This window comes from Carettochelys insculpta, chromosome 4 (assembly GCF_033958435.1).
Source record: "Carettochelys insculpta isolate YL-2023 chromosome 4, ASM3395843v1, whole genome shotgun sequence".
Lineage (NCBI taxonomy): Eukaryota > Metazoa > Chordata > Testudines > Carettochelyidae > Carettochelys > Carettochelys insculpta.
The window spans coordinates 50,274,760-50,346,456 of record NC_134140.1 but is presented as its reverse complement, the minus strand read 5'-3'; the positions used below and the strand labels follow the sequence as shown (position 1 = coordinate 50,346,456).

At 46.2% G+C, this 71,697-nt stretch overlaps 1 protein-coding gene across 4 annotated transcripts; it reads right to left on the bottom strand.

Annotated features, from left to right (window-relative positions):
• Positions 1–18,296: 18,296 nt before the first annotated feature.
• On the bottom strand, positions 18,297–64,741 carry PDGFRA (platelet derived growth factor receptor alpha). 4 transcript variants are annotated; one of them, XM_074992789.1, is made up of 23 exons: positions 64,718–64,741; positions 54,336–54,396; positions 52,277–52,591; positions 47,058–47,321; positions 46,762–46,892; positions 45,240–45,411; positions 44,947–45,136; positions 43,225–43,340; positions 41,053–41,179; positions 39,984–40,177; positions 39,386–39,480; positions 39,146–39,278; positions 33,093–33,197; positions 31,379–31,489; positions 30,908–31,061; positions 30,250–30,416; positions 28,884–28,999; positions 28,356–28,478; positions 27,447–27,558; positions 25,457–25,556; positions 25,227–25,332; positions 23,420–23,655; positions 18,297–22,345 (listed from the first exon to the last, which is right to left on the bottom strand). In XM_074992789.1, the coding sequence occupies exons 2-23, from the start codon at positions 54,382–54,384 to the stop codon at positions 22,198–22,200; spliced, it is 3,264 nt and encodes a 1,087-aa protein (XP_074848890.1). In that variant the 5' UTR covers positions 54,385–54,396; positions 64,718–64,741; the 3' UTR covers positions 18,297–22,197. The 4 variants fall into 4 exon arrangements, with proteins under 4 accessions (XP_074848890.1, XP_074848889.1, XP_074848891.1 ...); XM_074992788.1 differs by lacking the exon at positions 64,718–64,741 and adding an exon at positions 64,294–64,389; XM_074992790.1 differs by lacking the exon at positions 64,718–64,741 and adding an exon at positions 54,995–55,334.
• Between the last annotated feature and the right edge of the window lie 6,956 nt (positions 64,742–71,697).

The following is a 71,697-nucleotide window of genomic DNA, read 5'->3' as shown; positions in this document are numbered from 1 at the left end:
TCAGGTTGGCAGGTTGTCTGTGGGCAAGGACTGGTCTGCCCCCCAAGGCCTGTGAAAGTGGGGGATCATTGTCCAGGATGGGTTGTAAATCCCTGAGGATGCACTGTGGAGGTTTTAGCTGAGGACTGTAGGTGATGGCTAGTGGTGTTCTGTTGGTTTCTCTCTTGGGCTTGTCCTGTAGTAAGAGGCTTCGTGGCACACGTCTGGCTCTGTTGATCAGTTTTTTCACTTCCTCAGGTGGGTATTGCAGTTTCAAGAATGCTTGGTAGGGATCCTGTAGGTGTTCATCTCTGTCGGAGGGGTTGGAGCAAATGTGGTTATATCTTCATGCTTGGCGGTAGACAATGGATCGCGTGGTGTGTCTGGGATGGAAGCTGGAGGCATGAAGGTAGGCGTAGTGGTCAGTGGGTTTATGGTACAGGGTGGTATTGATGTGGCCATTGTGTATTAGCACCGTGGTGTCCAGGAAGTGCATCTCCTGTGTAGACTGTTGCAGGCTGAGGTTGATGTTGGGGTGAAAGTTGTTGAAGTCCCGGTGGAATTCTTCCAGAGTCTCCTTCCCATGGGTCCAGATGATGAACATGTCATCAATGTAGCAGCGTAAGTAGAGATGGGGTGTTAGTGGACGAGAGCTAAGGAAGCGCTGTTCCAGGTCAGCCACTATACACCGCACCACAGTCACTCTAACTCATTATACCCCTGGATATTCAGACAACACAAGCTGTCATTGAACTCAATGGGAATTAAACATGAGGGCAAACTAGGACTCAAGGCAGCTGTGTCCTTCAGGGCAGCATTTATGAGAGTGAGTCATTGCACCTGCACGGGGTGGTGCGGGGGAGGGTGAGTCAACCCCATTGTCCATGGTCTTGACCATAGCCAGAAAAGGGTAGGAGGTGGGCCTTGGGCAGGGCAGGGAAAAGGGGGAGTGGATTGCATTGCTTTTCTGTGCCTCCACTAATGACAGGCATTTACAAAATAAGAACAAGCATAGAGTCCTCAGCTGCCACTTCTAGGCTACTTTGTTTGAAGGGGATCTTCTGCTGGTCACCTAAAAAATTGTAGCTTATTGGATGTTAAACTAAAGGGTTTTAGTTCCTTTGCAGCTAGGGCCTTGGAAGTAGTGCAAAGTCATCAGAACATGCACATAGATAGAGCCCTCACCTCCTACATGATCCCCACCCAGTTCCAGGTCTGCCAATGCATCTGCCTTCTGACAGCTCCACTTAAGATAAGTGAAAAGTCAAAGAGAACACAAAATGCAGAGATGGGCCAAACAAGCATTTCATAGCATTTCAGGAGATATCAACCCTAAGTTATTGTTACACGTACTTAAATGTATTCTCTGCTTCTCACTTGAGTCCCATTGCTCTGAAGAAGGACAAATCATCCTCACCCATGTATTCTGAGAGACTTTCATCTCACCACCTGACCTTAGTTTGAATAATGTATGGACATATCATAATGTGTCAGTATTATAGCAATTGCACGCTATGTTGAACTAACAGAGTAACTAAATAGAGAGCTGGATGGATTTAGGGGTTAAGAGGACGTAAAGCTCGTCAGCTGTTCAAATCCAGCCCAAGTTGCTAATGGAAATAACAGCAATAGAAAGTCTTTACCATCTGACAGCTGTTTGGCTTCGTGTGAAGTAAGTCACTGGCTACTCAGCTATTTTTAGAGCACCCACTATAGCTGCTACAGAGCATTTTCTGTATTCCTGCCCAGTTCCTAATAGACAGGTGTCCATATCACAAAGCTCACTAATGGCACCTGAAAATCTCTGCCGTGGCACCAAGGAAGGAATAAGTTTAGTATGGTGACTGACTAGCCCTCTGACTCTGCAAGCTGGTTTCTTCAAGCAAGCATTGGGACAGCAGGGAAGCCAAAGGCAATGTGATAAGCCATGTTGTACCAAACCCACAGGTTCTTCTAGAACATTCTTCGGCTCTGCTGTTTCAGAACCTTTCATAAGTCCTACATGCACTTTAATATGAGAGGTGGAACACTTCAAGCCCTCATAACTCCATGAAATAATTATGACTGAGTACAATGCTCCAAAATGCCATCCTCCAAATTAGGCTTTTCTTTCAATTTTCCCTGTAAAATATTGTCAGCCTTTAGCATCGACATCTAGGTAGCAAAAAGCATGTGTTATTCCTGGGGTCCTACTAAAAAGAGCCTCACGAGCATATGGTAGTTTGTACATGCAGAGGCAATGCTGCGTTCAGCACTGATGTCCTCCTGGAGCCATCACTCCTACAAACTCTCCCTCCCCCCTGCAATCTAATGCTCAAGGTTATAGTAGGAACAAAATGGAATCTTTCGTGATTCCACCTACTGCATATTTCCCCTGCTCTCTCCTTTTGGTTTTGTGCAGTTCTTAGCTGTAGCACAGGAAGAAAGGCAGTGGCAGGTTCCAAGAAACTGAAGCTATCTCCAGTACATAATTGTTAATAAACACCCTACTGCAGTTAGAGTCAACCCGAATTCGTTTTCTCACAAGGCACATGCATATTCTGCGCTATATTTTTTATTCTGAATATAACTTCATAACATGAGCTTTTTTCCTCAGACAAGCCACAGTCTTGAGAGAGTAGGAAATATAAAACAATGTTTGACGGTCAAAAAGAGTGTTTGCTCCCAGATTAAGAAGATTTTTTGAAAGTGAAAAGTGTTTAAGTTTTCCAGGGAAATTTTTGATTTTCTAGCAGAAGTTTGAATATTACTTTTTTTCTAGAACCAAAATATTTCAGAGTTTTTGTGGGGGGGTGGGGTGAAGGAGGAATGGCATGCGGGGGGTAAGCAAGGTGGAAAATAAAACCCAAGAGATTCCTTGAGGAAGCAGAGACTTTTCACAAATAAACTTCAGAAAATCTTTTGTTGAAAGCACAATTTAGCATCAGACACAGTTGGCAAGCTGGCTTCTGCCAGCCTTATTTGCATTATTTAATGTGGGGAGCTTCTCTTTGGCTTGATGGTTCATCTTTTCCCTGGACTCAAGAGACTCACAAGATTTGTCTCAGGATTAAAGTTTAAGAAGCAAAACTCTCATTCTGTTGCTAGAGGCCCTATGACTATAGCTACTGCCCCTCCTCTCCATAAGACTCAGCTACTAACGGAATAACTGAGCCTCAGAAAGAGCAGGGGTTCTAAAAGTTTGCTGGACCACGTACCCCCTCTGATAAAGATTACTATACAACCCTCAAAGGAGGTACTGAACCCTGAGCCTGCCAAGCTCCATCCTCCTGGATAAGTAAAGTGACCATCCATCCCGTTTTTCTAGTGACGGTCCCATATTTGGGACGCCAAAAAGGCGTCCTGACTTATTTTATAGAAGGGACTAATTGTCCCATATTTGCTGCACAGGCGCAGCTGCCTGCTGCAGAGCACATATCGTACGTCAGTACGTGCCCTCCGCAACAGAGGGAGCCAACAGGTTAGCTACTTTCCCCTTCCCCAAGGCTCGTGGAGGCAGGATTGCCCCAGTTGCTCCATCACGGCCGCTGCCCTGAGGCTCAGGGAAGTGGGGGGGAGCCCCGCACCGGTCTCGTATGTGGCCTTGGGAGATACAGTCGCTCTGTGGATAAGGGAACCAAAGCCTGAGCCCCATCATCCAGGGTTGAAGCCCTTGGGAATCAGCTTTTGCCGCAGGAACTGGGTCTCATGCTTTGGTTCCCATCCTATGCAGTGGGGGTGAAGCATCGGCCCAGGGCCTCAGTGAGGCTAGTTCCAATACTGACCCACAATTTGAAACTGCTACGTTTAGGGAAGGTTAGTAAAACAAAACCCACCACCACTGGCCTTGCGAGTGCAGCTCCTCACATTTACACTGGGCATGGTGGGAGAGAATCTATACTCTGTGACATGCCTGCTTACCACGTGCTGTGGGCCAAAAGGCAGTGAAACAGTAGGAGTCTCCTGTGCAAGGGGAGGGATGTGGCCATCTGAATCCATGCAGGGGAGGCTGTGCACCTGCAAACCACCAATCACAGAATCACAGAACCATAGGGCTGGAAGGGACCTCAGGAGGTCATCTAGTCCAGCCCCCTGCTTCAAGCTGGATCAACCCCTACTAAGTCATCCCAGCCAGGACCTTGTCCAGCCGGGACTTAACAACCTCAAAGGATGGAGAATCCACCACCTCTCTAGGCAACTCATTCCAATGCTTCACCCCACTCCTGGTGAAGTAGTTTTTCCTAATATCTAACCTACACCTCTCCCTCTTCAACTTCTGACCATTACTCCTTGTTCTGCCATCTGACACCACTGAGAACAGTTTCTCACCCTCCTTTTTAAAGCTCCCCTTCAGGAAGTTGAAGGCTGCTATTAAATCACCTCTAAGTCTTCTCTTCTGTAAACTAAACAAGCCCAAATCCCTCAGCCTATTCTCATAGGTCTTGTGCTCCAGACCCTTAATCATTTTTGTTGCTCTAGCAAATCCACACCCTTTTTATACTGTGGGGCCCAAAACTGGACACAATATTCCAGATGTGGCCTCACCAGTGCCGAATAAAGAGGAATAACTACTTCCCTAGGTCTGCTCGAAATGCTCCTCCTAATGCACCCCAGTATACCATTAGCTTTCTTGGCTACAAGGGCACACTGTTTACTCATATCCAGCCTTTCATCCACCATAACCCCTAGCTCCCTTTCCATCGTACTGCTGCTGAGCCAGTCGGTCCCCAGCCTGTAACAATGTTTGGGATTCTTCTGCCCCAGGTGCAGGACTCTACACTTCTCCTTTGTGTGCTCCTAAAGCAGCGGCGTTCAACAGGAATTCAAAGCTTGCCACACTTGTGGTTGTCGTCCTCCCATATTCACCACAGTCCTCCCCTGCGCTAAATAAATGCTCTCCCCCCCGCAAAAGCCAGGCTCTCCCAGTCCCCCCCATTCTAATTTAATGCTGGCGCTAGTGCCACGGCTACAGCCAGAGTTGCCACACACTTCTCCCACCAAGCGGAGCAGACGCAGAGCAGGCAGACAGCACTAGGAGGAGCTGCTTATAAAGACTCAGAGCCGCATGTGTCTCCAGAGCCACATTCGCCGCACCGCAGTGTCCTGTTTGCCACATGTGGCCAGTGGTGAATGTATTGGATACCACGGTCGTATAGGCTCAATCAATGGTATCGCAAAGGGTGGCTGCAGTGGGGGGAGAGAGTTCCTTAACTGCTGCAACCAGCAGTCGCAGCGTCTTGTGAACAGGGAGAAGTGTGATGCATTGTTTCAGTGTCACACTTTCTCAATTAAGTGGATTCCCTTCCCCATTCTCAGCCCCCAGAGAAGTTTTACACCAAACCTGCTTATTTTGCCTTTCTGTGCAGGATAGAATCATAGAATGCTGGACTGGAAGGGGCCTTGAGGTCATCAAGTCCAGCCCCTGTCCTCATGGCAGGACCAAGTATTGTCTAGACCATGGGTGTCCAACCTTTTGGCTTGCCTAGGCCGCACTGAGTGAAGAGGAATTGTCTTGGGCCGCATATAAAATATATAATATAGTTAATGTATATAAATCACATAATAATGTTAAAAGTTTATGATCTTGTGGGGCCGCATTACTAGCTGTCCAGGGCCGCATGTGGCCCGCGGGTTGGACACGCCTGGTCTAGACCATTCCCGATAGACATTTATCTAACCTGTTCTTAAATATCTCCAGAGATGGAGATTCCACAACCTCCCTAGGCAATTTATTCCAGTGTTTGACCACCCTGACCGTTAGGAACTTTTTCCTAATGTCCAACCTAAACCTCACTTGCTGCGGTTTAAGCTTCTTGTTCTGTCTTCAGAGGTCAAGAAGAACAAGTTTTCTCCCTCCTCCTTATGACACCCTTTTAGATACTTGAAAACTGCTATCATGTCCCCCCTTGAGGATGAAGGATTTGGCCCTAAGAATACAACACACTTGCTCTGAAAACACACCGAGCACAAGAACTCCCTTGGGTGAGTGATGGTTGCTTTAGAATGCTCACTAAGTCGAGGATGTGTTGTATGGAGCATTATTTTCTGGGCCTGGAGCATAGAAGATAAGGAAAGGTCAAAAATAGAGGCTTGAAGCTATGAAGAGCCAGCACAGGAGCACAACTAGGGGAGCCTAGATAAGTCCAGCATATTACTGAGTAATCTGAGAAGTAGAAAAACAAAACAACCCACCGAGCCAGCAGGCAGGTCCTCTCAGAGGTCCAGATAGGCTTGGGCCACTTCCCACTTTTGAGGCCCCTAGCGATAAAACCAATTAAAAATGATCACACATGAAACCAAAAAAGGCACCAAAACAGTGAGACAATTTTTTTTTTTTTTCATTTAACAAATGCTTTTCTTGACATTTTTTCCTGTGTAAATGCACCAGGGATGTGCATAAAAACATGTTATGAAACTCATCCAATGCCAAAAAATTAACAACTATTTAAATTTGAAGCCCCATTTGAGATCAAGGCCAAATGCCCCCCACGCACTCTGATAGACTGGGGCCAGCTGGCAGGGCCAATCTCAATAGGCAAACACTGTCAATATTGAAGTATTAATTACTTTGCACAGTAACCCTATTGTGATGTGGAAAGTTTGTCCGAGCCATGGAAATACATGCAAAACGGTGCATTTTGTACTGTGCACCTCCCTGCTGACTACAGCCAGAGGCCGTGGCTGGAAGGTCACTTTAGAACCCAGTTGTCTTCGGCCCAGCCGTGACTGCACAGTGATTGGGATTGAAAATGCTCCTCTCCTCCTTTTGCTGGGCCCACATACGAGCAGGCACAATTGCATTCTCTGTAGTCGGAAGAGCACAGGACCTGCTGCTCTCTCTATATTCCGCTGTGGGGGTGGATACTCCCTGCAGGGTTAAGGCCAGAGAGGACAAATGGGCATAGCTGCACCCTCACTCTGCACTGCCACTTGAAGCAGAAACGGAGGAATCATCAAGCAAAAGTATGCACATCCCATAGAAGGGCACAGGATAGGTCATGCTCCTTTTATATGATAGGAAGCTCTAGGAGGCATTAACTCTAGCTCAAGCAAAAGTTATGGTCTTGCACAAGGAACCACTGAGTGAAAGTCTCTGGCCTTTGTTATGCAGGGTGTCAGACTAAAGGGTGGCGGCTCCCTGGGAACCTTCAAAAAAGGTCTCCTGGTGCTCAGGCTGGGGTAATGGTGTTAAGCACTTGCCCCCACACCAGGTACAAATAAGTTTGTGGTGGGACAATGCCAGCTGAGGTGGGGAGTAGAAAGGCAACCGGAGAAGCGGAGCTATGGTTCAGAGCACTTCAGGAGTTTCCTCAGGAGATGGTGAGGAAAAGAGTGAATATGTAAATTGAATTCACTTATTTTCTTTCAGGCTGTAAATCTGAGTGCTAGCACGGATGGTCACTTAAAGGGACTTTTGCTTCAGAACTCTTGTCTTCTCATGACTACTAGGCTCAGAGTGAGACGCGTATACAGCGTAACACCAGAGTATTGTAAGCTGATAAATTCTCATTTCTTGTGTCGGTTTTGGTTTAACTGAAACCGGTTGAAATGTGATGATGAAATCCAACTGCTCTCCCACTCTCCCAGCTGAGCAGCCTTGAAGTAGTGACTGATGGCTCCCCAACCGCGTCTGAGCGTACATTGAGAGAAATGGGAACTAGTGGGTAGAACTAACACTGTCTGCAAAAGCTCGCAGATCTGGGCCAAGAAAGTGGAGGTGGGATTAGGGTTTTGTTGCGAAGAGCACACCTTTTATGGAGAATTAATTCAGGGAAGTCCAATGGCCTGGGTTATACAGGCAGTCAAAATAGATAGGCACAAACTGGAAATTCAGTGTGTTTGTAAAGTAGTGAGAAGTGAGGTTTTTTTGGCAAAGTAAAATTAGGGTGACCATATTTCTCTATGCCAAATACGGGACAACCCGGAGATCAGGGGGCCCCGGCTGCGGCTACCAAGCAAGTGCAGCTCCCTGGCTGCCCCATGCCACAGAGTGCCGGAATGGGGCTGCCACCTCATGGGGAAGCTCCCCGGTTGCAGGGGCAGTTGCCCTGCAGAAGCCAGGGTGTTCACCAGCTGTTACACACTGCCACGTTCCAGGAATGATGCAGAGATGCTCCCGGGCTCCAGTGGTGGCTGCCCTCTGGAGGCTGCCGCCCTGCAGTGCAGGGGAGGGCGCACTCCCTGGCTGCAGGGGGCAGTTCAGCTCCTGGCTGCTCCAAACCTCCAGGCACCTGGAATGGGGCAGCTGCCCTGTGGTAGAACTCCCCAGCTGCCCTACACCTGGGGGTGCTGGCAATGGGTCTGCTGCCCTGTGGAAGGACTCCCCAGCAGTCCCATGCCTCGGGGTGCTGGCAATGGGACTGCTGCCCATGGGAGAGCTCCCTGACTGCAGGGCTCCCGAGATGTGGGGGCAGCAACATGGGAGGCTGTCCTGCAGGGGGAACTGGGCTACCTCCCCACAGTGGGTTCCCCAGCTGCAGAGGCAACTACCCCATGAAGGGGCTGCCCAGCACTGCTGGGACACCAGGTCCCCCTTAAAATCTTAGAAGGGGGACAAAACACACTACCGTACTCCCCAAACATACCCTGCCTCACCTCTGTGACAGGCCCTGGCTCCCTACCCTGCTGCTGCCTGTGCTGGCCTGTCAGCATGTTCTGCATGTTCTGTCCTGCCAGCTCCTGATTGATTTTACCTGCAGCTGCAGCTGCACTGACTTGAGGAAAGGGCAACTCAGCTGGGGAGTGAATATACGGGACAATTGGCTTTTTTGTTTAAAAAACAGAAAAGGCAGGTCGCCTGCCTAAAATACAGGACTGTCCTGGTGAAAACAGGATGGATGGTCACTGAGAAAAAGGAAAGTAGTTAGAAATACCTACCACACACATCTGTATATTTGCTAGTGGTGAGTTTTTCTGCAGAGCTTTCGCTAGCATGAGTACACTGAAAGGGGCATACTTGATTTGTAAATTTGATTCAACTTGTTCAGAATAAACTAAGTCTAGTATGGCACTGGGAAAGTGAAGTTTGCTCTACCGCCTTAGCAAAGATGTAGTTAATTTTAGCTCAAGGGGTAGAGATTGATGCCTTCAGCCCCTCAGGTTCAGTCGCACCTGCTGATAACCCCAGTCTGCTGGTGTTACACTGGGACTAGTATGTAAGAGTCACTTTGGCCACCTCTACATGAGAAGCATCTGTTGACAGAAGTGACTGTAGGAAAGGATTTCCTGGCAAAACTTCTGTTGACGGATTGCGTTCACACATAAAAGTGGATCGAAAGAGCAATCAACTCTGTTGACAGAGAGCAGCCAGACTGCCCGGCCCTCTCTCGACAGAATGGCCAACCAAAGGCCCTGCAAACAGGGCTGCCTGGTGAACCAGAAGTCCTGTCTGTCACCAAAAGGAGACCTGGAGCGTCTACACAACTGTTTTCTCAACAGAACACTGTCAAGAGAGGTGTTATACCTGAACGGGGAAAAGTATAACACTGCCAGCCGATGTGCCAGCTTTTGCCAACAAACTGTCAACAAAGCGCATTTTGCATGTAGACGCACTGTTGGTTCTTTTCCCCCATCAAAAGCCCAGTTTTGCAGGGAAAAGCCTCTTGTGTGGACATAGCCTTAGAGTATATCCACATCACAATTAAACGCTTAGGTCTGGGCCACAGCAGCTGACTTCAGCTTGCTCGGCATAAAATTGCAGCATAGACATTGCAAACCATGGCCTGGGATGGGGAGGTTTACACAATTTAAAAAAACCATGCACAATTGTAGTGGCACAGCCCAAATCAGCTGACATTAACTACAGTAGGAGGTTAATTGAAGAACAGACATACCTTTATAGTGCTCAAGCATCTGAGCCAGGGTACAGCATACTATTGCCACCAGCCCAGCAGTTACGCCTTCATAACTGGTTGAGACCACATATAAATGCTGTATCATATTAAATAGCTATAGGCAGAGTGCAATAGCAATAATCATGAAGAGGATATTGGGGCACACAGTGCATTAGATGTGACCCCTATTTACAAGTTTGCGAATATTATCTTAGCTTGCCCAAGGCATATGAAGATGGTTTGGGGGCGGGGCGGGGGAGGGTGTCAGACCCAGAGTTTTGGCCCAGCACATTGTAAAGTGTCAGCAGTAAGGTTTGCCCGTGAAATTCTGAACCATGAGGCATCCAGGATATTGGAATACAGCCCCCGCCACCCCGATCCCATATTAGAAAAATACAAGCATGATGGGAGAATAATATTGGTAAATATTACATGTTTTCTTAGGTGTAATGGAAACTAATCTCAGCTGAGTTTTGAGATTTTAGGCCCAATTCCCAGCAATACGGTACTTAAATACTTAATTCTAAATTCCATTAGCTGCAGATGGACTGCTCATATGCTTAACCTTAAGTCCGTGTAGCATCAGGGTTTTATGTTTCAATGGGTTGACATAATTAAAAATGAACAACATTGCACTGGATTCTGGTGTAAATTCAGAATGACTCCATTGATTTCAGTGGAGTTACTCCAGTTCTCTCTCAGTTAAGAGCAGAATTTGATCATTCCTTTTTAACCTCTTTCAGAAGAGTACCCATCATAGTTTGAGTTGCATAGAAAATCATTGATACAGATTCAAACTACTATCCAGCAAAGCTGCTGGATGTGAAGGACAATCCCTCACCTCCAAGATCAGTTGTAACTTTCTGCAGTGGTGCTGGATGAGCCAAAGGGGAACAGAATAAAAAATAGTGAGTTCTCTTACTAATTTTTGTGTGATGTTTCCATCTTGTGGCCACAAGGGAGAGCAGCTTCGCTTTTAGCATAGATTAAGAAATGCCTTAGAGCAGGGGTTCCAAAACTTTTTGGCATCAGGCCCCCTTTTGATTTTTTGAGAAACCCTCATGCCCCCGCCTTCTTTACCATCATCCAACCCCCTTTTAACAAAAAATTCAATTTGTAATTTAAAATAAACACAAAAACTTGATATAAAAATGTTATTTAAAATTAAAAATAAGCAGAAATCGGTTTTTTTGGCCCCTTGCGGGTGCCTGGTGCAGCCCCAGCTGGCCAGCTGCCTGAGCCCCATGCCAGCCGCCAGAGTGCCCACGCCAGCCACCTGCCCACCTGAAATCTGTGCTAACAGAGCCACCAGCCCGAGCCCCGCACTGCCAGGGCCCGCCGCCCGAGCCCTGAGCTGCCTGAGCCATATGATGCCAGGGCCAGCTGCCCAAGCCCCAAGAGTCTTGCAAGCCCGCTGGCTGCCTGAGCCCCACAAGCCATGCGAGCCACCTGCCCAAGCCTCTCCCCTCTCACAAAGCCAGGCACCACCAGCCCCCACACTTACCCCATCCCTATCCCCTGAGCCAGGCATCCCGACCCCCATCTAACCCCATCCTCCTCCTCCCCCCCCACCCCCCAAATCCACACTTACTCACCTTTGCAGGAGGCAGCTAGCTCCACGTGGGTCTTCGCCGTCTGCCTGCTTTTTATAGCAGCTGCGCTGGCTCACCCACCTAAAATGGCAGGGGCTGAGAGCCAGAAGCAAAGGCCGGATCTTTCTTTGGTTGGGGAGACTGATGGGGTGCTGGGTCTTTTCACGCTCCCCCCCCACAGAATTTCTTCACGCCTCCCAGTTTGCCTTCGAGGACAAATTTTCATAAAGTTGCACTACCAAACCAAATGCGGTATGCCTGTGCTAGTAACTAAAGTTACTCATAAATTAAAGAGATCATTAGGAGTTTGGATTTTAAGTAGATCAGTGTAAAATAATGGACGCCTCACTGGATTACCCCATCCAAGCTAGACATGGAGTAGCAGCTCTTTCCCCTGCCAGTAGCCCACAACAATCACTCCAGTCCTGGCATGGTCTCTTTTCTCATGACTCAGCCATCCAGCCAGGCCTCACACTTTAGTTCCACCCCATCAGGGTAACAGTGTCCGACAAACAGACAGCAATGTCCTTAACATGTCTTCAGGCCTGCTTGTGGGCCCCAAGGCTCAGGGCTGTGAGTGTCATTATCCCTTTAGCTCTAAAATAAGGGCAGGAAGAGGTTTCATAACCCATTACTGCTTTCTACTGTGGATTACAGTCCAGTGATCCTATAGCAAGCAGGCAAAGACTGTCTCATCAAAGCAATCCCTCTTGGGCTTTTTTCTCCCACAGCCATTTGCTAGGCTCCCTCTTCATTACCTCCCTAGGTTCACCCTTCCCTCAGAAGTCCTCACATTCTCCTCCTAACTCTCCCAGTAAGTCTCCAACCCCAAAGGTACAATTCAGTTCCGATTCAATCCTCCTCAAGCAGGACCTGTCATCACCTCTAACTATCCCTTTGCCAAAGCTGTCTAAACTTGAATACTTTACAGGGCTCACCTGCCTGTTTACCAAAACTCACCCCCTGTGACCGCTCTAGGACACTTCTGTCAGATTTGCCCACTCCCAGGAGAATTTCAAGGCTAACTTTCCCCCTACACTTCCTCTTTACGCTGCAGGCTGCTGTACCCTCAGGTAAGAAGACTGGTTTTTACAGCATCTTTCTAGGGCCCACTTACTGTGTTTTAACTAACCACTTCTTTCCTCTCCCACCTGGGACGCATCTTTAATTAAGCCTGGCTGGTCAGCTCACTCTCCAGGTGCAGGCAAGTACCATAACTGGCCTCTCAAGGCCACATTAACCCTTCCAGATTCTGTATGGTGTACAAGTACCATCACAGGCTAGTTGAATTTTTCCTTTAAATCTTTTTTTAGGAGGAATGGAAAAATATATTTTAAATTTACTTGAAAGCTTTCACTCTTCTTGGAACATTTAATTATTTTATTTTGTTTTATTTTATTTTTGGTCAGAAAACCTGAAGTTTTTCAGTTTTTGGCAACATTTTGGGGCTCACATTTGATGGTTCCCTCCCCAGTAAAAAAATTGGATTTCTGTAGAAAAAATGCTCCTTTTTCAGCCTTATTCAGCTCCACTTGGGAAGAAGGATTCTTCAGCCCATTCAGGGGTTGGGCCCCTGTAAGCTGTGACATCAAGCTGTGTCCACATATGGAAGGCGTAGGGGAGATAAGGTAATGCAGTGGCTGAGGGGGGGCAGGGTAATTGAGATAGGCCCAATGAATTTGAAGATGATGATTCTCACAGAGGCAGGGGGTACCAGCATCAATGATAACAGCAGCCTCTGGAACAACAAGAAGTCTTGTGGCACCTTATAGACTAACCAATATTTTGGAGTATAAGCTTTCGTGGGCTCCAAAATATCGGTTAGTCTATAAGGTGGACCCAGGACTTCATCAGATGCATGAGTGGGGGGGTGGTTTCAGAGGGGTATTTAAAGAGTGGGGTCCCAGTAAGAGGGAGGGCCAGAGCTGACAAGGTCTACAGAGCCTCTGGACTCTATTTCCAGCTGCAAATTCCAGGAGTCATCCAGTTCCCCAAGGGGCCTTTGTCATTCCAAAAAACATAGACATGCCAAGAAGCAGCTTTTTTCATTTTCGCTATGATCCAGTGGGTTGATGTAGCATTTGGCTAGGTCAGCCCAGCACACAACTTCCAGAGGCAAACAGTTTTGCCAGGAGACAGCCATGAGGGGGGTCATCTCACCCATCCTGTCACACAGATGCCAGGTCTCAGCAGCTTCCTTCCATCTCTCTGGTAGTTTGGATTTTCTCAGGCTATGGTTACACTACAGTGATCTGTCGACAGAAGTCACTGTGGGAAGAGATTTCTCAACAAAACATCTGTTGACCGAGTGCAGCTACACACAAAAGCTAATGAGAAGAGGGCTCTGCTCTGTTGACAGAGCAGCCAGACTGCCCAGTTGCTCTCTGGACAAAACAGGCACCCATTGTTCTGGATGTCCTGTCTGTGGGGAGAAAGGCCCCCAGAGCATCCACACAACTTTTTTGTTGATAGAATCTGTCAACAGCAGCATTATGCCTCAAGGCCGAGAGGCAGAACAAAGTGCTGAGTTTTGTCAACAAACTGTGGACACAATGTATTTTCTGTGTGGCTGTTCCACCAGTTTTGTCAGCCAAACCAGGGTTTTGTGAGCAAAACTCACTAGTGTAACCATAACCTCAGTGTTTTGGCTCCCTAGTTAGAGCAGGTTGTATAAACTTGGATGAACCCACTGGAATATGGAGTTTGGTCAAAAAACAAAATTCTTTGAAAAGTCAGATTGATTGCTCTGGAATTTTGTTAAAAACAAAACCAAAAAAGTTTCAACAATATAAAACCTTCTTGTTTGACATTATCAGAACATATTTTTTCAACTGGTATTTTTGTTTTTTCTTATGTATTGTATTTTACATTGCATAATCTCATACTAAAATTGTAGAAGTTAAAATCAAAATGAAAAAACAGATTTTAGTTGAACAAAATGTTTGAATAACCAAACAGAAATTTGGAACTTTCTTAGTGAAGGATTTTTAAGTGGCTGTTTTTTGCTAGAATTGCAAACAAAGTCAAATTTCAAAATCTGAAAATCCTTCATGAGCAGCCTTTCTATCCTCCACACAGCGCTACCCTTTGCTCTACCCTAACAACAAAAATTAAAATTTCAGCTACATAGCAACAAACCTTTTAATCTTCCTGGGCCATCACCCTCTGAATATGGTATATATTACCATCAGGTCCTTCACCCCAGATTTCAACGGGGTTTCTTCTTCCCATGCAGTGGGGCTGACTACAGTCCCCATTCCTGAACTCGAAGCCAGTAGACCTTAGTCTTCAAGTTGTGCGATTCCTTTGATGCTCCCTAGGGAACTCTGCCCCGAGATGCTATGCTGAAAATAGCAGCCTGACTAGAGGTCTAAACTATCCCACTTCCTAGTTCCCAGAAGCACTCCCTACTTCTGCTCATTTCTGTCTCTCCCTCAGGCAATTCTACGCCAAACCCTGCCTCAGGGTGCTGGGTTCATTCCCTGATTCCATCTTCACAGGATACCACAGCTGGTTACTCAGAAGCCTCTTCAGCAAGCATAAAAATATCCTTCCACAGGTTTCTTTCCCAGCAGTGGTTTACCCCAAAGCCTTTCCCTGTAGCTGGCATGGTTCCCAGCACACCGCTGTGCCAACTAGCTCTCTATCGCCTCTTCTATCCCAACAGGCCTCGTTCTCTGTCATCTAGGGACAGGACAGACTTTTTGTTTTTTTGTTTTTTTTAAATTATTTAGGTCCTAAGAATGCAAATTGGCCCCTAATAGTTGTTTCAAAAGTGCCTAGGTTCCGAACTGCCTTTGGAATCAATGGGACTCAGGCACCTGGGTATTTTTGAAAATCCCGGGAGGTGCCTATCTGCAACCTAAATACCTTTTAAAAATTGGCCCAAATCCCTGTCCCATGATTTAGGAGGAAAACCAGACACAGGCATAGGTGGGCTTAATCTCCTATTAAAGATCTAATTCACCCTGTGTCAGAGGCTAAAATAGGACTAACAGACACGAGTGGTAAAATTCCCATTCAGATGATGTAGGTTCTGGCCCTAAATGTCAAAATGAGCATAGAGGGCCTTACAAAGTGCTCAAAAGGTACGACTCAAAGACCAAAGAACTTTAACCCCGCAGAAGCACAATGAACCCTTAATAATACATTGCTCCCTAAGGCTTTTTGATGCAAATCAGATGCATAATTCTATATGAGGAACAAGCCGGATTTGTGCCTCTGTGGTAGACAGTATGCATGTAGGTATGAGTTTTCTCTCGTCTTTTGTTGGGTCCTACTTGACTGTTCAAGTACTTAAAGTAGATGCAGGGCCTCCTAGGTAGATTGTAGGCACCTGCAACACCACTCTGCTCATGTTCCTGCTCCCTTTGCTATGAAGAGTTGTAATCATAACTTGCTGTGAGCTTCTGGGCAGTCCTTGCACATCAGTGTCTTTGTTTTACAAGTGTTCTGAACATGTTTTCATGCTGCCTGGAGGAGGAATGATGGAGCTTGAATGGGCCTGCAGCAGACTCAACAGGAAGATGATCTCATTACACCAGTGGTGAGGGTGAGCAAAGACTGGCAGCTGGAGAAGATGTTTAAAGGTATTTCTTTGGGTGCTGACTGACAGAGAGGAAAGTGATGAGGTGAGTCTTGGCTAGACGTAGTAGGAACAGTCAGCCACTGTGTGGCCAAGGCTGGATAGTCCAAGTGTGTCTAGGTGAACAGAAAATCAAAAAGAGTGAAAGAAAACTCAATGAATTTGTGTGCGCTGGGGCAAGAGTCTAAAAAGAAAAAAGTGGTGCTAAGCTAGAAGAAGAAGGAATGTTTACTGATGGGGAATAACAGGGAGACTAGTGACAGAAAGGAAGCCGTGCTAGTCTATACACTATCAAAACAAAAAGCAGTCAAGTAGCACTTTAAAGACTAGCAAAATAGTTTATTAGTTGAGCTTTCGTGGTCTGAAGAAGTGGGTCTGTCCCACGAAAGCTCACCTAATAAACTATTTTGCTAGTCTTTAAAGTGCTACTTGACTGTTTTTTGTTTTAGCAGGGAGACTGGGTACTTGGGGCTTCACTTTTGGTGGATCTGGGCTATAGTTAATCACAGGCCACCTCTATGCAGTGGGAATTTAATTACATCAGTGATCTAGTAAAGACGCACTTATGATAGGTAAACAAATGTTAATGACCACATATTAAACAGAGCATGGAACAAGTCTATATCTCACAACATGGAATATTAATCCATACCTTTGACACATTTATTTAAGCACCAGACTAAAGAGAGTGCCGCACATCACACACTTGGTCTGAATACATTTTTCAGAAGTGATGCAGTTTAGTAATTACTGAAGGAAAAGTCTATAGTACATGTATCAGCAATCAAATCATAATGGTTATCAATGCCTGAAGCTGATTTATGGTGCTATGATTTAAATTGATTTATTTAAATGTGGTCTGAAAATCTTTAAGCTTTAAATCTACAGGTTCATGGCAATAGTTTGGTGTCTGCACTTATTAAATCGAGCGCAAATAGTCTCTTAGATCTTTTTGGGGGTTGGGGGGCAGTCGGAATGATTTTATTTTGATTAAGCATGAGTTTATACTCTTTAAAAAGTAATTCCCTGCTACAAGAGTAGGGATTGACCCTGCAAAGCTTTACTCAAATGAGTTATGGGACTCCTCACATAAGTAAGGATTTGAGCTATGGTACAGGTCACTTTCTGCTAACAGATTGTTCAGTTCTAGCCAACTTTTGCTGACTACCAAAAATGGTAAAATCTCTGGTTTAGAACATATATTTGTTGAATTTCCAGAAAGGCGGAAATAGAATTGAGAGGGGTAGCAGCAAAGACAAAAAAAAATTGCAGGATGAGTATAGAGACCTGTCTTCCTTACAGGTAAGCCTACATGAATTGTCCCATTCCACAGCAGTGTTCTGTTTCAGACAAGTCCCATTCTGGCAAGAGCACAGTGAGGGAAGCCCATTGCTACCGCTTGAACCATGAGTTTAGAGGATGTCTGAAATGTTTTGGGGTAGAGCCATGTTCTGTCTGTTGCTAAATAAAGTGTTCTTTTGTTCTGTGAGATGCAGTTTCAATAGCTGGTTGAGATGGTACTTGGAGTACGTCTCCTAAGGGCCGAAGCATCTGTTAGTACTGTAGGAATTATAGGCCCAGGCAAAGCCTTTGTTAGATTCTAAAAGAATCTGGACTCGGGACAAGCTCAAAAAGCCATGGTCAGAGATAGTTCCACTAAAGCCTTCTAAAGATGGGATGGATCATCCTAAATCCAGTGTTCATCAAGCCCGCTAGTGGAACTCTCCTCCACCTCGCAGTTTTCAGTACTTTATTTTTTAAACTTGAGGTAGAATCATTTCCTGCCTTGTACAGCTACACTTCTGGAGGGGAAGAGGCGCATCTTACCATTTTCAGCAACGCACTCCCAGCTTCCAGACATGGTGCTTGGTGGAGACGGACTGAAGGAAGATGTGGAACCTGATCCCCTACCCCTGCACTCCCCAGTGGTGGCAAGCAGGCTGAGGTCAGGTTGTTCTGTTTTTCACCACTGCTGGCGAGTGCAGGGACTTGCCTGACCCCTGCTGCCAGCTCCAGGCCCTTTGCTAGTCCCCTGGGCTGTGTCATTTAGGGGAAGGGGCTTGGAGAAAGGGCATTCATAGGAGTGGGGAGAAGGTGTAGCAGGGGCAGGAGACTGCAGCTTGGAGAGGAGGAAATGTCACTGACAACCTTTAAATAAGTTGAGTATAGACCCTAAATCACCTTAAATTATATATCATTTATTGAAATATAGAGATCTTAATTTACAGGTTTATGACAAAATATGAACAGGGGCATAAGCAATACATTTTGTACCTCCCATAATTCATATCCATTAGCCCTTCGTCAAACACTTCACAACACCAACACTTTGAAAACACTTATTTTTTTTTATTATTCTAAAATATAGTTTTTGGACATTCAAAAGTGCAACAGTTAACGTGCCTGTGGATTATATCACAGTTAAAAAAATATAAACAAAGGCAGTGATACAGCTTGTCATAAATGTTTGGCAGTATTCTAGATGCCTATATAAAAATACATATATACATATTGATGTATAACATCATCATATCTTCCGTCCTTCATCATATAATAGGACCATTTTGCACAAGCTGCAGACCAAATTTTAAGGATTTGATTGGCCATTCAGAATAGGAACTTGTGATTGTCATTATATAGAAGGAATTGGGAATTTCTCTTCTGGTGGCTTCTCAAAATTAAGCCATAAAAGAAAAAAAATCTGCAATGATGAAGACATAAAACAAAAGAATACAAAACAATTCCCTGTTCTACTATAATCCAAATAATTTTTCCAGGCTATTATTTCTGGCCCAGTCCTGCAATGAGCTGTGCTTTGACAGACCATTTCTCATGCAGACAGCCCCATTGTCTTCATTGGGGTCTACACAAGCTTCTGTCCGCATACAACTCGTCGCAGGACTGTGGGTATAAGATTCAGATGGCAATGGACAGCCAGTAAATGTTTTGGTTCCAATCCAAAGTGTAGGTGCAGTCTCAAAAGGCGTCATGAGATTCAGATTGAAACCAACAAGAGGATGGGAGACAGTATAAAGAAGTTCTCTGACCTGTCTTTTGGTAGCACCACACCTACATGGATTGGTTTTCAAACATGCTGAAACATGGGTCATATGCAAAACTGCTTGGCTAATTTGAACATGAAGTTATGTGACGGTACACACAAATTTGTGGTCTCAGTTAGCCAGTGCTTAATTTGTAATGTAAGAGGTACTGGGGCTCAAGCAAGTAGGTGCTGGCAGGCCCACCAATGGAGAGGGCAAAGAGGGCAGTTGCATCACAGCCCAGCAATTCAAAGGGCCCAGGACTCCTGGCTGCTGCTCTTGCGGCTATAGTGGTAGTGGCTGGAGCCCTGAACCCCTCTGAATTGCTGCAAGAGTGCCTGAGCACCACAGTAGGCACTCTTATAGCAACCCCAAGTAGTTACGTATATTTTAATAAAAACTTTGCATTATCAGTTATCTTTGAATTTCCCTGTATTACCCTGTATAGGAGCTTTGTACTACTTCATACCTTTGTATTACTCCTTATATTTGTTATTTTATACTACTTCCTATCTTTGTATTATCCCTTATATTTGTTATCTTACTCCATATTGTACCTAAGACGCTATTTTGAGGAACATGCTCTGCTGTATTAGCCTGTAAACCTTGTGTGGTCTCTGTGTGAGGATGGGTGTGTGTGAGATTCATCTGCAAGTGTGAATGTGGATGCCTCTGGAGCCAGCCTTTCTGGACAACAAAGACGTGGTAGCTGAAAAACAATGGGAACTGGATTCTGCAGCAATGACCCATCTGGATCAGAAGATTAAGTCTCATCTGTGGGTGATGAGTCACACAGAAACCCGGGCCACGGGAAAGGATCAAACCTGTCTGCCATTGACTGGTGACTCATAGTGCCTGGGGCAGTGGGACAGAATCAGAACTATGGGCTAAAAGCTGTAAAAAATCCGTACACCACTACAGAGTTGCGTTCTTCTCATCTTGTCAACATCGGAGCATTGATCTGGATCAATAGAACCTGGGTCCACACTCACATCTAAGCCATCTGGTCAGTGGATTAGAGTGAACAACTTTTGGTAACTATAAGCAACCACAAGATGGTGTGTGTGTGTGTGTGTGTAAACTGAGCTTATCATCCATAAAAGCATCCAGTACTGGTCTGAATACATCAAGAGCTTGAGATCTACCACTTCCCTGGGTAGTTTTTCCAGTGGTTAAACACCCTCTTTGATAAGCATTTGTGCCTTACTTCCAGTTTGAATTTGTCTGGCTTTGTTTGCAAATGACTCATTGACAGCTATATTAATTTATACGTTTGCATATATCTTTAGCCATGTGACCTTCAAACCCACACTGATTTATCTGTAACAATGCCAATATTACAGTTGAGAACAAATTTTGCTCTCCTATGCTCACCTACAATTCTCAACAATAAGTGAAGTCAAGAGACAGTGCACATCATTTCCAAGGGCCTAACTAGTCCTTCAAGTTTAGTTTTAGTTTGTTACTCAGAATCCAGCCACCTTGTTGTTGTAATCACTCACTGGTTGTCCCATTTCCACATGGAGTAGGGAAAAAAAAAGCCGACACAAGCCTGAGTTTGGATCTCATTTGGGTTGAATGTCATCTCAGCTACTGAGTACTGCCTGTGGGGTGCTCAATGCATTCAACTCCTACTGAGTTTTAAACCTGAGTACCAAACAGGATTTGGCCCATAACTGGCATGTACCTCATTCTCCTATGTAAGACTTCCAAAGCATCCCATATCTATAAGACATCAGACAGTGACAGCAACAATCATAGCATATTCTACATGCCTATGATGTCAATAAATATTGCAGAGCCAAAAGTGAATTACAGTTTGTACTCCCTCTTTTCTAAGCGAAGGAGTCAGATCAGAGTAACCAAAAGCAATTACTTGTCTTAGGTAGGGCTGATAAAATAATAGAGCCAGCTGCCTCTGCTTCTACTGAAACCTGAAAACTAAAATAAGAAATATGCGTTGCCAAATGATGACTTCATATTTAATCTGGAGTCATGGGCTAAGAAACAAGACTTTCTTGCTTGCTTCCAGAATACTTCAAATGTCAAATCAGTTCTTCACATTTGACCCCAAAATAAGCTCCCTTTTGAAAAGATGTGCAAAATATTACTTAAATACTAACAATGCTAAGAATACTGACTAATGCTATTAATTAGTCAGGCTTCTGTTTTACAGTAACTTGGGAAACACGGTGTACCTTAACGAAAGGATTAAAAATAGCTCTAAATTTGAAAAACCTCAGTAAACCAAAGGGTGATTAATTCCTTTTAGAATACTTGATGAAGAAAATCCCTCATCCGATGCTGGAAAGCTAACTCTTCACAGTTTAGAAGACACAAAGTTCTTTTCTACATGTGAAACTAGTTTTAGCTGACCAGAACAATTATTATATTGCATACAGTCATATACAACAATTGTTTCACATAAACATTTTAAATCCTAAGTTTCTTTACCTACATAAAATTTTTAAAATCTGTGCTTTTGCTGAAGGACGAGTTATAAACTATAGTTAGTGTTACTGAAAACAGTAGTAATAGTAGGAAAACAGCTATCTTCTATAGTTAAAAGACTCACTAGGCTCCTAACACCTATTATAGAGGCTTTTTAATTATCATTGTTATTCTTTTTAATTCATATTAACTGTAAAAAGTAAAATATTATGTAGTTCCAGTACCTTTAAGTTTCAAAAGTGTTTTTTGCATATACTTTCACATGATAGTTCAGCAGCAGCTGACATTGAGATTAAGGGGCAAAGTACATAGTAATCTTGGATGTTCTCTTCAAAAGTCCACAGAGTATAGTCAACGCATACCTCTAAAGATCCTTGAGCAGACAGTTATTTACATAATTACAATGATGATGTTTTGCTGCAGTGGAAATTGTATCCATCGGAGTCGTGAATGCCCTTGAAACACAAAACTGGTCTTGTTTATGGCCTTTGTCCTTCTACCTATTCAAACTGCAAACAACACTGACGTACTGCAAAAAGCACTATTGAAGAGATGACTTCAGCCTCTCTATCTTTCATATTCAGGATGATCTCTGTGTGCTGTGAACAAATCTCTACTTTCCTTACATCCTTTGCATTGCAATAAAGTGGTTTTCTCTATAGAGTAAAAAAATCCTTAGATCACATGAAGAGCTTCTCTTTAGCTATAGCTCAAGATGCCCATTGATTCCATGTGTATTACAGGAAGCTGTCTTCAACCAGGTCTGAGGAATCTATCCCAATGTCGTCCATCATGTCAATGTCTTCAATGGTCTCATCCTCTCGCTTGATAAAGGTAGAGCTGCTAGAACCAGTCTCAATGGCACTTTCTTCAGACGTCTGGGAGCTGCGAGAGGCAAAGTAATCGGGAGCTATAATACACAGTGAAATAAATGTGATATTTGAATACGTAGTAGTTGACCCATTGACCTGGAAATGTATCTATCCATTGACCTTCTGGTACCTCAAGTTATCTTAGGCAGTCTCTGGCCACCTGTTCTTAGGGCCTTGACATATGGCATGAAACAGTCACCAGAGGTAAGGAATAACCTCAGAATTCAAGAGAGCAGGTTGACCACCCTTTTCTGGGAATGCCCCTTGTCAACTCATCCATACAGTATTCCTGAGTGAAATATTAGACTTGAGAGAAACCCCCACCAAACAATATCAGACGTTGCTGTAGTAAATGACTAATTAGAAAAGTCTGGTAAACAGTGGGAATAAGAACCTTAAAGAAAAGATAGTACAGCAAAAAGAGATGACAGGTGTTTAGATCAGGCCTGAAAACTCCTGCCCCCAAGTCAAAAATTACCTCATTCTAGCTTCTCTTGATAACAGTCCAAAGATCCAAAAACTTGGCTCCTAGAATCTTGACTTTTTAATAGAGGGTAATATGAATGTAGCTGAAAATACCATTATCCATATAGTGCTAGATTCAACTACCCTCATTCACAGTATTTTATGTAACTAGTTTTATATTGAAACGGATCCATTCATAGGAATCCCATCCAAAACTCTGTTACCAATTAAAAATCACCAAAACAAAACCTCTGAAATAGCCTGACCCCATTACCAGAACCAGAAGTTCTTAAAAAATAAAATAGAATTAAATTAAAAAAAAAATTGATCCTTCACATATGTCAAGCCCTGTTCTATTTTTGGGAAAACAATCGGGGTCTGAACTGTATGGCCCAAAGGTCAGTCAATTTTGTCTGCATTGGACTGAGATGGAAAGTGAATTCCAAAGGTGAGGGGTCTCACACTCTGCAAGTAGCCCCACTGAAGTCAGCCAGCTAGCTCTTGAATAAGGCACTAGTCAAGAAGAGAAAGGGTATCAGAATTTGGAGCAGAATAAGGTGCTGTAGAAGTGAGAGTGAAAATGGCAGAATCTGGCCCGTAATGTACTGTGAGCAGCACCAACCTGTGCCTGTTCCTCTTGCCAAGTTCATCTTCGGAGACAGGATCGATGTCAGGCAGGGGGATGATGTAGCCACTGTCAGCACTCAACCTCTGCTCATCAAACCCACTCTCCCTGGCCTTTAGCTTGTCTTCATTCTTGTAGGTGACACCGATGTACGCGTTGTCACAGTCCACTCGCATGCGCGTGACAGCCGGGTGGTCACTTTTCAGGAAGTCCAGGTGGATCCTTTCATAGCTCTGAAAAGATTCGTTTCAAAATAATATTTGATGCTGCATGAGAAGACCTCAGTTCCTCTGCCACCTGCTGCAGCTCGCTGTGCTGCAAACCAAAACGGTTAGCATTCTGCGAGCAGGCCCAAGTGGAGTTGTGCAGGCTTTCTCAAGGCATTTTACAAAGCTTCTTTACACCCGTGTCTCCAGTCTGATACTATACATGGGCCATTGATATTGCAAATATGGAAGGGTTTCATTTTAAACTAGTGCTCAGACACCTCCATGTGTGCACCTTGCAGGTACGTGATGGCAGCTTTCAGGTGCAACTCTGGATCCAAATAGGGACTCATTAGTTTAACTACTCAGTGGTGCATGAATGCCATGAGCCTGGTCACCACATGACTGTTATGCCAGGTTAGTGCTGAGGATGAGTGAACATACTGGTGAGCAATGGTGGGCAGTACTAGCAATGCATGATCTCTCTCCCTTCTCTCTTCTGCCTGTTCTCTTTCCTCAAAGCTAATGAGGAGCAAGAATTAAGATCCCCATTGGTCCCCCTCTTCTGAGGAGAGAGCAGGAGTAAATTCTTCTGCGTCCTGACAGCTACCCTTCCCCTAGTCTATTGGCCAGTTCTGGCACCTTCTCCAGGGAAGGAATGAAAAGATGTTCCTGTTGGTGAGATGATGAATTACTCTCCTCTCTCACTCTGCTGGGTGAGGGCCAGGAAGTGTGGTGTGTGGGATCAAAGATGGTCGGCAAGGAAAGCATGTCTTTGTCTGTGTATTAAGAAAGGGCAGAAGAAATAAAGAGGTCTGTGGAGAGGAAGAAAAGGGACTTGGACATCAGTGAGTCGGACGGTGTCCAGAAATGAGGGACTGAAAAGTATACAGAGAAGCATGAATAATATATGGAGAACTGGAGGCCCAGCAATAGGGGGTGGATGCAATGGGGTAAGAGAGGCCCCTCGGTAAAAAAGGGAATAGACAGTTGTGGGGTGAAGAAGTGAGGAATAGGTTTATGGAGGCACAGGAGTGAGGATAAACAGCAGAAGCAAACAGGGGGCAAGAGTGAGTGAGGGCTCGGGGGAAGAAGGAATGAGTACATGTGGAGGAACGCTCCAATAAATGATGGGTGCATGAGAGGCAGGAGTGAGTGATAGGAGTGTGTGTGTGTCGAGAAGTCACTAGTACCTGAGCATTAGGTTTCAAAGCAGGCAGAAAGAGTTGACTGAGCCTGGGTGAGATTATACACAAAGGGGAATTTGTAGCTTCCTTAGGATTTTTGCATTTTCTGGAAAAAAATAAAACCTATGCAAATGTGTTCAGGCCTACTCTGGGGTTAACAGAAGGATTAAGGTGCTAACAGGCCTACAGAAAATGAAGAGTGCTGTTCCTTATGTAATACTGTAAAATGGTTTCCACCACCAGCCTTAGTTTGATAGCCTTATGGTCTCTTATATGTTACAACAGCACATCCAAAGAATTTCATTCACACGGATTAATGAAATGCTTACTGCACAGGTGATCTGGGCAGTTTGGTATTAACTCCTCTGGGAACAGAGATACAAAATGCAATGGAAATTCCAGAGAACAAACCTTCTTGTACTCTCCGGGCAACAGATTCTCAACGATTTCACTCAAATGGTAAAAAGAAGGTCTTTTCTCCGGCTCACTGTTCCAACATTTCACCATGATCTCATAGCTGAAAATAAGATGGAAACAAGTTTCATCAGCTGGAAGTTGAAAATCACTGGCCTGAGAGACTACAAACAAAATCAGCTGGAAGGAGGCTTTGGTACAGGAGAAACAAAAGAGAGCATACGTACACTTCGCTGGTAGCATGGTCAGGTTTTGCCATTCGGTATCCACTTTTTATCTTGTTATAGAAAGAAGAATCAACCATCATGCCAGGGTATGGGGTGCCACCTTATCGGTAAAAGGCAACAAAAGTAAAACTCAACTAAATATATGAAAAACCAAACACCCAGCAGACCACCATTAAACCACAAATTTCTTCTGCTGGTATCTGATGAGCTGGAAATGGAGATTGGAGTGGGATTTTATAAGGATGCTCTTTTCCTGTGTCTGCTTAATATTTTCTGTATTAGATGCTCTCTGAAATTTTGGACCACACTAGAAGTCTGAGCTAGATCTGGAGAGTGGGAGGTAAGTTGGCATTTCTAAGGCTCTTGAATCAATGTACTGGATTTCTGATTTCTGTACCTGAACAGTGTTCTTTTTAAATCTTGTGACGTGTCAGGACCTAGGGATTGATGCTGTAAATCTGGAAGTTAAATAAAAATAATTCATAGTCTCTGCTATCTCTTTTCATCTGTCAACAGAAATGTAATAGCAGGACACTGTAGTGAGCTTTCATTATTATCAGTGCTTGTTTTGTGCTGGTACTTGCCGGTACTGAGTAATGGCATCTCGGCAGCCCCAGCTACAGGATTGGCTGGTGGGGCAGGTGTCTGGCTGAGTACCGGTTCCTCTTTTTGTGTTTAAAAAAAAAAAAAAAAAGCACTGATTATTACTATTATTGTTCATTGTTTGTGATGTCCCAAGCCCTCAGCTGAGATCACTGTCCCATTTTGCCAGGAGCTTTAAAGACATATCTTAATGTATTGGGAAGGTGTATGTATTTATACAGTGTATACAAGGGTATATTTACTAGTAGAAAAGAAATTCCTTTTATCGACTTTTACTTGTCAGCAACACGTTACTCCCTGGGTAGTCCCATTGGAATTGATGGGATTAGTCAACAGAAAGCTCAGTACTAACAGACATGACTCAGCATGGGCCAGTCTGGCAGATCTGGCCTTTAAAAATTCAGTTATGCCTGGTGGCTCTCACCAGGACTGGCATGAGCTCCTAAAGTTCTAACATACACCTCTGGAAACTCATTGTACTGCAGCATGACTTTAATGCTCTGTGTTTGTACAGCACCAAGCACAAAGGAGACCATGAGTGAGGTTCCTAGATGCTTCCGTTATACAAATAAATAAATACACACATATGCCGGAACTCACATTAATATTCTTCAGAAAGAGAGCTTAATATGCTCAACTGCACTGTGTGGAATGTGTTTTAGAAACAATAAGCCCTGCTTACTCAGTAACAGTGCTTAGATACTGCAGACATGGATGAGATAGGACTACCAGAGAGAGAGATGGAGAGAGATTCTATTGCACTGACCTGATTAATGTGTTTGAACACCACTACCCTATGCTGGAATAATCAGAACTGACCCACTGTGTGTCACAGGCCCTCCAATGCAGGCGTACATTAAAGCAACAAAGGATTGTTGCATTCCTAACTCCCACTGATTTCAAAAGAGTTTAGGCACCTAAATACCTTTGAGGATCTGACCTTCAGTTGTTGCTTAATGCTGCTGGTGCAAGCACCCAGCTCCAGTACCCATGCTGCCCTGAGCATGTTAGCTAGGAAAGTTTCTCAGAGCCCAGCATGCAGTCCACCCGTGCCCTTTGGTCCAGTACATGGACAGAAATTAGTTGAAGGTGGCTTTCAGCTTTGTAGCAGCCACCTCAAAGACAGCAGTGATCAATGGTGCCAGCATGTCATACCAGTGGACCAGTCTCTCCACCTTGTCATGAACCAATACTGCCTGTTCTCTGGGTCCAGGGCTGCCTTTTTGCTTCATGTCCACAAAGAACCTCATATACTAGGACTCTGATCCCAGTGATATCCAGCAGAAGTAATAATGATAATTCATCGCTGTAGTTTATCACAATAGAACTTACAGATCATAATTCAATATCTTAATTACTACTGCAAAGAAGTGCTCATGGTACATACCAAGAGAAAATATCTCCCACAGCAGAATGCCATAAGACCAGACATCACTTAATGTGGTGTACAGATTATCAAAAATGCTTTCAGGTGCCATCCATTTCACTGGTAGAAAAGTCTGCAACAAAATAAACATGTTAAGCGTGACAGAAACCTTGCTCGGTACAGCAGCTGTATCAGTGGACAGCAGGAAGATTTGCCCTGATAAATACACATTTGCTAAAGTGGTTACTAATATTTTTTATTCAAGGAATTATAAGAGGTTACAGGCCTGGGAGCAAAGCTTCCACTTGAATTCCTCAGAATAACTAATCCTGGAATAGCTGAATTGCTAAAGTGATCCAGCTGATTTGTGCAGATGATATGGGAAGTACACTGGTGATTTGCTTATGCAAATATGTCACTCATTGCTATATTATGTAGCATCCCAATGACAGTCCCTTAATGATTTACTCATTCACACAACTTGCCAGTTACAATCTCATTCTGCAAAATGCTAGTTCTGGCCAAGCACTTTTCATCATTCAGTCAGACTTTGTGGAGTCATGTGAGTTAAATGAAAAAACAAACAAAACAATCCTGTTCCCCTAGTTTTCATCCACCTGTCAATTAACGTTACCAAACACTGAACATAAGAATGTAAGAATATAAGAACGGCCATACTGGGTCAGACCAAAGGTCCATCTAGCCTAATAGCCTGTCTTCCTTCCAATGGTGGTCAATGCCAGATGTTCCACAGGGAGTGAACAGAACAGGTAATCATCATGCGATCCCTCCCTTGTCACCCATTTCCAGCCTCTGACAGAGGCTAGGGACACCATTCCTACCCAACAGCCAGAAAAATCTCACAGAGAGTAGTATACTGACACTTATCTCAACTAACTACTGAAATAAAAAGATTAAAGAAGTACATACACTGCCTTTGGAGACATAGTTGGAATCATGCATGATGTCCCTAGCCAGACCAAAGTCACAGATCTTCACAATTTTTCCTTGAGCCAGAAGGACATTACGAGCTGCCAAGTCACGGTGCACACACTGCATCGAGAGATAAGTCATGTAAATAGATACCAATTCCCATGAAGGCCCATTTCCTTTGGAATGCAAAGTGTCCGCTGAGCCCCATCCCCTCCCCCTGCACCCACCCAAATTTGTTGACCTTCTAAGCTCAGTTTGAAATGGACCACCTTTGGAGCCAGCATTCAAGGATGACAGTTTTTGGAGTGGGTGGGTCTAGTCAGCTGGGAAAGTACGGTGTGAGAAAGCTCTGCTTTGGGCTTGATACTCTGATAAGTATTTTGTAATCACTTGTCTTATGCTGCTAGTTAAGAGGGAGGACACTTAGATCCCTAGAAAGACAACTTTTCTTGTTGTGGTTTTTAAATTTAAAAAAAAAAAAAGAAAAGACAAGGCCATTTCTGTTGTGTTCCGTGTGGCACTCACATTTTTAGAAGCTAAAAACTCCATTCCCCGTGCAACCTGGTATGTGAAGCTCAGCAAATCGAGCAGACTGAGGCTGTCAGAATTGTCATCAGAAAGCAAGTTTTTGATTTCTGGCTCTGTCGAAAAAGAAGGGGAAATGTTACAGAAGTGTATTCAGATCATGAAACCAGTACCCACTTCATTCTACCATCAATACCTGTGACGTGATGACTTTAACAGAGTATTAAGACCCCAACCCATCTTTTCAGAATTAATAACCCCTTTGTATGTTTGTTATCATTCACTAATGCATTCCTTAAAAAGCATCAGTACTAAATATAGTTTTTGTTTGTCCTCTGTATACAAGACTATTTACAGAGAGTTGTAGAAAACAGCTAAGTTAGAGAAGACTATCTATGTTACGTGGGCTGTATTTACAATTTGACATGTGGTTAGAAGCAAGGTGTTGATTTTGAGATGATAATGCCAAGAAAACTTTTGTACATTTGTAATCGTTTCAGTTTAGCTGAGCAGTTATGTTTCTCAGCACCTTTGCATTGGGATATGTCCCATACTATCAATGGAGTATCAGGAATTTTAGGGCAACCGGTCTTTTCTCAATTCATAATGACAGCAAATAGCAGTCTAAGCTACTCATTCACCCCTGCTGGCTCTGAGCAAAGCAGCAGTGTACTGATCTGCCACCTCACTCTGGGTCTGAAAATGTTTCAAGACATCAGACCGAGCGCCAGGAGTAAGTTAGCCTATTTTGGCAGCAGTGCTTTTATTTTCTGAGAAAGGGGAAGAGGAATGGGATGCGTTGTCCTTCACCACCTGCATCCTTCATCATCAGAAAAGCATTTGGATTTTTTTTTAACTTTGTTAATTAGTGAAAGTGGAGACAGAGAAATTATCATGATTAGTACTGGTACATGGCTCAAAATCTTGCAACACACACAAAAGTAACAACACCATTGCTACTTAATACCCTAACTGTCACCATGCCACACACTATGGCTGCTGAGAATTTTGCAGCAGCAAAGATACAACTCCATTCTTTTTGCTCCACAAGCATATGTGCCTATCACTTGAGCTGAAGGAAAATCTTTCTCATTTGTAAACTGTGTGAGGCTTGCACAGATATTGCATAGCAACAGAGAGGTAGGCGGGTTAGTCTGTATCATCACAAAACAAACCAGCAGTCCCGTAGCACTTTAAAGACTAGCAAAATAATGTATTAGGTAATGAGCTTTCGTGGGACAGACCCACTTCTTCGGATGTAGAAATTCACATATAGAGGAGTAGTTCTAATTCCTTCCACTGGAGGGCAGAGATAACAGAAGCATTTCTGAAGGAATGATTTTTTAACAACTATGAATGAATTTACCTGACACAGATTTCTTCTTATATGATGCAGGCCGATCATACATGGATCTCTGGATATCTGAATACTTAGAACCCTGCTTCCTTTCCAGCATTGGCACATACTGAGTTGTATCAGCTTGTTTCATGTCCATGTATTCCCCATTGTTTTCAAAGGATAAAATGACATAACTGAAATAATAAGTTAAGACAATATTGCCCAGTGAATTGGCTGTTATTTCACATGGTAGCTTCATGGTTCTGCTTCCAGGTCATAGTTCATTGTGGCTCAGTAAGGGCCTCTGAATGTCACTCAGATGTAAAGAAGTATTAAAAATTGCTTCTTACTACTTATTACCACTTATTATTTAATAAAAACCATGCCCAACATTTTCAAAACTGGTGCATATATTACATTCCTATATCCAGATTTACATGATTTCCAAAGGCAGAGCACTCACACGCCCATTCAACTCAGTGGAACTTGTAGGAATTCAGCTAATATTACTGCCCATATCAATTCTTTCAAATATATGAGGTGATTCAGGAACACCATTCATTCAGACAATTGTCATAGGGCCCCCTGAGGGACAAGCCAATGGGGTTATTTGCGTAAATGAAGATCAGCATTGTAACATCCTGGCTTTAACTGGCACATAATACATTTTTTTGTTCTTTCCCACCTTCTTGTGCTCTCATCAGCTGGGTTCATCCCAAAAATGTCCAAGTCCTTCTTTGGCTTTTCTGGATGTCGGCTAAGGAAATTATCCCTGTTTTTATGCAGGTAGTTTACCAAATCCCCATAAAAGCAGTATTCAGTAATGATGTAAATTGGACCTAATGAAAGACAGCAAAATGATCCTTTGATGATAGTAAAAATAAGTATCTGTGAAAAGACAATGCAAGCCAAATATACAAGGCACAGAGTGCTGAGGATTGTGCATGTCTTTTTGTTGAGCTCTGAGGAAAACTAAAAGCACATATAGACAGTTTTGTCCATCCATTTACTCATATTTATTTTAAAAAATACTTACTCAGCACATAGACTAAGTTAAAGGATAAATTTGAGTTGCTTGGCAGACTCCAGTTTGAGCCTGTGAAATGCACAATTTTATTTCCTGGGTAATCATTGATTTTGTCTTAGACAAACTTACCTGCTTTGGTACAAGCTCCTAAGAGGTTCACAATGTTCAAATGGGGCCCAAGATGTGTCATTATCTTCAGTTCAGACATTAGCGCTTGTTTTTCACTGGATCTAGCTGTGGCTGTTAGAGAAATAAACAGGCCAGCTAAGGGTCAATGGTCCTTGTTCTCGAAAAGGTTAATATCATTCCGGTAATAAAACTATTTAATATGATGTATTGCTTGAGTGGTTAAAACATTTACACAGAGGCCTCTTGAGGTTGGCTATGTATTTTCTCTGGTGATGGAATTACTACACACTAATTAAAGGACTCACTTGACCTAGTTCACTAGTGGGCCCATCTATTTGCCCTTCTGTGGGGTAGACAGCAGTTATAATCCTAGGTTAGCTGACCCTTTGGGGTTCATCCATGGCTAAGTGACTCTCTAAGCGGCACACAGACCAGCGCTTTATTGTAATGAAAAAGCTTCCAGGGCTCAAGCGATTAGGTGCCAGGGCTGTTAACTGTTAAGCCTAAAGGTGCTGGGGCTCAGCCCTGGCACTAGTTAAGAGTTAAGAAAGTCTCTTTTGACGCTCTGCACTGAGCATCCCTATTCCCTGACAGCATCCACTGGCTGGAATTGTTCTGGGGTGGGGGGGCATAAACAGTTGGAATAAAATAGGCGACCCTGTGGCAAGTCTATTTTATGTAATTTCAGACTGACAAAACAGTCCTAAGAGCAGATCCACAATCCTTCCATCCAACCCCTCCAATCTTGCACCAGCCAATTTGGCTTGCAAGATTCATATATGCATGAGCTACTCACCCAACCACTCTGATCATGTCAGAGAATGACTGTGAGAAATACTTACAGAAATAGAGATATTAGACTCACAAAATTTACCACTGATTTTACTGCGAAAGTAGTTCTTTCATGCATGATGGACAAACATGGCCACATTTATGCTGTAGTTATTACTTTTAAATTTCTTCTCCATTTGTGGGGTCAGACCCTCAATGAGCATAAGTTGATTTTGTTTTAGTGGAACCATGGTGAGAGGACCTTCTCTACCTCAAAGCCTGACTGATTCCACTTAGTTTCACCATGGCATCATTTTAATCTGTTCGATAATATTGAGGATTTACATATCCTTTTCCAGACTTTCCAAGTTATCATAAGTCTAAGTCAATGCAGTTAAGATATAAACTTCTACAGGCTGAAACTCTCTAATCCAGAACTCTCTCATCCAGCAAACTCTATAATATGGCAAAATTTTAGTTATCCAGATGACCACTTTATCATGGGTGTTGCCACATTTCCAGTGGTCCCGTAATATTTGTTTACAGTCACCAGTCTTGGTTCTCAGTGTTCTGTGCTGTTATTGAGCCATAATTTATCCTTAAATGTCTTCAAGAGCCCAGTAAGCAGTGGAATGGTTAGTAATGTGCTAGGAAATATTGACCTCCCATTGTCTGGCAAATTCTCTTATCCAGCACCAGTCAGGTCCCGAGCGTGTCAGATGAGAGAGGTTCAACCTGTCATATCTTCAGAAGCCTGCAGAATTTTTTCAAAAACCACAAATGCCATGGAGCAATCCAAACCTTAGAATCAGGTGGCTCTATGGGTCACTTCCAGCATTGCAAATGTAGGGAGAAATTAGTGATACAAATGAAAACAATGCTAATAATTCTGCACGAGTTTGAAACATCTGGCTTGGATCCTGACAACATGAGAATCACTTACGTTTCAGCATTTTCACGGCTACCTTCATCACTGGTTGAGAGCGACTTAATCCATATGCAGTTCCTTCAACTACTTTCCCAAATGCGCCTGAACCCAGGATTCGCCCTGCACAAAAATATAGTTTATTCAATGAACAAGTGGCACGATAGCTTATCTCAGCTTCTGCTACCATTGCTCTTTATTGTAATGCTGCTGCTATGTGTGCTGTTTATTCAAAGTGATTGTACTTGTTCATTCAAGAAAATTATCTTTATTACTGCCAATCATAAAAAGCAGATAACCAGAAAAGGGCAAGAAAAGAAAAAGAATCGCTTGAATTAAACAATAATCCTGAAGAAAGCCAAGTAAGCAAGAGGACAAAAGACATTAATAAGCAGCTTGTAGGACTGAAGGTGATGTGACTGAAACTCTCTTTTTCATTTGGGCTTGCCTGTTATGCTAAGTTTTTGGCTGAACACTTTGAATTATAGAACTCTGATTTCCTAATGCCTAACTTAAATTCTCTGTTCCAAATTCTGCTGTGCTATAACTGACTTGAGTTGAGTTCTCCTGCTTATCCCTGGACACAATTTGACTCTCCTTGATCAATTTGATGCCCTTGCTGTCATTAGATACAATTTCATACCAAGCTACCAATCTAAAGGATAATCCAGCAGAATGCCTCAAACTGTTATGTCTACACTCTAATACTGAGAGATAATTTTGGTGGTGGTACCAGCTCAGTTTAAAAACTCAAAAACAGAGACCATCAACAATCTGCGAGAAGTTAAAATACATGTTGACGGCACATGAGGGAAAAGTCCTCTGAAGTTTAATATACAAGCATGTTTCATATACAGGACTAGATTTTATGGCACTTTCCAAGTGCTACATTCACGCATCCCATGTTTAACCCTCTTTACCCTTCCCACAAATGAATTAAGATAAAATTGTGGATTATTATAATCTATCCTCTGTTGCAGATTCAGGATGTGGAAGAACTGTATTGTATACAGAACTGACCTCAAGGCTTGAGGCAGATTTTTAACAAAATATGAAACATGCAAAAATACAGCCAAATTAGTAAATTACATGGATTTGATATTCAAAAGCAAGTGCAGGTGCATTATGTCATGTCAGTTCAGTAAACAAACTGTGCATAAATTCCAGATGTCAGAATGCGACCACATTCCTGAAACTTTATTTTTTTAACTACCAGTACAATAAATAGATAAGTAAATAAAGGTCATCCAGATTCTGCCATTATCAGGAGATACAGCACTGCTCCTTTTAATGTTCATGTGATTTTCACATATCTACCACATATTGTACCTGCTCTGTCTTGCCCTTTAGGAAATGATGCTTCTGAAGATGCTACTGTTAATATTACACACAATACCCAGCACAAGACCTACATTTAGTTAATAGACCAACCCCTTACATGAAAATTTCAGTAAAAAAATGCAGCATATCACCAAGATACACGGGCAAAATGCAGTTTTCAAAAATAGTCACTGCTGGCCTAATTATAATCCTTCATAAGGTCTCTCTCAACTTGGTTGCAAAACAATATGAATTTTTTTTTCACTCTCAGATTCTTGTAAATCGAGGATGTCAGATGTTAGTCAGGATGTGAGATGCTTCCTATTAAATTTCCACCATCCTGAGTATGTGGTTTAGCCGTGGAACATTTTCAGCTTACAGATCTGTAAACCACATGGCCGGATGCAACCCCTTAAAACATATTGGCCTTTGCTGATGTGGTTTGATCTTGTCATCTGCACTCACAACTCTTCACACAATTGTACCATAAAGTGAGCACAAGGAGTCCTTCTCCCCCACTGGCATCTCAGTAAAATCTGAGGGCTTATGGAGATCAGCAGGAGTGCTTCCTAAATGTCAGGGACTCATTATTTCCCCTTTCACAGTGCTCATCGCATATTTTTCCCCGTGTCTTTTACACTTGCATTTTGGAATTAGTACTAAATGATCAGAGTCATATGCTTTATCTGCCACAGAGCAAAGCTCCTTATGCTATTGATACAGAGACCTTGATTGGCTGCCCTTTATTAGACTCTACATTTTTAAAAATTTTTACAAGAACGGTGGTAGAATGACAGCCCTGGAGAGTGAACTCTTCTATTTCTCTGCATGGACAGCAGTGCGGTGGTAGCAGAGTTCTTCAGGCTAATGGAAAAGGGCTGAGAAAGTGGTGAGCATCTTAGTTCAGACTTGATCTACAATCACTCCTCGGCTTCTCTGTTTAGAACGCCAAAGAGAGGCACCATTTTTGTTGTCACTTCTAGGCCAAATTCTGCTCTCAGGGGCATAAATGTAAATCTGGCAAGTTACTGAAATCAGCAGAGCTGCTCCAAATGTAGACCTAGGAAATGGAGCCCTAGACGCCTAAATTTGGATTGTGACAATTAATTTCAAATCTGGCCTCACAATGATAACACATCCACTCATTGGCACAAGATTCCAGTCTGTGTTAGTGGCTAATAACTGGTAGAATCTGTAAGCCACATGCAGTCTTGTGAGTTATTCAGGGAATTAAGGGTCATTCGTTTCCATGGAGTTTTATGAATGAAACAACTACATAACTGGCTCATTCAGCTGGTTTTTAAATATTGTTAGTAGTCTGGGCATGGGAGTGAAGCCATTAATAATGTGTCTAACTGGCTTTGTAAGGTTGAGTAGTGGCGGATTTTTTAATAAGACTATTGTGGCAAATCTGTGGCCATTTAAGAGGTGACACATGTCACTATGTCACACACTATGGCCATTCAGAAATTCACAGCAGCAGCAGGGACAGAACTCAAATCCTGTTAAAAGCATTATCCCTTCCACTTAAGAGAAATGGGAATGTTGATTAACTAGCAGCAGTGGAGGACCTATGACATAGAGGATCTGTTCTGATTATACCCAGCAGAGGGGTAACAGTGTTCAAACATGTTAATTAAGTCATTGCCCTATAATTTCTTTCTCTCGGGTTGTCCTAAGCCTTGTCTGTAGAATCTAAACACCATCCCTATATGCAATTATCACAGAACAGGGTTTCTTCTCACAGAAACCTCTCACCTCCGAAATCTTGAGCTTCTTTGGCCTGCAGCCTTCTACCATAGACCCTTCCTGCCTCTCTCTTGCAAGGGTTTCCATCTGTCACCCAGCTAATTAATTAATCACTGAGAACTTAACTATTATCCCTGCAATTTACCCCAGCTGAGGATGCTACCAAAGGGCACAGAATGCTGAGTCATCCTGGGGCTACTCACATTTTGTCACTGTAATACTCTGGGGGGAGGAGGACAAAAAAAAAATTGTCAGCATGACCTCTGTTTATTGAATTCCAGTCAACTGACACTCCAGTAACCCAAAGCTACGTATGGTCACCTGGCATAGTCTTGTACTCCACCTACCACAGGTTTGAAAAGCAGGCAGGAAGAGTTTGGCTGGCTCACACAGCTACAAGAGGAAGTTTACATGTTTAAAGAACACCACCACTTAAGCTACATCCCCTAATTTTCCTAAAGGTTTTGGGTACCCCTTAACATCCTCAATAAATTGGGGAATTTCTTGCATTGCTATCTGATAGAATAGCAGAAATCCCATTAAAAATAACTGAGGGCAGAACACAGCCATATGATAAAATCACCTAACAAGAGAGAGATAAATGATGCACATACAATCAGCACGTCAGGAAAAATACCTGTGCTATCCAGATTGTTCTAAGAACAGGCAATGCCATTTTCTGAAGTTAACCTTCCTGAATTTACTCACAAACAAGAATGTATTAAAGTAAACTATCCAATGAGTCAGAGAGAGACAAAAATTACTGTAGCAAACTATTAACAATCCAGTTCCAAGAATCTTTTTACACATATAATTAAAGCCAGGCATCTAGTCAAATATTTCCCTTAAATATCCACCATTGTTTAGCACAGAAAATTTAATTAAGTGAATTTATTTCTGAATCAGAAATTCTTTGTGATATATTCATTTGAGAATTCACAGAAATACCCTCAGACAGGAACTGCTTTTGATTATTCTGACTCACACAGCAGGAAAGAGATGTGTACAAAGTGAACATTGTTTGTAAAACGGATCATTAAAATACCTTTCATGCTTTTTTTTTCACTTAGGTTTTGTGCATAGATACTTCCATAATGCAATGTTATAAATGCTTAATATGCCATAGATACAAGAGAAAGACAGAGAGAGGTAAGCAAACAGGCAATTATTTATTAGATCACACTTCCCGGCAGGGGGACTTTCAAAGGGATGGGGCCTCTGGTAGAAGAGATGGAGCTGGAGTCAGCCAGCCATCAGTGCTGCTGGGTCACCCCCACACCAGCCAGCCCTTAGCACTGCCTGGACCACACTCCCTGATTTAAAGGGCACTGGTCTCCAGCTACCCCCACTGCCACAGTAGTGATAGCATTGGCTGGGTGCCCTAGGCCCTTTTGAATCACCAGACCCTAGGGCAGTTGCTCTCTTTGCCCCACCGTGTTGGTGGGCCTGCTTCCCAGAACTGTGCTGGGATTTGCAGGTCACCTATAACGGTACAAGAGTCATGCCCTGAAGAGTTTATAGTTGAATTCCGCATGAGCTGTAACAAGGAGACAACACAACAGTAAAGCAGGGGTGGAAAGAAGAAAGAGAGCAGTCACAGAAGTGAGTTTAAGTGGCTACTTGGCCATGATATTTCATATACTACTTACTACTACTTAACCCTTGTACTCCTCATGGAGCACAGGTCATCTCCAAGTCTCAAGTATTTCACTTCATGGATTAATAACTTATAAAATATCTTAACAAAACTGCATAAGTACTTCCAGATTACATTGGGTCTCTACAGATAGAATTAATAATTGTCTTATAAAATAAACATGCCATTGCTGACTCACTCCTTGTGGACGTCTCAGCAGAAGTTAATGATAAGGCAGAAATTTAGGGAGAAGAGGAGAAGCTAATGGCCTGGCAAACCCTTTTGGGGAAGGTACTGTGTGTGGAAGCAGGATGGAAAAGGGATATAGGACACACTAAATTATGGGTCTCAAGGCAGACATCTCTGGTAGAGAAGAATGGCCAGTGGGTAGAGTGAGGTGAAATACCGGCAGATAGGGAGGCAGGGACAGTTCCATACCTCATCAAGGCAAGGACAAGGAGTTTGAACTTGAGGCAGTGAAGCAGAAATAATCAAAGGAAGGACTGAAAGAGACAGTAACAGTTTTGTTGGGACTTGAGGGAAGCCATGTGGGGAAAAGGAAGCCCAAAGATGAAGAGGTCACAGTACTTAAGATGGGAGAACCTTTGGCATCTGTGGAAAGGAAAAAATGAATCTCAGAAATACTGTCGAATAAGATTGGATGTGAGAGGTGAAGGAGAGGTAGAGTCAACCATGGCCTGAGGTTTCAAGCCTGAGTGACAGGGAGCATGGTGATGTGACCGAAAAAGGAGAAAGAAGAGAATTTTGGAGGAAAGTCGAGTGTCTAAGATGCGTAGGTAGACGTGCATTTATGGTGTAATCAGAAAAACTCTCCATGAAAAATCTGCTTGTTGATTAGTAATTTTGTAAAGACTCTGCAGCAGCAGAGAAATTTATGGTCATCAGCTGTATTTCCAGGCATGGCTATTTAAATTCACAGTAATCCTTAGCCTTCTTGTTAAATTGAAAGCACCTTTCAGTGCCACTAATGGAGAATTTCCATGAACTGCAGTACCATTAGGGTTTATATACTCTCTGGTCTGGATACTATAGGGTGACATGATCAAGCACTCTATGACATGCCTGAGATTCTGTCTAGTATTGGGAAGTGACACTTACCCAGGCATTCTGATTTCTACATGTTTTGTAAGGCTTTTTTTTTTGTTTGTTTTCTTTATATTCTATGCCATGGTGTGAAAATTCCATTTTGCACCAAAGAAAATTCTTTCTATATAAACAAACTTTATCCACAAACTTTGGCTCTTCACAGAGCTCACCCAATGAGTGCAAGTCAAGAGCACTGATCCTACACATCATTAAACCTATCACTTATCTCTACAGAAGAAGAGGACATCAAAGTTCTTACCAAGTACTAATCCATCTCTGGGAAACTCCCATCTTGAGTCATAGGGCAGTTGCATTGGGTCCACATAAATGTATTCATGGCCATCAGGGCTGATAGATTCAATGACTCTCCATCTTATCTCATACCTTGGTTTCTGCCATACACAATAAATGAAACATAAAATGGTAGGCTCATGCCTGATTTACAAATGGATCAGATCACTAATTGAATTCAATATCAAAACTACATTCTTTAAGTTACCTGTTTCCATAGGATGACCAGGACTATCAGTGAAATAATCACAATCACTAATAGCACTAGGACTGCAGCACCCACCGTTAGTTCTGCTCGCAATGCTGTAGTAAAAGAAAAGGATGCAGTTTAGATTTGCCTCCTGAATGTGGAGTGATGTGACAAAAGATACCCATGCCTTTGCCATCAAAGTTCATGTGCATTGCATATGTGACAAATACAATCTTCGGAGGCAGTGGGTATTAAGCCATTCACTGGCTATAGTAGCCCTGTCTTCCTATTTAAGGAATAACATCTGTGGTGGCCTGGAAGAGGCTTCCATAGCCATTAGTAACTAAGAAGGAAGAGAGGGATTATAGAAGTACATAACATGGGACAGGTGGATTCAGAATTAAAACTTAAAGAATGGATCAGGCTCAAATTCCTGGGGAAGATTTACAAAATCTGTTTTAATCATTAGTTACTTTGAAAGAGCTAGCCTTTGTTTGTTTGCTTTTACCTATTAGAAATTCACACTGCATAATTATTTCCAGATTTGACTGGGTTTACCTGAAGGGGAGTTTAAAATGGCCATTCAAATCTCTCAGGAGTGACAAAATTAACTCACTAGGAGCCACAAGCTTCAGTTCCCGAGTAACAGCACCAAGAGTGTTCCTCGCCATGCACCGTACTGCCAGTGTCTCTTCTACCTTTTGGAAGGTCACCTGGCTTTCCACCTGGTCCTTATCAAGGTGATGAGCCTCCATGTGTATATCTGAGATGTTGTTAGTCAGAAGAATCCATGAAGTATCGTTATTGCATCTGCAGAAATAGAATAACCATGAATATAGGCATCAGATTTATGTATGTATGAGCTAGTGTAAACCAAATGAGGCTCCCCCAAGCCTTTCCCTTCTCCCTTCCTCTGGCAAGAGATATTTTAAGGACAAATAATGGTTATGTAGGTACCCACTGCTTAACAACCTTCTGCCTTCTCTCCTCCTAGAGCCAATGAGCTTCTGATCCCTACCAGCACCACCACCTTCAAAGCACCAGTAACGGAGCCCAGAAGGCCTGGCAGCCCATGGCTGCTTAGTCCAAACCTCACATTGCTCTGGGCCTTTCTCGTTACACCCCAGAAGGTATGGCTTGCCTCTGAAGCCCCAGAGCCCCACAAACCCCTTTGGTATAGCAGAGACAGGGAAATCCTATACAGTAGAGTGAAATGTGAGTATAATGACAACAAAAAGCATCTCTGGGGTTACCAAGGCTGCTGGGCCCCAACAGGCTTGTTGTCTCCTTGTTCAACTATCTCTAGAGGAGGGATAGCAGGGGTGACTATGGAACTAGTTCTGCAAATGTGAGGGGATTAATTAATTAACATTCCTAAAACACTTTATTATTATAAAGCAAAATATTATCTGTGGTGGGATGAGTTTGCAGGAAGAAAGCTGTCTGAGGGAGAGTGAAAGGGATATGTTAGTCTGTTCAGGAGATGGCAGGAGAGCTTCAAAAGGTGTGTGGATAAGCACCTGACTTTTTCAATGCTTATCTGAACTTCCCTCAGTCCCTCTGGCAAGACAAACCAGAATCATAGTTTCCAAGGGTTGATGAGGGGTATGTGTCACAAGCTTAAATTATGTTTGTCAATGGAAAAAGTCCACGTGTGGAGATAAAGGTAGATCTGTTTTTCCTACCTTTTAATGTCCTTGCAAATCAGCCATTCCACGTCAGGGAAAGGTGTCCCTTTTGCCAAGCATTGGACTGTCTGTCTCTTTCCAGAGCTGTGGTGATCATCCACCAAGTCTAGAATTAAAGCTGGAACTAGAAGTGAAATGGAAAGAGCACGTTAGAATTTCCCACCCTTTCCTGGGGTAGAATTACCAATGGAATAAGACCAAGGTTTAAAATTGCCATCACTTGACTAGCCAGCAGCCTAGCAACAGCACATTGCTCCGTCCTCAGGGACTCCAGTGTGGGATACGACTGACTTAAATTGACTTTAATGAAAGTTATTCAAGTCCTGCCAGGGACAACGGGGCCCAGGGCTACAGCACAACCTCAGAAGGAGGTGCTGTGGAAGAGACGTGCTCAGATCTGGGGCACAGGGCAAGCATGAGAGCTTCGCATTGCCTCTGAGCACCATCGGCTGAACAGTTGGAAAACAACAGTCCAGGTCCAGACAATCAGCTAGTATTGTGCTAGGAAGTGACATGGCAGGGGAAGCAGCCAAGCTGATTTGCTGCTGAATTCATAACGAATTCATATTTGAATTCATTCAAAGCAACCTCTTATGAAGTAGCTTAATAAATGTGTTCTCCATTTGGTAGATGGAATACCTCAGGCAGGGAGATAAAACTACAAGTTGAACCTCTCTTGTCTGGCACCCTGGGAATCTGACCAGTGCCAGAGGAGAGAATTTGCCAGACCATGGGAGGTCAGTATTGTACAGCACATTATCGGCACTTTCACTGCACACTGGGCTCTTAGCAGGGCTTTTAGGGGTACATTGGAGCTACATAACAGCAAAGAAGACTGAGAGCCAGGTCTGGTGGTTGTAAACCAGGGTTTCCCAACCTATGGGTTGGGACTCAAACATGGGTCGAGATTATATTTCAAAAGCGTCTCTGGCTGGGCTGGGCAGCTCCACAGGTGGCTATTAAGAAGCCATTCACACTGCTGAAGTGGTTCTCAACTTCTTAATTGGATTATCAGCTGTCAGGCAGTTAAGCCAATCAATTACATTGAGAACCATTTCAGTTGCAGGGCAGAGAACTGCATACCTGAGGAACAACACCCAGCTCAGGTAAGGTAGGAGTCTGAGTCTGAGGTTCAGAGGGAGGGCAGAAGCGATCAGCTCCCTGGCTTCCAGCCTTGCAGGAGATGGGGTCCTCGCAGATCCCAGCAGGGTTCCTGCAGCTGGCGCTGCTGGCCGGGGTTCTACACCCCAGCCCTCTTCCAGCTGTGGGGGTCCCTGTGCCTCCCCTAGCTCCCTCCAGCCTGTGAGTGACTCCTAGCCCCTGAGTGTGACTCCCCTAGTCCCCTGCAGCCCCTGAGTGTGACTCCCTTAGACCCTAAGTGAGACACCCTTAGCTCCCTTCAGCCCCTGAGTGACTCCTAGCCCGAGTGTGATTCCCCAGCCCCCTCTAGATCCCTCCAGCCCATGAATGTGACTCCCCTAGCCCCCTCCATACCCTGAGTGACTCCTAGCCCCTCAGGCTGACTCCTCTAGCCCCTCAGGGTGACTCCCCAAGCCCTTGAGTGTGGGGTTTAAGCTGGGGGGGAGCAGTTTGGGGATGAGAGTCTTTCCACCACTACAACTCTGACTAACTATAGTAAATGCAGTGTTATTATTTTATTAATATATTTCCCCTTTTCTATGAAATAACTGTTATGAATATATAAACATTTTAATTTTATATTCTTGCCTCAGGTATAAAATTAGTTACTTACAGCTCTGTGCCCCCCCGCCCCATTTTTGAATTGTCTTGGGTCACCAAGTCTTCCTGAATTATCAAAATGCGTCCCCATCTGGAAAAGGTTGGGAACCACTACTGTAAACAAACTTTATGGGACCAGAAGAAACTTGGCCACACCCACGATAAGTAGTCATCTGGCTAATCGAAATCATGTCAGATTACAGATGTTGCTGGAAGAGAGAGTTCCAGGTTAGAGAGGTTCAACCTGTACTTGCAAAAGTCCTCTGAAGAAGTCAAAGTCAGAATTTGAACACAGCCATTCCTGGCTTCCTGGCCTTTCATTCTAGTACACCTGTAATTTAGAAGGATACCCTGCGTTTAAACGAACCTAAATGTTTGCTGTCTACTGCCACCTACTGCCTAATCTGACAGGGTTCTTTATATGCTTACCTTGTATTAGTAATGAGAAAGTATAGCTTTTAGTCTCTTCTCCATTTTCAGCAATCAAAGTATAATTTCCACTGTCTTCTTCCTTGGCCCGAATCAGTTTTAATATACTTTGGAATCTGTAGAAACAAGAGTGTTTGTATACTTTATTTTACAAAATATCAGAATAAATTAATCCAAATCATTAGACAATTCAAGCCATTTTTAGTAGACAATCCATATGTTTACTATAAATGCTTTGCATTTCTGTAATGCCCTTCCTGTCAAAGGGCTGTTCAAATATTAATTAATTCCCACAATGCCACAGAGAAGCAAGCAAGCAGTATCATAGCCTGCAGGGCTCTGGTGAGGGCACTGATGTGATCAAAATGATGGGCAAGAAATTATTTTGGAGCAACATTTTGAAAAGACGGGAGCAGGGCCAGGTTAGTATCCAGAAGGCAGAACCGTAGTAAGAATGGAAAAGGTTGCAGTAGTCAAAGCAGTAGCTGAGAACACCCTGGACAAGTGAGTTAGCTAATAGGATGGACAGTGAGAGAGATTTTATATATATATATATATATTTGATAATGGTATGACTGCTGCTGGAATAAAGTTCTGGCACCTACAATTCAACAGGGATGTTGACAAATTGCAGAGGGCTCAGAGAAAAGCCTCAGGAATGATTGAAAGGCTAGAAAACACGTTTTATAATGGTAGACTCAAAGATGTCCATCTATTTAACATAAAAAAGAGAGAGTGAAAGGGTGATTTTATTACTGTCTATAAGTATCTACATGTAGAACAAATACTAAATAATGGGCTGGTCAGTCTAGCAGAGAAAGGTATAATATGAGCTAGTGGTTGAAAGTTACAGCTAAAGAAATTCAGACTGGCAATAAGGTGAACGTTTTCAACAGTCAGAGGAATTAACCACCGGAGCAACGCACCAAGGGTCATGGTGGATTCTTTGTCACTGCCCATTTTAAAATCAAGATTGGATTTTTTTTCCCTAAAAGGTCTACACCGGGAATTATTCTGGGGAAGTTCTGTGGCTTGTTCTCTACAAGCAGACAAATGAGGTAGGTCACAATTGTCCTTTCTGGCCTTTCGGTCTCTGAATGTTGTGAAGGAAGCAGCAGTAGAATGTGGAGGGAAAGAAAAAGAAGGTGACAAAGTTGCTGCCCAGGTCATATCCCTGGGTGGCAGGGAAAATAACATTGTCAAGCGCAATGGTAAATGAATGAAGGACATAATGTGTGAAGGGACAACTGTGAGCTTAGTTTGCCTTTGATAAACTTGAGCAGACTGCAAGTCATTCAAGATGAGCTATCAGAGACAAAGTGAGAGAGATGACAATGAACCACAGTATATTTGAGAACTGTCATCAGAGAGATCACAGTCGAAATGACATAAGAGAGGGGCTACCGAAGTATACAGTATAAAGAAGAGGATGGGCGGAAGGTAGGAGCCCTTCACAGGCACCACTAAACAGGAGGAGGAGGAATGTAATGCTCCCCAAAGAGATTCTTAAAGAAGAGTAGGGATTTCACAAAAAGATTCAAGAGGAGACAGTGACATGGAAGTCAAGGGAAGACAAGATATCAAAGAGGGGTGATCAAAGGCAAGGAGAGGAAGGTTGTATGTGATGTCTTGGTTCTTCTCACCAAATTCTACTCATAAATGGAATCACAAGATTTTGGGAAGAAAAACTCTTATTGCCACCTTATCATGACCTCTCTTTACCTTGTCTCATGGAGCTTGTTTGAACTAGTAACAATCTCTGTAAGGTTATCAGTCAGAATCATGTTGTCCTTCAGCCAGATCATTTTTGGAGCTGGGTAAGCCTGCACATCCACTACAAAATTTTTCACCTCATGTAAATTGACAGCTTCCAGAGGGCTAAACTGGGGGTCCAGATGAATGAATCCTTTATCTGTAAACAATAATAGTTCACATAAATAATGCTCTTCACTTCCTTTCAAACATGGCATTTCCCAGAATGCTAACAATTTTTGGACATAAAAATTGAACTGTACCATGAACTGTAATGACTACTCTCTTATTTTCATGAACCTCCTTGGTTGCATGTTGGGCAGTGCATTCATAATCCCCGGTATCCTTCACTGAAGCCTCAGGAATGGTCAAAGTGTAAACCAGCTTCTGAGATGGAACTTTAATATCATCAACTTTTATCACACCTTTTTCTTTCTGTGTTTTGGACAGAAAATAAGTCTTATTTAAACAACCCAGCTGCAGAAAATAAATACAGTACAAAGAATTATTATACAATCTGAAAGAGGGCAATGAAAGAGTTCCTGCTTTATGGGCCAAATTCCACATTCAGAAGGAATGGCTTAATCAGGACAAATTTTCAGACATGGATGCAATGCAGCAGGTGTGCCCATGAGAATACACAATTTTGGAGCTAACTACCAAAGGGTAAATAAGTTTAAAATTCCATGAATTGTGTACTTGGAGCAAAATACCATCTAAAAATTAGATGGAAAGCCTAAAAGCCTTTGGCTCTGGTGGTGAAGCTGCTGATTCTAAATGCTCTTTACTCATTTCCCATAAGGTGAGGTGAATTCTTAATACCCTTTTTTCTGACAGACAATGCCCAGTTCCTAGTTCCTACATTCTCTGTGCTCTGAGAATAGTTCATTTGCAAAGGAGGGTTCAGCTGAGAATAGAAACATTGAAAAGGGAAGGCAGCACACACAAACTGAAGGATGGGAACCAAAAATATGTTGGGGATAGTGTGAAACTAGAATGATTGGCAGAAAGCTAAGGTAATGTCTATATAAAACTGAAAATAAAAAGAAGCCTTCCTACATAAAGTAATTTTTTCAAGCCCTTAATTTTTTAAAATGAAAGCTGCAATTGTGGGTCACAAATATTCTACAACTTTAAAATAACCCAGAATTACCAGACCTTTTACACAGTATCATACTCACACTATACATGGGGCACTGATTATAAATGGGATTTCACTGAACAGAATCCTTCACTTCAGAACAAACATTATGAGAATTTGGGACTGGTTCTCCTGTCACAATAGGTTTTTGTTAGTGTAAATGACTACATTAAATTACTTCCATAGAGTTACCCCTCATTTACACCTGTGTAACTGAGAAAAATCAGGCCCTCTGAGACAATGACTTGAAGACAATCATTTTTAGAACCAGATTCTCTTCACCACCAGTGTTAAACACAGACATTTGGAGACATTTCCAGAACATTCCATTTTTGTTCCATCTGGCTTTCTAGAGCACAAATTCAGAGAGATTTTATTCCTTCATCACCATAATCTCAGCCCCTGATAATTTCTTATGCTCCCAGCACCTCAATCTTTGTTGGATGCTTGCATACTCACTAACTAGAAGAATTCTAACACCTGCTACTGATTTTGTATGGTCATAACCTGAAAATAAAAGAAATGGTTCTGTTTTCTCTCTTCCTCTGTCCTCATTCAAACAGTGAAGAGCTGACCCCTTCACATCCCCATATTCCTCACCAACTGATAACTATAATTACGCAGAAACAAAATGAGATACTTACCACTTTCCCTGGATAATTCCACTGTAAATTAACCACCTCGTTGTCAAAGACCACACAAGTCACCACAATTGTTTCGCCTGTTTTATACACAGTTTTAAGGGCCTCAATCTCAACTGGCAGCTGTGAAGTAGCTGAGGGAAAAAGAAAGAGAATGCAGCAAGTTTAAAAACCATGTACAGTATACAAATGGGTGACTTCTAAGGCTAGATTCCATTTGTTTATGCAATTATGGTGTAGGCCAGAAGAGACTCACACTCAACATTTTTGGGTGCCCTGAGAAAATGAAAAAAGAGTACCTTTCAAAATGTAGATGAAAAACTGATCTGACATGAACTCCACTCCTTTAACAGTTGTTTTGCATGTATATGAGCCTCCAGGAAAATTTCCTAGGAAGCCTTGTTTGCTGTCATAATAGGCATGTATGACCTTGGATTCACTGTTAATTAAAGCTACTTGAGCATTAGGGTCACTTGTACGACAAGGGATAATGGTTGAATCACCATCTTCTACTAGGATAAACTGATCCTCCGGTAGCAGAGGAACGAAGGGCATATCTGGATCTGTAAAAAAAGATAAGCATTTTTACATTCAGTTTTAACGTGCCCATGTACAAGTGTGGACACATTAGCCGATAATTATGCATTTTGTTAGTCTATAAGGTGCCACAGGACTTCTTGTTATTTATGAATAAATTTTGTTTCTTTACTTTATCAGCAATTTCCCTTATGATATGCAAAACCACAACCATGCTACTGTCACACACAGAGTCTGACACAATCTGACACACTGCCATCAGCATGACATTTGTCATCTGATGAAATATGTATCAGCACATCCCAGTCATCCAGCCAGTGTCAGGATCCCATGTAACAGAAATGTAGACTCCATCCTGGGAAGTTTCAGACCTCCAGGAGAACAGGAAGTATTATTATTTCCTTTTGACATGGAGCTGGTGGAGTCATTGGCAAAAGGCAAAAAAAGAGAAAATCACTAATATTTAGGTGTGAGAATTGTTACACATTCCTGTGGGAAAAAATGAAAACCAAAGGCTGAACTCTGAGTTTTTCACACCTACACAACCCTCTTGACAACAATTTTGAGCAACATCTTTAGTGTAGAATTTGGACTGAAAAATTCCATTTTCCAGCTCTGTGGCCTTGATTTGTATTTTGGATTGACACTAACCGGCACACACAAAGGAGATTTAGAATAAATGTATTAGAATAAACGTCCTATCTTTCACTGGTATAAACCACAGTGACAGAGCATGAATAGCTCACAAATACGTCCCCACTACCACTTTTGTCGATATGACTTAATTTGCTCAGGGGTGTGAAAAAAACACTGCCATGAGTGACATACAAGTTACCGCAATGGAAGCAGCGGTGAGCACAAGCTATCTTGCCACAGCAGGGAAAGCTACAGAAACCCCCAGCCTCACCTTCTGTCCCTTCATGGAGCTGTGTATCCTCCACCTCTGCAGAGTGGCAGGCCTGCCAGAGGACAGAGATGGGGTTCTGCTCCTTTCCCTGCTGGGAGGGGCAGCAGTATGCTGAGAAAGGTGCAGAACAGCAGCTTCTTCAGCTGCCATACCACTCTGAGCTCCTCGCTCTGTGGAAGGGCTGGGGATGGTACAGCATCTTTCTGGTACTAGCTATAAATAGCTTGCCAGTATGGCAGACCAGACTAGATCATCCTAATCGCACAGCTTCATCTGCTTTCTTACCAGTACGCCATTCCAACCCATACCATCTTACTCCCACCTCTGGCTGGAAAGATTTTTCAAGAGGGAGAAAAAAGGAGAGACAATATGCCAAGGAGGCCCTCTCCTCCTTCTTTCTCTCTGTTCATTGTTTCACTGCACCAGAAGGGTCACAGGAAGCAGCTGCTGAACAGGAGATGGGCCCTGGCCTAAGAAGTTTGGCATGTGGTGAGACAAAATTTTTCTTTGACGGCATCATAGTTTGTTACTCACCTGTTGCACCTTATCTTTTCCTATAACCCTTACTTAATTTTATGCTTCACCACTTGCAGTCAGGCCCACAGTTGGAAGGAGAACCTGGGAGCGGGAGGCTAGAAGGGCACATTGACCTCCGCTACTCCCGCAAATTCCCTGGTCCGGGACCACTCAGGTCCTGAGGGTGCTGGACCAAGTTGGTGCAACCTGTATTTCTATTAAAGGTATTTGTATTGTCTAGAGGAATGTCTATATCTACTGTGAGTTTGATGCACCATGATTGATCTACCGGAGTTTGATTTTGCCGCATCAGTGAAGACGCAGCAAAATCAATCTCTCTGGGCTCAGCCGTTGACCTTGGTACTCCTCGCTGCCACATGGTGTAAGGGACATCAGCACAAGCCCGAAGAGCCCGGATCTACATCAGGGTAAAAAGTCGATCTTGATATGTCAATTCTAGCTACACTAATGTTGTGGCTAGAATTGTGTATTTGGGTTCGACTTTGATCCTTAGTGCAGACCAGCCATAGGAGAAGACAGGCAACACAAGACTGGAGGAAAATCTAAGCATAGAAGTGTTTTGAGAATACCCTGCAATATAATCAAGAGCAAATGGGTGGCTGGTTGGCTGCAGCACACACAGGGCATAGTTGAGAGTGACCTGCATGCAGGAGGTTGTCTGTGAGCAGTGCAGGGTGGAGCCTACAGCAGCAAAGTATTATAAAGGGCACCACAGGTTAGAAGGCAGAGGTGGCACAGCTACTCATTAGTCTGAACTGTACACTGGTATGTCACAAGGACACATGAAAATGGTCTTGAAAGACAGATATCTTCTCATATCTGTCTTCATCTTCCTTGCTTTTGAACTAATAGTGTTACCACCCTACCCAGAAGCACCTTTCTTGTGGTGGGCTGCTTAGAGGTGATTTGAGACTGAGGTACAAAGCCCATGGGCTCCGGCCAAACTTCAGTAACTGTCTTAGGAACAATTGTTAGTGCTTCCAAGTTAGTCATGGTAAATGTGGAAACAATTCCTGGAAGAGTCACACTAACGATGACACATTATGCTCCATAGACATCCCAAATGTCATTGCAAGCGGACTTCAGAGTTTTAGGGCACTTCACAAAATCTCTGGTGCTGTCTTTTTCTCTTTATATAATCTTTTTGTGGTCCCGGGCACCTCTTTGTTTTCCTTCACAAGCATGATACACTTTTACAGGATGACTTGCAACCTTTCCTGCTCCCTTGTTTTCCTGTACTGCTCTTGTACTCTAACACTCAGAGTGTTCACAGCCAGTCTATCAGTCGGTCTGGTCCTTTGTGTCTCTGCAATGTTGTCTCTAATCCCTTGCTCCACAAAAGAGCCACAGGCAGCCCTATATAGTGCTGTACAAAGGCTCTCAATAAAGTTTATAAACCCATTTATCTTCACATCCACCCACTTGCTCCCCCATCCACCCATTCATCCTCCCTGCCCCATGCCAAAATCCCCAGATGTCAATTGTTATAGTGTCTTCCTTTTTAAAGATGTCGGTGGTCATGTAAAAGTCAGTCATGACTCAGGCTATGGCGCCTGTTACAACCATGACAAATAGGTTTAATAGATTTACTTGCCAACCTCAGGCAGAGGGTTGGCAGACAGAAGGACATTCTGTGGCTTCTTTATCCCCCAGAGTGTGGGGGGAGGGGGAGTGTGGAGGTGAGCTCTTCTAAAAGGGAATGGGAAGATTACCAGATGGGGTGATGCTCCCAGAGATGGCCAATGGGAAGAGTTCTTCTTGTTCACAATCTAACCCCCCGGTGTCCAATACCTTCACCGCATGTAGCAAACAGGACACTGCGGCGGGGTGATTCCAGGCTCTGGAGCTGCTCGCGGCTCTTGGAGCCTTTAAACGTAGCTCCTCAGAGCCGCACACGTGGAGTGCCCTCTGCCCTCTCCGTGCATGCGCCCCACTGCTTGGTGGGACCAGGGCGTGGTGGCAGCAGCAGCCCCTGCAGCTCCTGTGGCTCCAGCCCTGGTGTGGCTCCTGAGGCCCCAACACGGCTCCTGCAACTCCAGCTGCGGTGGCCTCTGTGGCTGCAGCAGTGCTGGCTCTGGTGAGTCATCGGCATTCAGTTGGGAGGGGGAGCTGGGGGTAACTGGCTCTGGGGAAGGGAGAGGGCATTCAGTATGAGTGGGGAGGGGCTGGGGGAGCCTTGTTCTGGGGTGGGGGAGGTATTTATTTGGACCGGCGGGGGTGGCCTGTGGTAAACATGAAAGGACCACAACCACAAGCGTGGTGATCCTTGAACTACTACTGGACACCACTGATCTAACACCCAGCTCAGTGGATATAGATGCTTTAGTACAAGGTTAATGTCATTATCCCATTTTACAGATGGGTAAACTATGGTACAGAAGGGCTATGGGTGATCCAAAGTCACAAGACAGAGGTGGGACAGAATCTGAGATCTGCCGAGCCACAATCCAGTGCTTTTTCCACTAGGCTACAAGGCTACAATGTCTCACTATTTATGCCCCCATCATTGCTTTGGGGCCAACAGCTTTTTCCACTGTGCATGAAAGGAAGTTTGAGGCAGGAAAGGCAAGTGTTGCTGTGACAATTTTGACACCTTGTGGCAAATGGTGCATAGAAAACCTGAATTATTTGCTTTTTGCCAGACTGCCTCACAGCCTGCTGCTACACTACCATTCTCCCATTGGAGGTGCCATGGTAATGAGGCAATCTGGAGCAGGCTAATGAGGTGCTAACATGCATATTCAGTGCCTTGTTAGCATAATGGCAGCTACGCCAACAGACTTCAAATTGCAGATTGACAGTGAAGATGGGGCAGCTTTGAAATAAGCGCCCCACTCTGACATTCCCTTATTCCCACAGAACGAGATCGGAGTAAGGGAATGTCAAAGTGGGGCGCTTATTTCAAAGCTGCCCCCATCTTCACTGTCAATCTGCAATTCAAAGTCTGCTTGTGTGGCCGCAATTATGCCAAGGAGGCACTTAATATGCAGGTTAGTGCCTCCTTAGCCTGCTTCAAATTGCCTCATTACCATGGCACCTCTGACAGCAGAATGGTAGTACAGCAGAAGCCACAGCTTTCCCTGCCATTTCCTGTTTCTAGCTGTCTCATGAAAGCTGTTCAAATGCAGCATCTTACTAACCACCTGTGATTCCTACTTCCTATACTCTATATATATGTTAGCACCCTCTTGCACTACCATTCAAGTTTTCTAGCAGCTAATGCATTTCCACACCTCAGATATTTGAAAGTCACAGTAAATAGACCCTGAGCTATCCGTTCAAACCCAATTCAGGTCAATGGTGACCAAGAGCCATTAGCATCCATTGACCCCGTAGTATTATGCATAAGTTAGTTAGTCTCAGTACAGGTCCCACAGGACACATTCCACAAGCCACCACCAAATTCATTGTGAAGAGGAGCATGTCCAGCCCAAATAAAAAGGTTGCCCTCCAAATAATTGCTCAATATGATCCTCGGTATTCCTGCACAGCAACCCAAGCAAAACTTTCAGCTGTCACACAACATAACCCACTCACCAGGCACATAGATGTAGATATCCTTCCCTTCCACCTCCCCGTCCTCTTCTTGAGTATAATTGTAGTAACAAGTGTATAGTCCAGTATGCGCAGCTGAGGCATTTGCGACTTCCAGCAAAGTTACAAAGAGACCACTGTTGTTCTCTTCATTTCTAATGTCTATTGTATGGCTTCCTTCAGCCACTGGGTATTGCCAGGTCACTTCACTGTCTCCAGAGCATTTCAAGGTAAACGAGGCGTTCAGTTGCACGACCATTTCCTCTCTGTTGGGAAGAACAGTCGGCAGTGGAAGCTGGCAAAAAGTGAGCCGGGGTCCTGTCAAAGGAAATGAATAAGTACTGGGTTACTAAGCAGAAGATGCTCATTACGTTGATGTGAGACAGAATGCTCAATTTATCTATAAAACAGCATTTGCATGGAAAACAACAGGCACACCGATCTCCCTGTCAATGTACCCTTTTGAAAGCAGCCACAGCATTTCCCTATGGAGGACAAAATCACTTCTCTTTGAAATTCACACAAAATGCTGCTCATTTCGTTTCAGTCCAGCTTTCACTAAGACATGAAAGAAGAAGGAAAGAAATTAGTGGTGGATCTCTACCAAACTCCCAGATCGAAACAGCCCCAGACTTTGGGAGCATTTCATGCTATGTTAACATATGCATCAGAGCTTTACAGCAGATCTCTCCTTCTACAATGGACTACAGCAGTAGGCTGTACCCAAACTTTGGGAATGTCTCCACTGCAAAACAAAAATAACCAAGCAACCAAAACAAAACCCTGCAGCAGTGAGTCGATAACCTTTCCTCTACACTGGACTGTGCTACAGTTCTAAAAATCACCATGGTGCTGTTCCAGCTCAGGCTTGGAAGCCCACCTCAGAACCCAAGGTCCAGCTCAAGACAGAATGTTTATAGGGCTATACTTACTGCCTTACTGTCAACCTTGCAAGCCTGCATCTGTAGACCTAAGCTCGGAGACTCACTGCTGTGAGTTTGGGGGTGGATGGTGTTGCAGTGCAGACATATCCTAAGGGGCTCAGGTTCACCTCTAGTTGAAATATAAGGAAGACTAGTGATCAAATACAACTGTAATTCTTTGAATGGGATACAGGAAGTGGAGCACTTTTAATGTTCAAGCTGGATTTCCAATGCCAGGTTCTCTGGTTTGGACAAGTTGTACACTATAAGTGAGAACAGCCACACCCAGCATCAACGCCCTGATGATCCTGGAGAAATCATCAGGGAAGTAGATAAAGGGTTTGTCTGCCAGGGGGCCAGCACAAAGCAGGTTGAGCAGAGGCAAAGACTGAGCCCATCATGGTCTCTGTTCTGTTTCTCAAGCCAGTGAGACTATTTGACCTGCACTAGCGAGTAATACTGGCCTGTTTTAGATTTGGCATGTTGGGGCAGAGCTTGCCCTCCTCTCCATTCTCCCATTTCTTTCTGCTGATATGGAAGGTTGGCTTGCCAGTGTACTTCTGTGGCTCAAAGAAGGGAGGAGCAGGCAGGGATCCTGGATCCCACCCAAGACATCTGTGCTTTCCTGCTGCTTATCATGGAGCTCACAGTGGCAGAAGAGATGCAGCAGCAGCAGGACTGGTGCATCAGCAGTGACAAAGACCCACTACCAAAGCTCTTCCCTCCCAAGAGAGAGAAGCAGCTGCAGAAATTATTACAGCCCTTAAAATGCAGTAGTAGCTGCACAGTGGCTTCCATTCCCCTCTGTCAGGGCACTCCCCTGGTTTCATACCTGGTTCATTGAGCTGCTCATGGGCACCAGGCTGTGATCTTTAGTTGTAAAAAAGAGACAGATTGTCTATCAAAATGTTTTTTCAGTAGATTTAATCTGAGTCTCGGAACCATGTTTCTGACTGTTTGTATTATAATTAATGTCAGAGAAAAAGAATTTACAGCAGCTTGACTGTGAGTGGTGCTGTAGTGACATTCATGATCACCAATCACAATAACAACTAATCTATCTGGAACATCTACTGCAGAGCATGGTTTGGAGGCCAAACTTACAAGGGAGAATGAATGAAGAGACACAACAGTGTTACCTGCCAGGAGACATCCCAGGAGCAGGAATGTCCTTGGGGAAGTACCCATCACTGCAGACACCTGAAAGAGAAAATAGAAAACCAGGAAAAAGTAAAGTTAGTGAACAGAGTGATAAAAACAATGAGCTGTGTTCAGGGGTTCTGACTCTTCCAGCAGCACAGGAGTACAGGCTGCAGGCAGTATAAAGAGCCCTCCCCAGAAAAGAATATGGACACTTTGGGACAAATTCTGCACTCATGGCTCAGTTGCGCTGAGCACCTTTTGCCCACAATCCTTACAACACCTTGGAGAACTAGGCCAATAGTTCCATTGCTCTATGCATGGAGTAAATCTAGGGGAGCAAGTGAGGTTATAATGGAATTACATCAGAGTAACGGATGGCAAGCTCTGGCCTTTGGACTGCTAACAAAACTTGCTGGTAGAAATTCTGAGAGAATGAGTAAATTTAAAAACACTTTCGCTCATAAAAAAGTGTCTTTATCTGCTAATGTTTCATTTTACCATGGTATCTATTTTTCATTTTGTTCAGAAAGTTGCATTTGTTTAATTTATTAAGAGGCCCCTTGACCGAGAGACCTTCTATTTCAAACACATGCTGAAGCTCTCTAGTAAAACACAAGAGGGAGCACAAGACTGCAGTTATGTTTTTCTACAGTACCTCTTTTCCCAAACAACAAAGAATAATGGCTTATTTGGAGTTTCCCGGTCTTCTAAGTGATACAGGGCAAGTTGCCATAAGACAGCAGGTGGTGTCGAAGGAATCATTGCCACGAAGTATAATTTCAACTTCTGGTAGTCAGACTACTTCTGGTAATCAAACTAGCCACATTTCCAAAGACAAATCTTGTCATCCGTATTCAGTTTTGCTATTGTATTCCATAGGGAAAGGAACGGCAATACATACGGAAAAAGGGCAATACAAATGGGCTACTAAAGTGGACACAGGCCCCAAACATATTAATTACATGTTGACAGTAAACCATGGTAGCAACCAGTTCTTCAAGATGCTGGACATCCTCTACTCCCACCACAAGGACGCAACAGCTGTTGTTGAGAAAGAAAAACATGCAGACTCTTCCAGCTGTCAGTGACACTTTGTAACAGCATGATCAGAGAATGTCAAGAAATATTTATTTATGAAAGCTGAGTCAGTCCTTCCTGCCCCTTGCCACATATGGAACAAACACATAAAACCCAGTTGCAGACCAACATATGTTTCATACATTGTGAAGGCTTGAGCGGGCTCATGGCAATGCAGAGATTTACAAACTACCAACTAAAAGGAACATATGCAGCAGCTTCAGAAATTCAACAGACAACATTCCAGCAAAGACAAGCCATTCAGCCTGATTTTGCAATTAGCAATAATGGCCATGTGTTTATATATCTGCCTCCCACTGATAACAGACTCTGGGACATCAAAGAAGGCCTCTGGTTTCAGCCTGTTTTCTCACTTTTATCACTTTTATATCCTGTATTTCTTTAGATAAAGCACCCCACTGTAGCTCTTTAAAGAACTCACATACTTTGTCTTATTGATCTGCTTGGAAAAGTCTCAGGTTCCCCTAAACTGTGTAACCCCAACTGTCTGCCAGGTTTCTTTCTGCCCTCACAGCTAGAAGGATCTCTTACTGCAGTACATTGCTTTTATGGACTATTCACAGAAAGCACTGGAATCTATAATGAAGTAATTTGAATCTGATTCTCCTCTGACCTGACATAAATCTGGAGTAATTCTACTTGAAGTTACTGCAGTGATGCTGGTGTAAAACTGGTACTACATGGAGAATCAGCGCCTCCAGTACCCAGTGTAAACTATGGGTGATGACACTATCCTGTGACATAGTCAACAAGCTTAGCTACCATACAAGCCACTGGGAGCTGAGAGCCTGAATCCACTGCAGTAGTGTCATAATATAGGGATTTACTAAATGATCATTGACAGACTGGTTGCCCTTCGAGATCTTATTGTGTTGATACTTTCTTTCCATCAATGACACATTTAACCCATTGGACAAGATCCAGAGCAACATCCACCAACTGAAAAGAGAACATAGGGGTGCATATAGGATTCCTCATCCTTATTTATTTGAAGTGGATTGCACATTGTCACGCATCTAAGGAACAATGATCACTGGAAAGCCAATGCATTCTTGCATATCCTTGTTTTGCCTGTTTGCCTAATTCAGGGTCAATACTTTAGGCAAACTGTTGTGAGTAAATCTATTTAGTTCCAGCCACTAAGTGGGCAAAATGATGTGTCATCCCAGAGCAAGAGAAAGAGTTAGTCCATCCGAGCCCTCCATATTCTTTAACTTTTTTATTTAATCTTAGTAAACAGTTCAGAACATGCCACTAACCAAATACTCATCTTCTGAAAATAGAGTCAATGAAACTACATTAGCTGAGTATCTGGGCCAGGGTCATAAGCACATATGCAGTGCATGTGTAGTTATGGTCTGATCCTTCATTCTTTGTACATCTAGGACACCCACTGATTATAATGGGAAAAAGGAGGCATGCAAAGAGTTTTACATCTGTCTCAAATTTCCAAATTGGTCTGTTGATATAGACAGAAAAAGTAGAGCATATGCATAAAAGCAGTAATGATATTTATTTAGATGTTTTGGTTCTTTAAATGGTCTAGATTAAATGTTAGCATTTCAGTTACTTATTCTGACGATACTAAGTCATGAAAGGGATATAATCAACACCTTTGTGTATAATGATCCAATCTGACAAACTATCATCTGCAGCGCTTATCATCAGGAGTACTTCCATTGACTGTTGAGTGTATAAGTCAAAACAAAATTTGGTGAAATTTGTATCCAGTATGTTGTGAAGCTTGATGGAAAAATTCCTCTAGAAAATAATGAGACCCAGTCACTTGTTCCGCCATATCCTGGAGGGAAAGCACCAGCACTATGAGGGAGGAAGAGCTATATCCTTTTTTAACACTGTTATAAATAAGGCAAAGACCTGCACCAGGAAAGTAGAATTGTATATCCATTGCAAAATTACAGAAAACAGCTGTATGTCCTGGTGCATACCAGTCACCTGCATTTAATCCAACCGACCGCATGATGGCAATGTTGATCCATACTAATTCAGGCAAACTGCATTTGTTTGGCAGAAAGGAATGTCAGCCTCCACGTGTCAGATGGAATTTCAACAGACTCCAAGTCTCCATGGATCATCTTGAAACTGTCATATTATATAGGAATGATTTTAACTTCCTATGAGCAATAGTTTTGTAGAAAGACTACATCTTCAGTGCTAGTGGAGACTGCTGCAGAATCAGTTCCAAATACAATTATCTCTTCAGGTTTTGGAAACACAATGAATGATGAGATTAGCTTAATTTGGGAATGAGTTTGATGATTTTAGTCCAAGTTCTCACTAAGACTGACTTCCCAGGGAAGCTCTCAGCTTTTTCCAGAAAGGTTGGAACAAGTTAAGAAAAGGAAATCATTGAATGAAAAATGGCATGCTTTGCCCTATTGATTTAAATATATGGACAAGGCCACCTGTAACTGTTCTTGGTCATTGGCTCCTTTCCTTATAAGATTCCCCAAAAGCAAGACCCTCTGCTGCACACTGGTCTTTTCCATAAATATGCTAAGAGAAAAGGACCAAGCAAACCAAAACACACTAACAAAATGCAGTTTAAAATTAAGTATTATTTTTCTTAAGGCACAGGGAAGCTCCACTGCCCTTTTCAGACTATTTACATTCAGGGTAGCCTGAATCTCTCTACTGTCTCAGAGCAAAACAGCAGTTAGTAAATAATAATTCTCACTCTGTATTAAGTTCTTCAGGTGTGTGCAGCACTACGCAGGAGACATAGACAACAATCTCTGTCCGAAAGAGCTTACAATCTAAGGCCCTGATCCTGTAGTCTGATCCATGGTGGCCCCTTTGACCACACAAAGTGAGCACAGGAATCAAGATTTCCCTTTGTAGATCAAACTGCAGATTCAGAATCTTAAAAATGTGAAAAAGAGAAGATCCTCTGAAGTAGGAAACCCAGAGGAAGGGTTAACTTGTAGGCAGGGAGTAGTGGGGAGTTCTGTCTTTTTGTAGTTTAAACTATTGCCACTTTTTGTGGGCCCCAGTGAGGCAGTCTTCAGAGAACACCGCTCTTTGAAACACCTGAAACAAATCTCTTTGGCTCAAGCCTATCAGCATATACTATGCATCTAAACCCTTGTTTGGACCTAGAATACAATACAAAGAAAACGAAATTGAAAAAGCACATTACTATGCCCTTCCTTCCTTTGTACCAAAATCTGTATAAACCATCCTTCCGTGCAAAGATCTCTTTATAGCCTACACAGCTGGTGGCAAATGATAGCAAACATGTCCCCAGTGCTACAGCACAGCCACGCTGGCAGACTCTTATGTGTCCCCTCCGTGCACACACTGATGTAACTGCAGAATCAGGGCCTTAATTTACAAGTAAGCTGATCTCTGACAAAGGATAGGGGGACCTGGTATTTGGGCAGGGAGGGGCCAAAAGCCCTTTAACTTTAAAATAAGCTTTCATGTTTCTTGAAGCTCCTATCAAATTTTTGGACACACAGGGTATTTCTCGTCATTCGTATAATTGCTCAGCCAGAAACTTTTCTTTAAAAAATAAAAAAAAATAATAAAAAAAACAGATAAAATATAAGAATGAAGATGCTTGCTTGAAGGTAATTCCTCCCTGATTCTGGGGCATTTTTGTAAGGTCAGATCTCCATAGTTCAAATTTTGCTTGAGCCAAATGGAAGATGAACCTCCAAATCTTGAAAACAAAAAGCAGTCAAGTAGCACTCAAGCAAAATAATTTATTAGGTGAGCTTTCGTGGGACAGGCCCACTTCTTCAGACCATAGCCAGACCAGAACAGACTCCAAATCTTGAGTTTCTGTCCTATTGTTTTTGCCTGCTCCTGTCTCTGAATCCACTGATGTGGCCCTGGAGGGGAGTGAGATTAACTTCAAGAGGGTTTTGCCATGGTGTACACCACTAGACCCTCCATCAGCTGCAGCAGAAATGGAACCTGGGACCTCAGCATACGAGTCTCTATTGTATGAGTGAAACCCCAGGGCTACATCTATACTACAGTGATCTTTTGAAAGAAATTCTTCTGGAGGATTTCTTCTGAAAAAAACTTCTTTTGAAAGAGCACAACCACACACACAAAAGCTGACCTTGTACTAAGACCCCGAGCGTCCACACAGCCCCAACTCTTTTGAAAGAACAGGCTGGGGAATCGAAAAATCCCATACCATGAGGATGGCTCTTTTGAAAAAAGGGCCTCTGGAACTTCTACACTTCTTTTTTCCTTTTAAAGAAGCTTTCAAAAGAAGACTTTCTTCCTGGTCTGAGAAAGGAAGAGGGCTTCCAGAAGAAGGTTTCTTTCTATTTCAGATCGAAAAAGCACATTTTGTGCATAGCAACGAAGGGTCCTGTGGCACCTTATAGAGTAACAGAAAAGTCTTGAGCATGAGCTTTCATGAGCACAGACTCACTTCATCAGATGCTGGTCTTGGAAATCTGCAGCGCCAGGTATAAATAAGCCAGAGCAAGGCTGGGGATAACAAGGTTAGCTCAGTCAGCAAGGGTGAGGCTTACTACCAGCAGTTGATCTGGAGGTGTGAATACCAAGGGAGGGGAAGCTGCTTTTGTATTTAGCCAGCCATTCACAGTCTTTGTTTAAGCCTGAGCTGAGGGCGTCGAATTTGCAGATGAATTGTAGCTCAGCAATTTCTCTTTGGAGTCTGGTCCTGAAATTTTTTTGCTGTAGGATAGCTACTTTTAAGTCTGCTACTGTGTGGTCCGGGAGATTCAAGTGCTCTCCTATGGGTTTTTGTATATTGCCATTTCTGATATCTGATTTGTGTGTGTTTATTCTTTTACGTAGAGACTGTCCAGTTTGTCCGATGTATACAGCAGAGGGGCATTGCTGGCACATGATGGCATAAATTATGTTGGTAGATGTGCAGCTGAATGACCCACGATGGTGTGGCTGATCTGCTTAGGTCCTGTAATGGTGTTGCTGGTGTAGATATGTGGGCAGAGCTGGCAACGAGGTTTGTTGCATGGATGGGTCCCTGAGTTAGAGAGACTGTGGCGCGGTGTATAGTACCTGGTTAGGATTTGCTTCAGGTTGGCAGGTTGTCTGCAGGCAAGGACTGGTCTGCCTCCCAAGGCCTGTGAAAGTGGGGGATCATTGTCTAGGATGGGTTGTAAATCCCTGATGATGCGCTGTAGAGGTTTTAGCTGAGGACTGTAGGTGATGGATAGTGGTGTGCTGTCGGTTTCTCTCTTGGGCTTGTCCTGTAGTAAGAGGCTTCGTGGCACACGTCTGGCTCTGTTGTGCATAAACGCTCCATGCATTCTTTCCAAAAAGGGCTGGATTTTCTGAAAGAGCTGGCTCTTGTAGATGCAGCCCAGCTGGTTGTTAACTAAGGTTGTAGAACAGTCCCAGTAATCTCCCTGTAGGTGGTCTCAGTGCTACTATCTGGGACAGTACTGCATACCCAGAAGGTCCTAGAAGATCCTATGGCAGGACTGGCCCCTTAGATTGGAAATTCTTGTGGTCAAGAACCATAAGACTGATTTCTGATTGTGTTGCTCCAGTTTCACAGCGGTGTAACCCCACTGAAATCAAGCCGTGGGACGGACAGATGGGGACGGCATTAGGTTACTCACACACGGTACAATTTGCCAACCATACCCCGGCATAAACATTGTGGGGCTCGGGAGGTAAGGCTAAATCTGACCGCCAGGGGGCAGCACAACACCGCCGCTCGCAGCCTCTGCTTGTGCAGCTCCGGACTGGGTAACCTGCGGCTGCCTCTCCCCAGGGGAAAACGCAGCCAGGCACCACGCCCCGCCCCCGCCGCGCACCTCGCCCCACGCAGGCACCAGCTCAGCGCTTCGGGGAAGCGGTCCGGCTTTGTTTGGGGGGGTCGTTCCTCGAGCTGCCCCCGCTGCCGAACGGGGAGAGGTGCTCTCGCCAGCGGACCCCCCCCCCCACAGCTTTACGGAAGGCGCCTGAGAAGTTTCCCTTGCGCACACCCGGGACCAATTGCTGGCAGGAAAACCAGCCGCGGAATCACATTCCCACCGCGCGCGGCTACAGACCGGGCAGAGCCCTGCAACCTCCCCAGGCCCGGCTCAGCTGAAGCGGCTCCGGATCTCCCGTTCGCCTCCGCTGGGAGCACCGAGGCTTGAGCTCGCAACCTGCGGGAAAGGGCGTCAGATCAAACCACTCCCCCGCCCCAGCTCCCTCGGGCGGGTTACAGTTTCCAAGCGGGGTCAGAAAACTCCAGCGCGCGCACAGGGGCCGATCCTGTCGGGTCTGTGGGAAACGGAGCAACGGGCTGTGAAGGCTGTTTGACAAGCCCGTGTGTGTCCTTCGTTTGAACCCAACCCCGATAGCGAGGGGGGGGTCCCCTCCGAAGTTAAAACCCCAGCGGTGTGACGCTCTCTCACTTTCACCCCGCCCCCCCCAAGCAGCTCGCCCACTCTGCAGGGCCGGGGAGCAACTGGGCGTTGCAAAGACTGCCTTGATGGGATCAGTGCGTTTGCTTTGGGGGAAGGGCGTTTGCATTCACACTTTCAACCCCCCCGGGTCGGTGTTTCACGTCTGGCCAGCGCTCGCCACTGACTGAAAGACTCATGGGGAACGAGGGCCAAACGAGCCGGGGGTACCGGGAGGCGAAGCGGGTCCGCACCTCTCAGGGAACACCTATCCCTCACGTGGCCATGCTGCCAAGCGCAGGAGCGGGGATGGACCGCACGAAGCCGGGAACAATGCAGGACCCCCAGCCGTGACGTCAGATTGCAGCCACTTCGCTCCTGTTTTGGGAAACAATAGCACGCCCTTCGCCAAGCTGCCGCCACCCCGCGTGGGCGCGCCAGCCAGAAGAGAAACAAGGGCTTGGGGGGAGCCCCATTACCCCCCCCCAGCCTTCGGGGCCCCCTCGGGAAGCGACTCCCAGCCCATGGCCCAGCAGGTCCCCAAAGCTTCCTTTCCTGGAGGGGGGTAAAGCTGTTGGGGGGCCATTCACCCGAAGCGGGGTGCCCAGTCTTGTAGTGATCCCACGCTGGGGACTCCCTCGCGCAAATAAAGGCGGCCGCTCTCTCGACCTGGCAAGCGCCGGAGCGCTCCAGCTTCGACGCCCGGCGCGGTTCCAGCGGGAGAGGGGAGCGCGATCCGAATTCCCCGCAGAGAACAGGCTGCACGCCAGAGGCGGTGTCACTCCCAAGTCTGCTCCCAGGGCGCGCCCTTGGTGCCGGCGGTGGCCGGGCGCTCTTCGCAGAGATCAGCCATCGGGGTGGGAGGTAGCCAAAGCCACTGGCGACGTTGCATGAGGAAGGGTTGAGAACCGCGGAGAGGAATCAGACCCGCGGTCCAGGCAGGAGCGCAGCCGGGAAGCACTGCGCCCTCTGGGATTTACCCCGTCTCTGGTCCCCGACGTGCTGCTGAGTCCCGGGGGCTGCTGCCTCCTTAGGTCCGTCTTGCTCCAAAAATCTCCCCAGCCCTGCCCTGAGGAGTGTCTGCAAGCTGCCGGGGCCCCGTCCAGAAATGTTGAGCAACGCAGCCAGGAGCCAAGAAGCCATTTCTTTAGTCCTCGCGGGACGTTTCCAGGGGACTCCAGCCTGTCAGGGCCAGCAAGTTCCAACCGCAGCTCCTGACAAAATCCAGGCAAACGCACCACGGCTGGTGGCCCCGGACACCCTCTGGGCGCAACCCCAAGGGCTGCAGCAGACGGGGCAGAGGGCTCGGGGCTGCTGGGCTTTCCGGCACGTCCCTCGCAGGAGCGGCGCAGCTGGGGGTGGGGGGGTGTGAACAGGGCCGCCTCCAGGTAACAGCCCCGGTGCCGAGGTCAGGCGCGCTCCGCTCGCCAGGAGAGCACGGGCGGGGGTTGACCTCCGCGGGGCACAGGGAGCCGGGTGGGGGACGATTTGCCCCGGCAGACACAGTCTCCAGGCGCTTATCCCGCCGGGGAGAGGGCTGAGCGGAGCGGTGCAGGGAAAGGCAGGGGAGGGAGAGGTGACAAGGGAAGAGCGGGATGGCCAGTGGGGAAGAAGATCAGATCAAGCCCTGGGCGGCCAATGGGGAGTCCGAGAAACAGCCACTCTGGCCACATCCTCCCCTTACCTTGGCCAAGCCCTCGGCTCCCCGCGTCCGCTGCCCCCAGAGCCGAGCCGGGCCGGGCTGGGCCAGGCCCTTGGCGGCCTCCCCGCTACCAGATGGCTCCGCCGACCCAGGGCTTCACACAAAGGGCTTCGCTCCGGATTGGGGCTAGGGGCGCCTCTCTGCCCGCAGCCCGCTGGCAGGAATGCGGCGGGGTGACCCCTCCGCCCCGGCCCCAATGTGTTTGTCATTAGCGCGGCAATTCCGCCAGCGGGGCAGGCGCCTCCAGGCAGAGCCCCCCAGCCCCGGTGGGTGAGCCCCGGCTGCAGCTCCCACGCTCCGGCCCGCGGGGCCCTTCGCCCCGCAGCTTCGGGAGTGCTCGCTCCCCGGTCCCCTGCGCTCTGGCCGCGAGAGAGCCGGATTCATCAGTCTCCGGAGCCGAAGGGGATCGGGATACGCGTCCAGCCTTGGCTGCCCAGCCAGCGCCCTCTGTGCCCTTCTCGGGCCCGCAGAGCACACCGACCTCCTCCGCCCTTGTCTCCCGCCAAGCCCCCCAGCCCCGCGCCCGCAAAGAGCGCTGCCCCCCGTTCAGCGGCTCTCCCCGGCGGGGGAAAGCCTCCCCTCGCCCGGCCAAGCCACTTTCCCGGCCTCCGCTATCCCGTGCGAGCCCCGCGAGGACAGAGCTACCCCCCCAAGGAGCGACAGCTTCCAGCGCCCGGGGAGTCTTAGGCGCAAACTTCCAGCGGGCGGCTGATCCTTCCTCTCGGGGAGCCGATTGGCCAGGTTCCCTGGAGAGAGCGGCCGGAGCGGGGGCTCGCCCCTTACCTTCCAGTTCACCCGGTAATCCGCAACGCAAAGTCTAGAGAAAGAGTCCAGGCGACGTCCACGTCCTCTCTGACTTTTCCTCCTCCCCCTCCTCCGCCCTCGCTCCCTCCAGCGCTGACTGCGGCGCTCTCGCCGGCCGCGTCCTGTAATTGATTCGACGTTCGGGTCCATCCTTCCAAAACTAATCATTTGCTTAAGTCAATAGTTGTCAGGAAACGAGCCCCCTCCCCGCCCCTTCAGAATAAGAGCCGCCCTGGTCGCCCCGCGCCTGACGCCCAGCCTCCAGAGGCTCTTACGCAGGCAGGGGGGCCGGCCGCGGGCGGGGGCGGTGGGACAGCAAGAGTAGCCATATGGCAGGGGAACCGGGGGGGGGGCGAAGTTGAGAGGTTTGCACTGCAGGGGGGAAAGTTTGCTGAATACCCACCGGGCTCCCCGTGCGCTCCACTCCGCGTGCGCTCCGGCTGCCCTGGCTGGGCGCTGGCGCGGTGTCTGGGCGTGGAGGAGGCAGCCGAGCGGGGGATCAAGCGGGAGCTTGCTGGTGGCCCGGCTGAGCCGGGCTGGGTGGAGGAAGGTGGGTGGTGGGGTGGCCGGGACGTGCCAAGCACTGCCAGCCAGAGGCGAGGCCCCGGGGTAGGAGCGGAGGGGCTGGGGAAGGTAACGCTGCCCCAGGGAAGGCCGGGGGAGGGCTGTGATGTCCAGCCCGGTCCAAAGCCACCGCGGAGCAGCGAGAACTTGTAGAGACGCGGCCGGCGCGTTGGAAAGGGTCTTTCGCCAGGTCTCCGGCCGCCGCTTTGATCCCCAGCCAGGAGATAGGCCTATCTCGCCGGGTTAGATGGTTGCCATGGGCCGGAGATAAGCGTGTGTGGCGGAGACTGGGATGCAATCGGGGCGGGAGGCACACGGGGCTGGTCTGCCCTGGCTGGGTCTCGCTGCAGCCGGCGTGATTCAGCTGTCGGGGGCGAGGGGGCACTGTAGCCCCACGAATGGGAGCTGAGGCGCCTCTGACGGGCCCTTCTCACTGCTGGCCTGGGGCGGGCGGGGGGCGCCCTGCAGGAACGGGGCTTCAGTTGACCTCCGCGGGCTTTTTTCCTGCCCGGCTTCCCCCGGCTGCCGCCGCGCTGCTCCAGGGCGCTTGTCCTGTCCCTCGTCCCTCACAAAAGCCGCTTGTTCGCTGAGTCCCGAAACAGACTCCGGGGCTCGCCTCCCCCGAAGCGACTGAGCAGCGAGGGCTGTGCCAGGCGGGGAGTGGGCTTGGTTTGCAGGGTGCCTGCTGCCGCCGCTGCCTGCAGCCTCCCGCCTGCCCCGTCCTCCACCCAGGCAGCCCCGGCTGGGGCGAGCGCACAACCTGGCTATTGCTTCCACATGTTCCTCCAGGAAATCGTCCGGGGCCGAGCTCTGAACAGCCCCTTGTTCGGAATGCTAACAGGATACCGTAATGCTTGTAAATAAACACCAGGCTCCCAGCGCTCCGCAAGCGCGGCCTGGGGTGTGGGGGGGGGGGAGGCCGGACACGTGTGAAGCCGGTTTAGCTGCACGCTTGCAAACGGCCTTGCCCTTCCCGCTGGTGCTGGGGAGAAGGAGAAACAAAGCCCGAACCAAACTGGGCCGCGGCGACGGCGGCGCAAAGGAAGGAGAGTGCGGTTCGGGGTTTAAAAGCCGGGCCCCACCCCTGTGGCCTGCAGGACGGCCACGGGCTCTCTAGTAGCTTTGTTCCCGTCGGGATGTATTGGCCTGGATGTCCCGGGGGGGGGGGCGGATTTGGTGCTGCGGGGCCCGGCCGGGCAGCGAGGGAGAGACACTCGTGCCAGGGGACAAGAGACCGGGCAGCGCGGGGGCAGGGGCCTTCCCTTCTGGTTGCAATTACCTGTCTCATTTGAATAATGTCTTTGTTATGATCATTAACGAGCAGTCGCTAATTGCTTCCATATGCCCCCCGCGGGCAGAGAAAGGGCAAACGCACCTCGCTGAGCCGGAGGGCGGTTTCGCGGGCCAGTCTGGCGTGCTGGGAGCCAGCGCCTTGTTTACCGGCTCCCTGGCCGCCACCTCGAGCATGAACCACGCCACTGGCGCCTCGCCTCCCGCAGGGGAATCCAACATGGCTACGTGCCAGCCACAGGCCCCCTCCTGCCCTCAGGGAAACCAGGAGCCCAAGTCCCTTGGCCTCCCCAGGGACCCGCTGCGTGCAGGAGAAGTCGCCGGTGGTGAGGCGCCCAGTAACTCTCTTGCGCGGATCAGCGCTCGGCGCGCGGACCTCCTTTATCTCAGTCACCTCACTCCTTCGCCAGGCGAGCTGCCCCCAGCCCCCTCCCTCCCTTACCCTGCCCCCCCTGCGGTCCTAGGGCCCTAGGAGGGGCCCTGTGCCGTCCCCGGCTCGGGATCGGGGCGAGAAACCGTCCAATTACAGGGCTGGATGTTTATTTTGTGCTTATCTGGGGCTGATAGCGCGCCGGGAGACGCGCACCATATGTGCGCCCTTGGCCGGAGGGCTCGGCTCGGCTCTGCCCGGCTACCGCCTCAGCTGCTCCGGGCCATTTGCTGGGGGAGAGCGAGCGAGCTACCCCGCTGTGCTCCCGCCCCCCGCCCCCTCCGCCTGAGAGACAGGCTTCGGCAATGCCAGGGGTCTGCAGGGCGCTCCAAAGCCATTGCTGGGGTGGGGCGCCACATGTGGCCGCTCCTGCGAGCAACGCCGAGGCAGGGACAGGAGGCCCAGCCTGGAGGGGAGGGGCTGGGGTTGGTGGAGGGAGAGGAGGAACCTGGACGGTTGAGAGACCAGTTTAAAACACAACTCAACATCTGGATAGTCTCACTACCCCCCGCCCCCCGCCCCGCAGCAGTGCGGTTCCCCACGCCTCTGCCAGACTCAGCCTTCTCCAAAGGGTGGTGTATTGAAGTGAGCGCCTGCCCCTCCCCACACACACAGCGTAAGCCTTTTACAGGCCTCCATCTGCGCCTGCTGGGACCAGCTCTCCCACGCGGCGCATCCCAGCCGGGCTTCGGGCGCCTTCAGCCGGGCATGGCGCTGCGCACTGAACAAATCGGTGCCCCCCGCCCTCCCGGACGGGGTGGCACGGGGCGAGGGGGGGCTGGGCGCAGGGATGCGGGTGGGGGACGATTTGCCCCCTGCGGACACAGTCTCTCTCCCGGGATCCAAATGCCCTATTCTGTTCCAAACGCTCAGCCTGAAACCCCGCGCGCTCTCCGGCCTCTGCACACACTGCACCCCGGCGCGTCAAAGCCTGGATGGCGCTGGTGGGGCCAAGCGCAGAAAGGGTGGGGGGAGGAATCCCCGCGGGGAAAGGGGCCGCTGTCCGGAGCTGCTGGTGTACGCAGGGGATCGGGCTGGGAGCTTTCAGCAGCCAAGGGGCCCCGCGGCGCTACTGGTCCCCAGGAGACGGAACAATTTGCTGTAGATAATGGTCCTTTCCTGCGCCTCCCTCTGGCCCCGGGGCGGGATGGGCTGCCTGTAACTAGCCGAGGCGATTAGGCCGGTTAATAGTTGGGTAATTTGGCCCCCCGGCTGCTGGTGCTGCAGCAGGGCAGCGCTGGCTGGGCTCCGGGGGTTTGTTGGTGCCTCCTCCTACCGCCCCGCAAACCTGACGGCAGCGGCTAGCGGTCTGCATGTGCTCCGTGTGCGCACGGGGGAGTGGCCGGGGTCCGCCGGAGAGGGGCTGGAGTCCTTTGTCTCGGCTCGCGGAGGTCTGGTTTTCATTATTGTTACCCGTGCTGCATGGTTTGCCGCGGGGGCTTACTTTGAAGCACGGTGCTGGCTGATTTCAGGCAAACCCCTCCTCTGGCCCGCCCTGCCCTTGTGGCTGTTCCTTCCAGGCAGGGATACCCGCTCTTGTATTTCCCAGCTCAGGCGGCTCCTCTCCCAGACGGGCTCCGAGGCGGAGAGCTGCAGGAATGAACGGGAAAGTCCCTGGTTTTGCCCTCACGCTTAAATAAACGACCGCGGTATTTGGATCCATAAGACCGCGAGTCGTTCAAAAGGGGTCTGTGAGTGGCTTTCCTGCCGCAGCCCAGCCTGTGAGCGCCTGAGCCCACCCGGCCAAGCAGGGCACTCGGGGTTGGCTGCTTCACCCCCACCTCTGCCCTGAAGTCAGCAGCGCTCCCAAAGGTGCAAACGTCCTCCCTAAGCAGGACAGAAACGAATTCACAGCCCAAGCCTCGCACCCCATTGCTCCCCGAGCGGGAAACCCTGAAACTAAATTCCCTTGCACGTTTTCACAAGCTGCCCGATTTCCCCGCGCCCCCAGCTTCTGCTCCGGAATTGCACCGTTCCATCCAGCTCTGGACCATTTCACAACAGGCTGCGGGACGGACAGACGTAAACAATCGTGTTTGGGTTTGGTGGGGGCACTGACCTCCCCTCTCCCCCGCGAGATGTCACCTTTGCACAGTTCTTGTTTGCAGCTGTTAAACTCGGAGAAGCTGCTCGCCCACCGCCAGGGAAGGGGGCTTCTCCGCGCCTCCGTTTGTCGCCGCCTTTGCGGGGGAGGAGGGGGGGCCCTGCCAGACTAAACAACTAGCCGGGCAAGTGAATCCAACAGCAGATTCTCCTCTTCCCAGAGACACTGCACGGGCCGCGGTGAAGTCAAAGCAGAGGGGAGCCAGAGCAATCCAGGCGTCATCTCTATTGAGTCTGACAAGCTTAGCCAGGCCCTCTGCTGACGCGCACACATTTACTGTCCCCCCGCGACTTATTTTATTATTTTTTTTTGTTCTTCCACAACACCAGTTCCACTCAGTCTGTTTGTTCAACATAATTTGGCTTTGAATAGCAGGGATCCAGTGACTCTGGAAGGGAGCCAGACAAAAGAAACCAACAGTTAGTTCCTCCCCCCGCCCCCCGCCACCCCCTTCCTCCGACCTTTATTTTCACTCATAACATTGTTGGGAGTCTCGCCCAGAGCCTTTCTGCTGGGGCTCTTACAGCAACGGGCAGATGTTTTATTTTCAGTGGCGCATTAAATCGGGGAGGTGGGGGGGGGGAGCTGAGCGCGTTATTATGAGCGCCCCCTTTCTTTCCCTCCTGCCTGCCCTGGGTTGTGACTGCAGCAGACGAAATGGGCTGCCCTGGGTCTGAAGCAGCTTGAACGCGGGGCAGAGGGGAGGCCGGGCAGCCCGGGGAAGCAAGGAAAAAGTGACTCCTCGATCCGCTCGCTGGGCCAGCGGCGGGATTAGTCAGGATTTTCCGTAGGTCTCCAGGGAAGTCGCTCTCCCCAGCCGGCCGAAGAGACAGACAAGTAGGGATCCTCCCTTGTGTTTGCCTTACACCGCCCAGAAGCCCCGCACAGGCCTGCGGCTCCAGCTGAACGAGGCTCCGGGCGTCTGCAGCTGCGTCGCAAGAGAGCGTCCCCAGCCGGGGAAGAGCCAACCTTCTGCAGAGCCGCGGGGGGGAGGGGGTGGGAAGGAGCGTGTTATTGTTATGGTTTGGGGGCCTAGAGAGAGACTGCCCCGCCGGCGCGCGGGAGGGCGAGAAATGCAGACAGAGCTGCCCGCGCTGTTGGTAGGTAGGTGGCATCGGTATGAAAAAAGCGCCCTGATGCCCTCAAAAGCAGGGGGAGGGGGAGGGATACTGAAGAGAATAGCCCCCCCCCCCCCCCCCCGTCCCCACGGCTGGAGGAGGAGCATTAAATCCGAGGGATCTCGGCTGTATTGTCGGGCAACTAGAGGATTATTAATCTGCCAGCTATGCACATTTCCAGATCTCCCGGTACGAACATCCGGTAGGTGGCTCGATTAAAGCCCCTCCTACGGAGTGCTGCGGCGGTCCTGTTGGACAATGTGGGCGGGGCTGGTCCTTGAATGAGTGGAGCTGGTGAGACAAGACGCGTGCAGTTAAACACACGCTATTCCCCCCCGCCCCCCACACACACCTTTCTCTCTCCGAGACGTTGGGAGGTGCCTAAACTATTGCTCAAAATTACAGTCACACCTTCCTGCCCTCGCGGGGTGGACGAGCGAGAAGAGCAAACCGTCGGAGAAACAAAGCGAGCAGTCCTGTTGCACCTTGAAGACTAACGCTTTTATTTATCAGAGCGGCAGCTCTGTTAGTGGGCAGCTGCAAAAACAGCAAGAAGTCCTGTGGCACCTTGTAGACTAGCAGATATTTGGGAGAATAAGCTTTCGTGGGCTTTGCTGCTGTTAGTGGGTAGCTGCGAAAGCAACAAGAAGCAAAGCCCACGAAAGCTTATTCTCCCAAATATCTGTTAGTCTATAAGGTGCCACAGGACTTCTTGAAAATTGATTTATTAATACTGTATGTTCCCTCTCTCAGGTACTGAAATGCTCCCTGGTGACCACACTTATAACCGCTAGAGGGCGCCCCACTCCGACAGAGAACTCAGACCTTTCCCAGGCGGCCTTTGGCAGCAGATCAAGTGGTATTGGGCAAAGTGTGCCTCGACCACTCAAATTTCCCCTCTGTACATAGCGTTGCCCCCGTCTCACTGTAGCCAACTGCAACGCATCAAAAAAGGCGGCTCCTGCTTAGGACGCTCCATCATGAATGCCTCTCGTTTGCAGCCAATGGCATTGTATGGATATTTTCTTTTTACTGTTGCGAAGGCGGGGGCTGGTTCCAAACAGCCTGTGTGATAGTAGGTGTGCCTGTGAGACATGGGCGGAGAGAAGACCAAACACAAAGCCCGTGCCTGAATGTACTCATCTCTCCTTCTGCACACCTCAGAACTGTGCTTTTTCACTACAAAAATAACCTCAGTGGAGTAGCCCTGTTTGTCTGTAGCTTCACAAGTCACAAGCAGTTCTGTGGCACCTGAGAGTCTGTCAAATATTCATAATGCCCCAAGACAGTTAACTCGCAATTATTGATTTAACAGAGTCAGATCCCTTCAGTGTAACAGATGTTTCTGCTTCCAATCATGAAATATATTGTAAACATTCTCCACACTGCCAGTCAGAGGCCCAACAGATTCATTGCATGTATGATACTGCACTGAAAATCCCCCGTGAGAGTTTAGAAGCCAGATAATTTGAAGCAGGGGTGAAGATGGCCCAGGAAAGCAGAGGTGAAGGCCCAGAGCCTCCAGTGAGGTTCTGTTCCACCCCTCTCAGCAGACAACCTTCCTTAGCTGCCACATTTAATTATGGACAGAATTCTCTGAGCTTTTGTTCTTTTAAAAGGCTCCTGTCTGTCCCATCTGAAACATTCTTAACTCTACAGCAATGACAGGATTGCAACTGCAAATCAAGTGTTGCCAAATGCAGACCACTTTGTTTATGCAGTTACTATCAGGACCAATCCCATTTACAGCCTCTGATGTTGTGAGATCTGACAATGCCTTGCCAGCTCAGGTCCTAGGTAAGAAACCTGACAGAAACATTCAGCTGATGCAGGAAATGTTTTTACCTCAAATGCTATTTTGAAAAATAAACACTATA

What these genes read in the sequence shown, in the direction of transcription:
- PDGFRA (XM_074992789.1), bottom strand. Translation starts at nt 54,384, where the DNA reads ATGGGTACTTCCCCAAGGACATTCCTGCTCCTGGGATGTCTCCTGGCA. An exon ending in GGAATTATCCAGGGAAAGTG is followed by an intron (nt 45,412 to 46,761) that starts GTAAGTATCTCA and finishes TCCAAAACACAG; the next exon opens with AAAGAAAAAGGTGTGATAAA. An exon ending in TGGTCATCCTATGGAAACAG is followed by an intron (nt 39,279 to 39,385) that starts GTAACTTAAAGA and finishes TGTGTATGGCAG; the next exon opens with AAACCAAGGTATGAGATAAG.